The sequence below is a fragment of the Myotis daubentonii genome, chromosome 4 (genome assembly GCF_963259705.1).
Source record: "Myotis daubentonii chromosome 4, mMyoDau2.1, whole genome shotgun sequence".
In the NCBI taxonomy this organism is placed as follows: domain Eukaryota; kingdom Metazoa; phylum Chordata; class Mammalia; order Chiroptera; family Vespertilionidae; genus Myotis; species Myotis daubentonii.
In genome coordinates, this window is record NC_081843.1 from 10,489,999 (window position 1) to 10,551,272 (window position 61,274).

General features: G+C 52.4%; 5 protein-coding genes, 2 long non-coding RNA genes and 1 other non-coding gene across 10 annotated transcripts; 4 read left to right on the forward strand and 4 right to left on the reverse strand.

Moving 5' to 3' along the window:
- The first annotated feature begins 203 nt into the window (after nt 1-203).
- PPP4C (protein phosphatase 4 catalytic subunit) lies at nt 204-7,979 on the forward strand. Of its 2 annotated transcripts, XM_059692377.1 has the most exons (9): nt 204-344; nt 496-652; nt 4,562-4,613; nt 5,125-5,175; nt 5,362-5,463; nt 6,070-6,243; nt 6,347-6,473; nt 7,255-7,444; nt 7,531-7,979. In XM_059692377.1, the coding sequence occupies exons 2-9, from the start codon at nt 555-557 to the stop codon at nt 7,658-7,660; spliced, it is 924 nt and encodes a 307-aa protein (XP_059548360.1). In that variant the 5' UTR covers nt 204-344; nt 496-554; the 3' UTR covers nt 7,661-7,979. The 2 variants fall into 2 exon arrangements, with proteins under 2 accessions (XP_059548360.1, XP_059548361.1); XM_059692378.1 differs by lacking the exon at nt 5,362-5,463.
- A 376-nt stretch (nt 7,980-8,355) lies between these two features.
- Nucleotides 8,356-13,833, reverse strand: TBX6 (T-box transcription factor 6). The gene is given in 8 exon segments (XM_059692369.1): nt 8,356-8,959; nt 9,041-9,224; nt 9,307-9,380; nt 10,665-10,735; nt 10,818-10,964; nt 11,047-11,314; nt 12,517-12,802; nt 12,805-13,833. Coding segments are annotated over 8 exon segments (1,386 nt in total). The 5' UTR covers nt 12,953-13,833; the 3' UTR covers nt 8,356-8,751.
- A 144-nt stretch (nt 13,834-13,977) lies between these two features.
- YPEL3 (yippee like 3) lies at nt 13,978-17,252 on the reverse strand. The gene is made up of 5 exons (XM_059692387.1): nt 17,099-17,252; nt 16,244-16,426; nt 16,098-16,141; nt 15,800-15,908; nt 13,978-14,463 (listed from the first exon to the last, which is right to left on the reverse strand). The coding sequence occupies exons 2-5, from the start codon at nt 16,358-16,360 to the stop codon at nt 14,374-14,376; spliced, it is 360 nt and encodes a 119-aa protein (XP_059548370.1). The 5' UTR covers nt 16,361-16,426; nt 17,099-17,252; the 3' UTR covers nt 13,978-14,373.
- An 83-nt stretch (nt 17,253-17,335) lies between these two features.
- LOC132232791 (uncharacterized) lies at nt 17,336-21,587 on the forward strand. The gene is made up of 2 exons (XR_009452476.1): nt 17,336-17,496; nt 20,039-21,587. It is a non-coding gene; the product is annotated as an uncharacterized LOC132232791 (long non-coding RNA).
- On the reverse strand, nt 18,397-24,172 carry GDPD3 (glycerophosphodiester phosphodiesterase domain containing 3). Of its 2 annotated transcripts, XM_059692374.1 has the most exons (10): nt 23,521-24,172; nt 23,215-23,257; nt 22,864-22,999; nt 22,743-22,788; nt 22,477-22,595; nt 22,309-22,398; nt 21,848-21,981; nt 20,309-20,368; nt 20,153-20,204; nt 18,397-18,596 (listed from the first exon to the last, which is right to left on the reverse strand). In XM_059692374.1, exons 1-10 carry the CDS (start codon nt 23,657-23,659, stop codon nt 18,459-18,461), a joined length of 957 nt encoding a protein of 318 aa, XP_059548357.1. In that variant the 5' UTR covers nt 23,660-24,172; the 3' UTR covers nt 18,397-18,458. The 2 variants fall into 2 exon arrangements, with proteins under 2 accessions (XP_059548357.1, XP_059548358.1); XM_059692375.1 differs by lacking the exon at nt 23,215-23,257 and having other exon boundaries at nt 23,521-23,660.
- A 124-nt stretch (nt 24,173-24,296) lies between these two features.
- Nucleotides 24,297-30,555, reverse strand: MAPK3 (mitogen-activated protein kinase 3). The gene is made up of 9 exons (XM_059692373.1): nt 30,356-30,555; nt 29,242-29,424; nt 27,369-27,558; nt 27,072-27,188; nt 26,706-26,820; nt 26,205-26,336; nt 25,938-26,047; nt 25,690-25,844; nt 24,297-24,886 (listed from the first exon to the last, which is right to left on the reverse strand). Exons 1-8 carry the CDS (start codon nt 30,523-30,525, stop codon nt 25,722-25,724), a joined length of 1,140 nt encoding a protein of 379 aa, XP_059548356.1. The 5' UTR covers nt 30,526-30,555; the 3' UTR covers nt 24,297-24,886; nt 25,690-25,721.
- LOC132232792 (uncharacterized) lies at nt 29,424-34,397 on the forward strand. Its single transcript, XR_009452477.1, has 3 exons — nt 29,424-29,733; nt 31,452-31,707; nt 33,298-34,397. It is a non-coding gene; the product is annotated as an uncharacterized LOC132232792 (long non-coding RNA).
- Nucleotides 31,536-31,642, forward strand: LOC132233891 (U6 spliceosomal RNA). Its single transcript, XR_009452746.1, has one exon. It is a non-coding gene; the product is annotated as a U6 spliceosomal RNA (small nuclear RNA).
- Nucleotides 34,398-61,274: the final 26,877 nt, after the last annotated feature.

Genomic DNA, 61,274 nt, shown 5'->3' on the forward strand with positions numbered 1-61,274 from the left:
GGCCAACAACACGTGTATCCACGTCCCTGGCGGAGCCGGCCGGGCCTCGGCCTCCCCAACTGAGCCGGGGGCGACCCGGCCCCGAGATCGCACCCCACGGCCACAGTGACTTCCGCCCGAGGCTGACTTCCGGGTCCCGGCTCCCCTCCGCCCCGGCCCGGAGGTGGGGGCGGGGGCGCGGCGCGGGGCAGGGCGTGTATGACGTCACATCCGACGCGCGGCGGAACTCGCCTCCTTTGCTTCCGCGGAGGGGCCGGAAGTAGAAGCGGCGGCGGCGGCCGGGAGCGGAGGGAAGGAGGGGGAAGGCGGGGAGCCCCGGAGCCGGAGCCGAAGGCGCAGCGGCGGTAAGAGCCGGGGACCCCCTAGACCACCGGCCCCCGCGGGGGCAGCCGGGGCGGTGGGCCGTGAGGGAGGCGGGCCAGCCTCGGAATCCGGGCCCCCCCATCCCCGGGACCCCTGAGGGACCTTCTCACCCGCTCGCTTCGCCTCTCCCAGGAGAGCCCTGTGCGGCGCGGAGGGGCGGCGGCCCCGGCTCGGACCCGCCGGGGTGGGCCATGGCGGAGATCAGCGACCTGGACCGGCAGATCGAGCAGCTGCGGCGCTGCGAGCTCATCAAGGAGAGCGAAGTCAAGGCCCTGTGCGCCAAGGCCCGGTGAGCCCGGCGCGCCCGGCCCGCGGCCCCGGCCGGAACGGGGGCCGGGCTCGGCCTGGACACGCTCCCGGAGGAGAGCGGACGGAGGCCTGTGCCCGGGCAGCCCGCGGGGAAGGCAGGCCCGGACAGAGACTTGGAGTGTGGGGGAAGCGTTCAGTGAGGCGGCGAGTGACAGAAAGCACGGGGGACGCGCAGGGAAGCGCCCCTACTGTGTGTCGGGGGCACTGACCTTTGCGGGTAGGCCTTGCAGAGGAAGAGGACACGCAGGAACGTCAGCAAGAACCGAAGTGCCAGGCAGGGACGCTAAAGACCCTGGTTTATAACACAGAGTCCAGCCACATCCCCGGAGGTTGGGCATGGTGCCCCCTTTGACAGATGAGGGCCCTCCTGTTCAGAGCCAGCCCAGCGAGGGAGGGAGGGAGGGAGCCTGAGCCAGTGCTCGGGTCCTGTTCTTTTCAGGCCACGACGCGAGGTGGAGTGAGGGGGGTCCTCTCGTGTGCAGGGTGGGAGCCTGAGACATGGCGGCAAATAGGCCAGAGTAGAATTCAGCATGAATTCGTGGCTCGAGGGAGGCCCGGCTTCTCGAGTTCTGTGGGAGCAGGAACGCGTAGTGATTAAAATCCCGGCCTCCCGGAGGTCATGGCTGTAGGTTGGAATCTGAGCTTTGCCACTTACTGTCTGTGTTGGTGGTCCCTGAGGTCTCCGGAACGCTTTGGTTTTTTTCATCTGTAAGTTGGGAATCATAGAACTGAATAAGATGGCTGGAAGAGTCAGTAAGTTGGTGCTTTGGTGCAGCATGAGTGCTCAACAATCCTTAGGTGTCACTGCTATCACTGTGTAGGGAGATGGCAATGCTGGTACGGACTGAAGTCATGAGGGAACTTCTAACAGAAAGTGGCCTTGAAAGAGGGAAATAATTAGGGAGCGGATGGGAGCAGGGCAGGGAGGGCGGCCGTCCCAGCAGGATGAGAGGAAGATTGGAGGCCCTGAGGTGTGTGGGAAGCCCTGAGGAGACCAGTTACCTGCCTCCTCTGAGGTGCTGTGTGACTGGCTTCCGCCAAGCTGGAGACTTGTGAGAAAAGAGCCAGCCTGGCCGGGGTGGCTGAGTGACTGAGCATCGACCTATGAACCAGGAGGTCACGTTTTGATTCCTGGGTGGGGAACATGCCTGGGTTGAGGAGTTGATCCCCAGAAGGGGATGTGCAGGAGGCAGCCAATCAATGATTCTCTTCATTGATGTTTTTATCTCCCTCTCTCTCCTTCTCTGAAATTAATAAAAATCTATTTAAAACAGAGAGAGAAAAGAGCAGAATTACCCTACATTTACTGAATAGCAAAGGCACTATTAGCCTGGCTTTGTACTGGCAAAGAATTTATATCCATTTCCTCCCCACAGCAATCTTGTGAGGTTGGAATTGTTTGCTCCATTTTACAGAACGGAGGCTGTGACTCCTAGAGGCATAGTGACTTGACTAAAGATCACCCAGAGAAAGGGGGGCAGAGCTGGGTGCTGAACTTGTGGCTCTTTGCTTGGCTCCCTCCCACCCCAGACACTCTAGCCCCCAGACAGGGCCTGTGTGGGTTTGGTGAACAGGCAAGGCCCCTTTTTAAATGCTTGTTTGTGGCTCTTCCATGTTTTGTCTGCTTCCTCTGTCTTGATGGCATTTTTAGGAACTTAAACCAATTGCTGCCTGGCACCATTCTTTTTCCCATAAGTCTTATCTGCCCCCGTAGGACCTGGATCAATTTGGTGGTGATGATAGCTAAAGCTTGGGAAGCATGGTGGAGTTTCCAGAATAACAGAGAAGTTATATATTCAGTCACCGTTGTGTTTTGCAGCAGCCCTATGGAATAGGAAGGCAGGAGTGAGTATTTGAGAAGAGAAATGAGTCTTAGAGAAGATAATGTCTTACCCACAGTCTGACTGATGGTTGGAGGGGAGGTTGATTTTGCATCCAGGTCTTTTACTGCTCTCCATGCTCAGGGGCAGCCAGGCAGAGACAGTTAGACTATGAGAGGCTACAGAGGACGGAGGGGTGGGAGGTCGTGTCCAGCTGAGACTGAGCCGGAGCTAGGAGGTACTAGAGAGGCTCGAGTTGGCCGCTATTATCTCAGGCCCAGTGCGAAGGAGGCCAATTCTAGCACCCGGCCATGGCTTCCTGGGGGCCCACCAGTGACCCAGGCCAAGGCTGGTAGTGTCGAGAGCTTTGGCTTGCTCAGAGGGTATACAGACTGGACCCTGGGAATTACAGAGGCCTGAAGTGTGTGAGCTGACTTGCTCTTATTAAAAAGTCAGCATATTCGAAGAGCAGGGATTTTGCATCAGGTGGTCTTCAGTACGAATTCCATCGCTGAACAGTATGACCCCGGTCAAGTCACTTGACCTCTCCAAGTATTTGAAATCATCATGAAACTCAAATGAGAGTCTTCATATCCAGAGACAGGCCCTGGCACTTGGTGAGCACTTAGAAAGGCAGTGTTAGCTGTGGACGTAAAGCCGAGCAGGTGCGAGCCCTGAGAGGGCTGGTGATGTGCTGCTGGTGACAGAGATGGGGTCAGAGGCTGGGTCTCCATTCCACACCATGCTGGGGCCCTACTGGCAGGCACTGCGGTGAAGTTTTGACCCCGAGTCCGGGAGAGGCTGGCATAAATTCTCAGGAAGTTGGGCTCCTGGGTTCTAATTGAGACACCAGCTTTGTGACCTTGATCCTGCCCCTTTTTTTCTGTGAGCCTCGGTTTTTTACCTGTCAGATGGGGAGGAAAGGAAGCTCCCCCAGTCAGTTGAAAAGGTCGTTATAAGCAGTTGATGAGGAATGATGTTCAACACAAGATGCAGTACAGGTTGAGATCCTGGTTGCTGCAGGGCCCCCAGACTACAGCCAGGGCCTCTCCTCCCATTCCTAGAAAGCAAAGCACACTCCTTGGAGCTGCCTTTGTCCTGCAGCGTGCCCTGAGGGGCCTGTAGGAACCGAGTCCAGGAGACCGGCCGTCAGGGCTGAGCCAGGCCTGGGCCACATCAGAGTGGCTTGATGAAAGCGCACAGACCCTAGAGTCAGGTTGCTTTGGTTCAAGTCCCACCTGTATGACTTCAACCATTTTCTTCATCTGAGAAGTGGGAGTCATCACAGTGCCTGCCTTTGAGGGTGGTGATTTGATTGCATGTGTCATCCATGCAAAGCTCATACTAGAGTCCTGGCGTATGGTGTGAACTGGAATGTTCACCGCTGCTATTACCATCAAGGATGAAATCTGGAAATTGTACTAAAATCGGGTGTCTGAACCTGACAGTGATTTTATGTCATGCTCACTCACTTATGTCAGACGCATTGCAAGGAAAGATGACAGAATGAAGTCCTCACTTCCTCTAACTAAATAATGAAAAAAAAGCAACAACATATCACTTTGAAGATCACTTTGATGACTGGCCTGCCCAGGGCGAGCCCCTTGTGCCTTTAGACAGCCTGGGAGAAGGCCCCTGTGGGGTGGAGAGGAGCTGCAGGAGCTCCGCCGAGGGCACAGTCTCGGAGCACTCCAGCTGAGCGGGCAGTGCAGGGAGCAGAGGGCTCTGGGCAGAGATCTGTTTTCTGGGAGTGCGGGACGCGTGAGAGGAAGCGGTGGAGGGTGAGGGTTGGGAGGTCAAGGCTGGGAAAGTCACAGCCTACCGGGGAAAGGCTTTGAAAGCTAGAACAAGAGTTTGGGCTTTGGCTTGCTGGCAGTGGGGGAACCACGGGAGGGTATTGAGCAGTGAGGGCTGTGGTCAGCCTTTCCTGGGGAAATTGCGCACCTCACTCATGCCCTATAGAGGTTCAAGGACTGCCGCATATCCCGCCCCCCCACCCCCCCCCCCAAAAAAATAAAGATCGGGAATTGGCCTGGCCTGGCTGTGGTGACCTGTTCTTCTGTCTGCAGGGAGATCCTGGTAGAGGAGAGCAACGTGCAGAGGGTGGACTCGCCAGTCACAGTGAGTACCCTCTGTCCCTCCGAAGCCAGCGTGGTTTGGAGGCATGTAGACATTCGCTGTAGCCCTGTGGGCTCCCTCCTCCCTGGGAGCCCCATCTTCAAGGGCCCCTCGCTGTAAGAAATGGAAGTTGTGGGAAGGGGCTTTTGACTTGTTGGAGAGAGACTCTGGGCCAGGGCAGAAGGACCCTCGGTTTGGTAAGTGATTCTACTCCACATGTTTCTACGTGTTCTTTGTTGTCAGGACTTCCTTCTGGGCACCTTGAGGGGAGCAGGGAAAGCAGGGGCCAGGTCCTCCAGGAGCTGCAGGTCTGAAAAGGCCTGGCTCTAGCTCTTGCCCAGAGAATAGCTGGCATTCACTGTGGGACGGAGGGGGATTGCAGACCAGGCTAACGGGCGGGACAGGAGGTTTGGGGCTGAGAAGCAGAGGCTTAGCTGAGAGTGATCGTTGGGAGATATCCCCTGGGAGCAGAGGCTTTCGGATGGCGAGTTCCCACACACCTCTCCCTTCCCAGGTATGCGGTGACATCCATGGACAATTCTATGACCTCAAGGAGCTGTTCAGAGTGAGTGTGGGGCAGCACTGGGGAAGGTGACCTGGAGGGTGACTGGAAGGCCCCTTTGAGAGGGAAAGCTTGAATTTGGTGAGTGGAGTGGGGGCAAGAGGCCTCTAGTTAGGTGGGCCCTTTGTGAAAGAAGGGCTTCAACGTGACTGAGTAGGGGACAGTTTAGGACCTTCTCCCTCCCCCCAGGTGGGTGGCGACGTCCCTGAGACCAACTACCTCTTCATGGGGGACTTTGTGGATCGTGGTTTCTACAGCGTTGAAACGTTCCTCCTGCTGCTGGCACTTAAGGTGGGGACTGCTGTCTTCTGGAGCCCAAACCTGGGCCACCTCAGGCCTGACCTGTCTGCATCCTTTCCGCCCTCCTCTCCTGCTCCATCCACCCCCAACTCTGAGCTGTGCTGCTGGTGATGACAGATTCTGCTTGGCAAGGGTGGTCACAGAAGCTTTCCTTGACTTGGGGGCACCTGATTGGGCCCCTGGAGGATGAGGTCAGAGGGGTGGCATTGTAGGGGAGGGAATAGAGGCTCAGTCTGTTCAGAAAATGACAAGGAGTTGAGTTCAACTGGATACAACATCCACTGGTGGGAGAGAGGTTGTAAGGGGCCAGATGACAAAGCACCTTGAATGTCTTGCTAGTCTTGGTCCTGGTCTCTATCTGGGAGGTGAAAGAAGAACCTGTAGGTGTGTAGTTGATGGGGTGCCGGCGGTGGGGGGGTGTATTTTCTGAAGGAGGGCGGGGAGCCTGTGAGGTGGGTACAACACCATTCAGGGAAGAGATGGCATGAATCTGGGCCAGGGTGGTGATGAGGATGGAGTGGGGCTGACAGATGTGAGGAGATGTAGGAGGGAGAGAGAGAGCCTGGACCCCAGCCCTGGCTTGGTGGTTACTTTCAGGTTCGCTATCCTGATCGAATCACCCTGATCCGGGGCAACCATGAGAGCCGTCAGATCACACAGGTCTATGGCTTCTATGACGAGTGCCTGCGTAAATATGGCTCGGTGACCGTGTGGCGCTACTGCACTGAGATCTTTGACTACCTCAGCCTGTCAGCCATCATTGATGGCAAGGTAGGCTGCCCAGGGCTCCGTGGGGGTGGGGGTGGGGGTGGGAGAGGCGGGAGAGGCACCGGGCCTCAGCCTTCCTTCCCTCCTGTCTTGCTCTCCCCTGTAGATCTTCTGCGTGCACGGGGGCCTCTCCCCCTCCATCCAGACCCTTGACCAGATCCGGACGATTGACCGAAAGCAGGAGGTGCCTCATGATGGTCCCATGTGTGACCTGCTCTGGTCTGACCCTGAAGGTGAGGGCAGGTGGGGCCGGGCAGCCAGGCTTTAGCCTTAGTTTGCTGAGACACTGAGTGCTTTGGGTAAAGCAAGTACCTTGAAAGGGCGCTGAGACCAGGTACGTTTGGGGAAGAGTAGAGCGGGCTGGTCTTCACTGGCGTCTGTCCTTGACCTGCAGACTGGCTGGCACCCTCAGAGCAGGGGCATAGGGAGCTGGGTGCTTTGAGCTTGGGCGGAATTAGGATCTGTGTATCAGAGCCTTGTTTAGGACAAAATCATTGGCTCCCTGCCTGCGAAGGGGCTTTTGCAGAGGTCAAAGCTTACAGTGATCGGCCCCTGAGAACGCCTCATTTGGGGAGTTCCTGAGCTAATATGGAGCAGGGCTGAGGCTGAAAGCCTAGGTACCAGTCCAGGGCTCCTTCTGCTATAAGACAGTCTCCACTCTCCCCCTGCCGTGCCCGAATGCCCTGTTACTGCTCCCAGACGAGCTGTGGCAGCCCTTGCTCACACCTGTATGCGGTGTGGTTCTTAGAAGCACCTCCTTTCGCTCCCGTGTCCCTAGTTGGACAGTAACTTGCATGGCCACTCCTATTGAGGTGACTCCAACTATCAGGAAAGTCTCATCATTGGAGCTTACCTGCTTCAGCATTTGCAGAACCCCCAGAACACAACCAGGCCCTGTCCTCTTGCCCCACAGGCCTGATTCGGGGAGGGGGCAGGATATTCTCCTTCGAAGGGCAGTGGGCAGTCAGATGCCTTGAGGACACCTCTCCCCATCTCTGCCTTCATTTGCCTCAGACACAACAGGCTGGGGTGTGAGCCCCCGTGGGGCTGGCTACCTATTTGGCAGTGACGTGGTGGCTCAGTTCAATGCAGCCAACGACATTGACATGATCTGCCGTGCCCACCAACTGGTGATGGAAGGTTACAAGTGGCACTTCAATGAGACTGTGCTCACTGTGTGGTCGGCACCCAACTACTGCTACCGGTGAGCTGCCTGGGTCAGGAGGTCACGGTGGGGGTGGGATCTAGGCTGACACACGCTAACTGTCGCCCTCGCCCTCCGACTTGCAGCTGTGGGAATGTGGCAGCCATCTTGGAGCTGGATGAGCATCTCCAGAAAGATTTTATCATCTTTGAGGCTGCTCCCCAAGAGACGCGGGGCATCCCCTCCAAGAAGCCTGTGGCCGACTACTTCCTGTGACCCCTTTGTCCCCTGCCCCCCAGCCCCCTCCAGTCCCTCTGGCCCTTGGACCACTGTGACTCTACCCTCTTCTCCAGATGGAGGCTGGGCATGGGGGGCTGTCCCCAGCTCTGCTCTCCCTCAAAGAGGGCACTTCGAGGGTGAGGACTTTCTCTGGAGAGGCTCGGAGCCTGAGCTCCATGCTCCTCCTTTCTCCCCACCTGAACCATGAAGTTTCGAATAATTTTTGTTTTTCTTTTTTTCATTTTTTTTGGTTTGTTTTTAGATAAAAATTTTGAGAAAAAGAAAAAATTCTAATAGAAGAACTATGGTCTTTGGATTTGTGTCAGACTTGATTGGGGATGAGTAGTGCTGCTGCCTGGGACCTGGGATGGACCCCACCAGAAAGGTGAGGCGCAGGCCAGCTCACCTGCCCAGAGCCTCCTGATCCATCCACTGACTGACCGCTCCTGAGCGCGAGGTAGAGGGCCGGCCCTCAGAGACGGCCTGTTTAATTCTCAGAACAGTGAGTGTCAGGACATTGCTTCCCCCGTTTTCTTGAAGAGGAACCAGGCCCAGAGCAAGTGGATTTACACACACAAGATCAAGCAGCTGGAAATGGCAAGTCTAGATCAGGGGCCGGGGTCTCCCCACAAAACCTTTGCTCACCCAGTCCCTCCCAGGGCCAAACACCATTAGCCCAATGTTTCCGGAGCACTGATGTCTTTTGAGTTTTATTAACAAAAATACTCTGGTGTGGCTCGCACTGGGGCAAGGAGATAATGACTAGCTGAGCCCAAGGGTGAAGCCAGGAGTTGGTGGTGCTGGTCCAAGGCCCCATTTGGCCAGGCAGAACCTCCCTCTCTTCGCACGGAGGTGAGAGCCTGGAAGGGGAAGCTGGCCCCAGCTGGACTCCCAGCAGCTTAGCCAGAGCTTTGAAGCCAGAGGGGGGTGGGAATGAAGTCAAAGTGTGAAGTGGGGTGGAGGAGGCCCAAGGCAGCCATTTGGTGTGGGGGATGGGGTCAGTGGAAGTGAGGGGGCTACAGCCTGGGGGAAGGGAACTGGAAATCTGTAATGGAAGACTGAGGGAGGCAGAGGGGCCTGGCGGTGGCTCAGTACATTGGTTTGGACCCCATATCCAGATAGGCCCCAGGGTAAGGTAAGGGCAAGGGGCCCCCTTGGAGGAAATGTGAGGCAAAGGGTGCTGGGGGTGCAGCCGCTGGGTATCCTGAGCTTCCTGGCCCAGACTGCAGCTCTAGGAATGCAGCTGAGTAGGGGGCTGGGCGCCCCGAGTCTGGAGCCTGAGGGAAGCTGGGGTTCCTGAAGTGGAAAAAGGTGTCAGAACATTGGAGAGGGACCCCCAGACTGGAATAGCCCAGTCTGTGCCCTGGTCCCACTCACCTGGTTGGAAGGTGACTGGGAGCCCCATGGAAAGCTGCAGGGTGCAGAAGGTAGGCCTCGGCACTGGAGCCACCACACAGAGGAGCTGGGGCAGGCGCAGCTTCCCTGGGCGCGGGGGCCTGTTCTGGATCTGACTCACGAACATCCCCGCCCAGGGTGGAGTCACAGGGACCACCTGGTGCATCTCGGGAGACAGAAGAACCAGGTTGGGCGAAGGGAGATCAGCACCTCAGGCCTGGCCCCATCACCATGGGGACAGTACTCACCTCCACTCCCATAGGCCTCTGTGGCTATTGGCTCTGGGCCCCGCAGTTTCCTCTTAACACGGGCATCTCGCTCCCTGGGAAAGACAGTGATGATGGTGATGATGATATCACTTACCAGGTGCTAGACATTCACCCTACCAGGTTTCATACTGTACCCATTTTTCAGATGAAGGAACTAAAGGCCAGAGAATTAAATAACTAGAAAGTAGTAAAGCTGGGACTTATTCCCCACTTAGAACTTTCCAGTGGTTTCCTATTGCATTTAGAATAAATGGAAACTTCTTCCCAAGCTACGAGGCTCATCCCACCTTGCTCTGGCCATCCTCACTAGCTGCCTTTCAATCTTCTCTTCTGTCCCCTGTTCACCTGCTGAACTCATCCTTGTCTCCATTCAGGCATAACTTCCTCAAGGAGGTCGTCTGACCACCCATAGCACAACATGCCCTCCCTGGTAACATTTTTAATAGTTACACTGTTACACTTGTTAGGGTAATCTTTTTCTTTTTTTCTTTTTTTAAAATAATTTTATTAATTTTTTACAGAGAGGAAGGGAGAGAGATAGAGAGTTAGAAACATCGATGAGAGAGAAACATCGATCAGCCGCCTCCTGCACACTCCCCGCTGGGGATGTGCCCACAACCAAGGTACATGCCCTTGACCGGAATCGAACCTGGGACCTTTCAGTCCGCAGGCTGACGCTCTATCCACTGAGCCAAACCGGTTTCGGCTGTTAGGGTAATCTTGATTAATGTCTGTCTCTTCTGCCTTGAAGGCAAGGACCAGTTCAGGGGGCTGTCCTCAGATTAAAAGCCAAAGTCCTAACTAACCCTTTACTGTTTAACATGATCTGTCTCCACCTCTCTCACCATTCCCGGGTGTGTTCCCACCTCAGGGCCCTTGCACATGCTGGTTCCACGCTCCACATGCCGTTCCCACATATCCACATGGTTCCCTCCCATGTTTCTGTCTAGTCTTTTCTCAAAGGTCTCTTAGTGAGGCCTTTCCAGGCCTTTTATCTAATAAATACCTCACTGCAATTCTTCCTTGCTTGCTTTTGTCTTTAGAACTTACCCCTAACACATGTCATCACTGTTCTTGTTTAGTTGTCTACTTTGCCCACCAGTGTATTAGTTCCATGAGGACAGGGCTTTCATTTGTCCTCTTTACTGATGCTTCTCCAGTGCCTAGCACTGTGCCTGGCACATAGGTGCTAAATAAGTATTTGTTGAATCAATGAATGAATAAATGTTTTTATTTACCATTAAATGTCTATTAACTCCCCACTATGTGCTTGGCACATAGTGGGGGATTAACAAACATTTGGTGAATAAATGAGTGAATGAATGAACGGTGCCCACCTCTTACAGTTTCTGCCATTCTCCCGGAAACCTTTGGCAAAGGGGTTGGCTGCAATCTTCAGTTGTGTGATCTGGGGGCACATATCCAGAGTCAAAGCTCCTGCAGCTGAGGCAGGGTACCACCACCCACCCCCCTCAAGCAGGGTCACTCACCCGTGGGTTCTGGTAGGCTGTCACAGAGATGAACGTGGTCTCAGGGAAGCGAAAGGAGGCAACGCCCCCCCAATGTTGGCTGCAAAGCTGTGCGGCCCGCACTAGGTGTACGCGGGGCTGATACTTGTGCATGGAGTGCAAGATCAGCTGGGAGGGAAGAAACAGAAGTGACCCCTAGCCCTGGGTTCCAACCCCAACCCCCAGCCTGGGGTCCCAGCCTGGGCCTCACGTGGCCATGAGGGTCCAGTGTGCTGTTGGTGAGCTTGACCCGATGGAAAGATACAGGCTGCCGCATCCAGTGGGCACCAGTAGCAGGGGAGTCAGGGTGAATGTAGACACGGTCAGGCAGGCGGGGCTCGGCTTTGCCGCTGGGCTCCCAGCGCCGTCCCTGCCAACGGTAGCGAGCTCCGTCCACTGGCACCACATCCAGAAGGAACAGGTAGCGGGCCTCAGGGTCCAGGCCAGTGACTGACACTCGACAAGCAGGGAACATGCGTCTGGATGGGAAAGAAGACAGGAGTGCCTTGAGCTACCCAGCTGCCACAAGCAGGCACAGTGCTGACAAGGGGGCAGAGCCAGCAGCTCAGAGTTTTGTCAGGGAACATTCGAGCTGGAGTTAGAACTGAGGGGAGGGCCTGGAAGCTTGTTCCATCCCATTTTATAGATAGGAAACAAGAGGTTAGGTGATCGGATCGGATCAGAGTCACAAAAGTTGAAGCAGAGCTCGCAATCCTGACTCTGGGCCCTTCAAACTCCATTTGCAGAAGCAGGCGGGGGGTGGGTGGGGGGGTGGGGTGGTGTCACACTTTTCTCCTGGAAATCTTGCCAGGAGCCTCTTTGCTCTCCACCCTGAGGATCTCACCTGATCTCCAGCACCATAATCTACAGCACTGGACAAACTTGCTTCAGGGAAGAAAGAAAGAAAAAAAGCCCTGGCTGGTGTGGCTCAGTGTTTGGAGTGTTGGCCCTTGCACCAAAAGGTCTCAGGTTTGATTCCTGGTCAAGGGCATGTACTCCGGTTGCAGGTTCAATCCCCAGCCCCCATCAGGATGCATGTGGGAGGCAGCAACCATTGATGTTTCTCCCTCCCCTTTCCACTCTAAAAATCAATGGGAAAAATGTCCTCTGGTGAGGATTAGCCAAACACACACACACATCCCAACCCTGCTTTCAATGGAGAAGATGCCATGCCAGGGCCCGAGTTCCTCGCCTAGATAAAGCGCTCCACAAGGCCACACACTGACCATATCCCTGCCTCCAAGGTGACCCCGAATCTAGTCATGTGCTGACAAACCTTAATGCTAACCCTGATCCTAGCCAGACTTCCCTGACGCTGGTCACTGGCTGGCCCTTGACTCTAGTTATAGTCTGAAGCCCAACTCCAGCCATAGACTGACCCCTTGATCTAGGCCACATACTAAGCTATAATCCAGCCAGACTTTCTGGACAGGGCCCAGACTGACCTATGACTCTTTCCTTAGGTTGGTCCCTAAACCAGCCACAGGCCTTTGCCACACCATGACCGTGATCGGTCACTGAGTAACCCCTGGCCCAGACCACAATCACATTCTGAACGTAGGCAGAGCTCTAGCCCCCCTAGAAACCCTCAAACTAGCCCCATCACCAGGAACTCTGCCTTTCCCAGAGACCCCCCACCAGGAACACACTGGGTCCTCTGACCCTGGCCCAGCCCCCTCACCTCCCAGCTTTGGTGATGATCATCTCTGTTCCCACAGAATTGAACTCTTTCCACAGCTCCTGGTTCTCCAGGCTCAGGCTGACTCCAGGGAGTGAGTGAAGGGCCTCTGGGGCTGGAGGAGACGGCTCAGTGCCCAGGGCTGGGGGCAGAGGGGGAAGAGGTGGGGGAGCCGCCAGGGTGCGGGGAGCAGCCTCAATCCCGGAGAGGAAGCAGTCCAGTTTGGGAGTGTCCAAATCTGGAGATGGGGGGAGAATGAGGAGCCAGCCCAGGTCCACAGCAACCCTCAGTCCCTACAGAGGAGCTCCTCCCAAAGCTCACCGGGGTAGCGGTAACCCTCTGCCAGGGCAGGCGGGAAGCTGGAATCGGTCACTGGCTGGGGGGGCCCAAGGCGGTAGCCGGTCCCCAGGGAGGGGTACAACTCTCTTGGGTGATACATGGAGTAGTCCTGTCTGGCCTCAGGTCTGGCTGCCTAGAGTCCCCTGGTGCTGGGAGATGCCCCCTTTATAGCTCACAGCTCAGCCCCTTCCAGACCCAGGATCACAGCCCCTCCCTCTTTGGGGCCCTGGAGTTGGGCTGGGGTGGAGACCCCTGGGGCCTGGAAGGGGTATAAGAAGGGGCCGGATACCTGGGCACCCTCCCCCGCAGGCTTCATTAGCCTCGACCCCCTGCCCCTCATTACATAATTAACTCCTCGGCCTGATTGATCCCCGGCACTTGGACAGGGACGCAGTTTGGCGCTTCCGGCCAGCTGGTCCCCGTTCCCACGGGGGGAGCCCCAGCTAGGGCTGAGCTGAGGGGGCGGGGCCTGCACCCTGGGATGGAGCCTGGAGTCCTGGGGCAGACCTTGGCGGCTCAGACTCCTAGCAGGTGACCCCCACCACCCTCACTGGGAGGATGGGGCTTGGAGGGAACGAGCCGGCTGGAGGGATGGAGCCTGAGCATATTGTTACGCAGGGCACTGGAGTCCGCAGCCGAGGGCCGAACCCTGGAGCCCTTCCTGGTTTTCATTCTCCACCTTCATTCAAGTCTCAAAAGTTTACAGGTCTCCACAGCTCTACAGCCCCCAACCGGCTGCTGCCTGGGTTTTTCAGAAGGTCCCGTGCTGGGGAGCCCTGGGAACCCCTGGGAACTACATTTCCCAGCAGACCCAGCGCCAACTTAGCCGCAGAGAAGATCGAGAGATGCCGCGGGGGCCGCTGGGTGGTGGCAAAACGCTAAGGTTGAGAAGACGATCAACCGAGATCAAGGTCTAGGGAGCCAGGGTGGGCTCCGGAATCCCAGGCAGTGAGACCTGTCCCGGGTCCTAGAGAAGATGGCTGAGGCCAGGCCCCAGGAGCGCAGACTCCCACCTTTAGCCGGTGCCTACCTACCCCATTGGGGCTCAGATGGGAACAGGTCTATAGAGGCAGGATTCTGCACTTGAGTTCCCCCTTCCCGATTCCACATAAGCCTGGGGCTGTCTCCGCTTCATTGTTTTATTATATACAAACGCTACAGAACTAGGGGAGGGGACACGCGTGCGGTAAGAGGCGCCCAGTGGGAGGAGTTCACAGGGCAGACGCTGCACTGGGCTAAGAGAACAGCACACAGGGCCATATCGAGAGGGTAGGCGGGGCGGGAAGAGGTTAAAAAATGAGATCCAAGCCAGCCAGATCGCAGGGAGGTGGGGGTGGTGGTGTCCCACCTTCTGATCTCCCCCCAGGGTCACAGTGCATGCAATAAAATATATGTACAGGAGCCGAGTCCTTCCTCTGCAGGGCTCTGCGGGTCCAGAGCTCCCTTCCGGCAGGGAAGGGAAGCCAGTGGCGCCCCCTGGCGGCCAGGCCGGGCTGGAGCCACATGAGGCAAGAGTGGGGGTCAGTCCCAGCCGTTGTCTTTGATCATGTGGTTGAGTTCAATGATGTACTTCCCCTCTTTGTACTTCTGGCTGCTCTCGAAGGCCTGTTCCTAAAAGGAGGGGAGAGCCTGTCATCCCTGGAGCAAGGGCCTTACCAGCAGGGATAGAGGTTGGGGCATGGGTATGACTGGCCCTATTTCATATCTGAGGAAGCGGTCACCCAGAGAAGCCAAGCCATCTGCCCACAGACACAGAGCTGGTAGGTGGCAGGGTCGAGTTTCTCACTAGTGGGATAGACAGAACTCCCTGAATAGTGGGCACTTTTGAAAGTGCTCATGTTGGCTCCAACAATGAGGATATGTAAGTGTCTACAAGACCCAGGGGTTACAAACTGGTAGCCTGAGTGCCAGTGTTGGCCTACACGTGTGTTTGTTGGCCAGCAGGGAATTTAATAGAAATAACTGAATTACTAACACAGAGGCAGGCTGTGCTGCCTCCAACCTATGTTGCCCCTTTTTCAGATCCACAGTATCTGCTTGGCCCTGCAAGCACTTGCGTTTTTGACCTCTACACTGGCCACCTCTTTGTTTTACAAAGTTCCAGGGAGGCCAAGCCACCTGCACAGGCACACAAGGCAAATCTGTGGCAGGGCCAGGGCTGAACTCTGGTCAGGGCTGCCTGTCTGCCTCTGCCTGGGGCATCCACATCACCGAGGCCCCACAGCTCCAAGCAGCTGCAGTTTCCCAAGAGCATCTTCTGCTGCTGCATCTAATCTGATCTCCATAACAGTCTTGGGTGCCAAGTGGTGGCTTTATCCTCCACTGCCAGGTAAGGAAATGCAACTCGGAGCAGTGAAATCAGACCCTGGACAGCAGCAGTGGTAAGGAGGGCAGTGGAAAAGGAGGCACATGGACCCAAGCTCTGTGCTGCTGTGGGGTCTTGGGCAACCTCTCTGACCCTCTGAATGGTAATAGAAGCTGGGGTCAAGGGTTTGGAGTTAAAAACAAAACAAAGTAGGATTCTGGTCCCTATTATGTTACTTGCTGGATGTGTGACCTTGGGCAAGTTACCTAACATCTCTGGGCTTCCTTCTTTTGTAAAGTGAAGAGAAAGTAGACTCTACCTACAGGATTGTTGTAATTATTGTTGTGATGCACATAACAATAAGCATTTTTGGCAATAAATGGTAATTCTGATTATATCATCATCTCTAAAATGGGGTGCTTGTGCCTGTGAGGAGATGGATGGGTTAAGAGAAGAAAAAAAAAAAGCTTTTGTCTGATGTCAGAGATGAAAACATGGTCAGGGGATGAAAGACTGTTTTGACTTTTCATCCCCTGACCATGTGTGAGCTGGGCCCATAACACTCTGCAAGATTATCCGATGGCTGCTTGTGATGTGAGGTCATGTCAAAAGCTAGCTTGGGGTCAGAGGTCACTGACTCACATATTTCCAGCCCAAAGTGGTCTTGCAGTTCTCGCAGTGGATATCAGCGACAGCATGAAGGCCTGTCAGCAGCACCCGCTCCTCGGCTGGCCCGCAGCCCACGTTCACCCTGTGGGGACATAGGGGCAGTCCCAGGGAGGGTCCCGCCATCACAAAGCCCAACTCTAGCTTGTATCCAACTGTGTCTGTCCTTAGCTTCTTGCCTGAACCAGAGGGCTTTGGGAGTCTCAGCATGGTGCCATGGGTCACAGGTCACAACAGAGGTCAGGAAAAGAAAGACAGGAGGCCAAATACTCACACAGAATTGAAGAGGTAGGCACGCCCCTGACTGCCCTGGAAGGACTGAAGGATGGAAGGGAGAGAAGAGGGGGTCAGGGTTATTGGTGGGGAGCTGCCAAGCGGCCCTCAAGCCTCCCATTCCAGCCCCAGCTATGGTCCGGTTACCTTGGAGATGAGGTCGTCGTGGTTGGCCAGGTGGGCACGGCAGTGGGCACAGCTATACCTCCGGTGACAATCATCTAAGTAGGCCTGAAACGTCTTGGGTTTTGAAATCCGCACCATGGCGGGGGCCAGGGGCAGTGGCCCCACGCGGGGAGCGGCCCACGGAGAGCAGAGGGAGCCCAGTGCCTGTTGGGGAGGGAGTGAGTGTATGGTCAGGACCCCAGCCACACACAAGCAGGCACGCCCAGGGCCACGGGGACTCTCTCAGTGTCACACTTGGCTGCTGTCTCCTCTCCCCAGAGCCAGCAGCCTCTCCAGGGGCCAGAACTGGCTCAGTTTTGACTCACTGAAGAGGCCTCTAGTTGCATCATTGGGGAAACTGAGGCTAGGAGGAGCCCAAGATGAGTCACCCACCCGCTTTCAGCCTCACCCCAGCTGACCTGGCAACTGAAACTGGAGGAAGGGGCTCTAGAGTGGATGAGCTGTCAGCTCTGTTTAGGGGAGCGGGAAGGGGCTAGGAATTGGATGGTCTTTAGGACCTCAGCTGAACTGCGGGGGGCGGAGCTGGGGGGCGACTGCAAGTAACATACAGGGAGCTCACCTGGGGGAAAGGTCCCGCACCCGGAGGAGGCTGGGGCCTCCCCGAGGTTGGAGGGTCACCGAGGGGGGTGGAGCTCTTACCTGGGGACGCCGAACCTCGTCTATGCCGAGGGGCTCTTACCTGCATCGCGGAGCCTTACCTGAGACCCGGGGCTCACCTGGGGCGCGGGGTGGGGGGCGGGCGCCGGGGAAGGGGACAGTCCTCGCTGGCGGGGCGGGGCGCGGGGCGACGCGCAGCCCTGAGGATGCGGGCCTCACCTCGCCTGGGCGCGCGGGAGCCCGGTCCGCCGGGGTGGCTGGCCTGGGAGTGGGGGGCCCTGGTGGGCGCCGTCCCCCACCCCGGCCCGGTTCCCAGTCGCCGCGACTTGTTTACACCGAGACCAGCTGCTGCCGCCGCTGCGGCGGGAGGGGGAGGGGGCCAGCCCCTGGGCCCCGCGGCGCCGCGGCCAATCGGCGCGCAGCATGCAAATGAGGGGGCGCGTCACACCGCGGCCAGCGCAGGCCCGGCTACCCTGCCCCCGCTCCGGCTCGGCCGCCCGGAAATGCGGCTGCCGCCCGCAGTCCACTCGCCGCCCAGCGGCCCGGCCCGGCCCGGCCCGGCCCGGCCCAGCCGCCCCTCGGGCCTCCCGCGGTTCTTGAAGGGGCACGTGTCTGAGGTACCTGACCTGCGCGGGGTTCGGAGGGGCACGGTGTCTGGATGCACGCCCCCGGGGACAGAATAGTCATAACGGCCTGCGTTGCCCACCGCCCGGGCCCACCCTCCATCCCCGCGGCAGCTTCTGCTGCTGTTCGCGTTCTGCCGAGGTTGCCCGCCTGCAGGAGGCGGAGGTGGCTTCTCGCTGTGGTCCAGCCCGCGGTCTGGGCCATTGCACCAGGGACAGCCGCGGAGTGCAGGCGCTAAGGGCGTGGCCGGTTAGACCGGGGCAGCGCCTGGGAACAAGCGAGCCCGGCTGAGCATCACCTCCTCCAGGTGGCGGCCCCTCCGATGCCCGTCCTGCAGGCGGAGTTGGGGTCCGCTGTGGGCTCCCCTGCCCGTTCTCACCTGAGTGTTGACACACGTGGGCCATGCTAACCTTGTCGTGTTCCCTGCACGGGCCCGGGGCCCGCCCGGGCCTAGAGTCAGTCGTCCACAAGCTTGTAAAAGCCGGTTTCGTAAATGAGTGACAGACCTACCGGCTGGAGAGGGCTGGGGAACTGGGAGCTTCTGGAGCAGGAAGCCTGGGCGTGGGAGGCAGCAGGTGGTGCTGAGGCCCCGCCGTCCGCCATGCCCACCTGTGCAGCCAGGTGAGGAGGCTCAGGGGCAGCCAAGGCCCTCGCTGTGGGCCTGGCGCTCTTAGTGGCCTCAGGAGAATGGACCCATTATCTGTGGCTCTGAAGGGACATTCCTGAGGAGAGTGGAGGCCAGGCTGGCACAGGGTGTGGCATTACTCTGGGTCTGGAATGTGGTTGAACCAGTGGGTCAGGCTAGTTCCGGGCCTTAGGCTGCCATCTTTAGAGTTTTCTAGCATCTCTGATACCCGGACACCCTCTGCCCCCTAAAAAGAATGCAAAAAGGCTTGACTAAAAATAAAATATTTATTGGGAAAGAGAAACATTGTTGAGGGCAAGGGCCTCAGGCTTAGGAGACGGGGGCCGCTGCTCTGTGGTTGTCCAGGTAGCGCCTCAGGGCTGTGGGGTAATCAGTCATGACGCCAGTGGCCCCCAGACTGTAGGCCACTTCAAAATCCGACTCTTCATTAAGGCACCAAAATACCACCTGAGCGGGAGAGAGGCATCGTTTCCAAGCAGCTTGACCTGGGGCTCCCCATTGCACCCAGCTGGCCAGAGCTCTCTGTGGAGGCCTCCCCGCAGCGGCATGCTGGGGAGCTGATTGTGCAGTTTTCAGAAATTTTTCAACTTGGTTTTGGACACACCCATTATTAAATACTAAATTGCATAAACTTGCAATCCCGTAAACCGTATTAAAAACAAAGGCAATAAAATCTAAAAACTCATCACTTCCTTATACTTCCATTTTACTATCACTATGCCCTGGAGATGATTTACGTCTGTCGATTGTGTCCGATGGAAATACTCTGCAAGGATGTGCTACCTCGCATCTCTTCCCAGCTCCGTCCAGTGACTTCACATTGGTAGCCTGAAATCGGCCGAGGCAGTATATACGCCACGGAAAGCCAGTGGTGGACTGTTTGCCAGCGGGCCAGCGCCGCCGGCCTGCCCGCACCTTCCGCTGCTCTCCCTGCCCTGACTCCTGAGTCCTCTCCTGTGGGCACCGACATAGGTGGGACCGGGATCTGTGCCCTGCGCAGGCCAGTGGACCTCAGGGTTTCCTAATGAGACAGCTGAGCGTTCAGGTCCAGCCTCCTAGAGCTGAGGTGAAGCCCCCAGGAGTGGGAGGGCTCATCCTCACTTACCCTCGTCCAATCAGTGGCCGGTCTGTGAGTAAGCTCTCCCATCCATCCCCACTGTTACCCCTGGAGCCCAAATCCTGTCCGTGGCAGCATCAGCCTCCTCATGAGACTCTGCTTCCACCGTGGCCCCCACAGCCACTTCGCCACACGGATGACCCTCACTCAACAGATCTCAACTGGGTCAGGGCTCTTCCCTCAAAAGCTTCCCCTCCCTTTGGGCAGAAGCCCAGGCTCCTTACGGAGGCCCTCCGCTGCCTTCTCCAGCCCCCTGGTGCTGCCTCCTCCGGGCTGCCTGCCGTGGCGGGAGCCCTCTCTGCTTCTCAGACTGCCAGCCTCTAGCTCCTCTGGGCCTCCCCACAGGAGCCTCCCGCCTGAGTGCTCTCCCTTGTCCGCCCCTGGAGCCAGCGCCTCACTTCGGCCAGAGGCCTTCTCTGACCCCACAGGCCGGCGCACTTGCCTTTCCTGTCCACGAGCCGCCCCTGTGCTGGTGATGGCCTGCTTCCTTCCGCTCCTCTGCCCCGTAAACTCCCTGCTCAGTACCGTCGTGCCCCTAGTGCCCGGAATATGCTCAACCAAGGTTTGCTAATTAAATGACCTGGTCAAAGCTGAAGCTTGGGAACGGGAGGAGGTGGGCAGGCTCCTGTTTCTCTTCTAGTCTTTGCCCAGCCCCTCATCAGGGGTCAGGACAGTTCAGTACATCACCATAATGGCTAGCATTTATCAGGCCCTTGCTAAGTACCAGTGACATACCCAGAAGAGCTAACTCTGTCATTATCCCCATTTACAGTGAAGAAACCAGGCTCGGAAGGTGACCTGCCCAAGCCGCCAGCCGGGCAGCAGCAGAGCTGTGGCTGGAACGCTGTGCCAGCCCCCGCCGGGAACTGAGGCAGCGAAGCCTCACCTGCACTCCTCGCTGCTCCAGGTGTTGGATCAGACTTTTCCTCATGATGAGCCTGGTGGGGCGGGGGTGGCAAAGGTCAAGATGAGGGGGACTGAGGAGAAGGGCGGAGGCAGGTCTCATTGGGGACACTCCACCCAGCCGTCTCGCCCACCTCACCATTTAGTAACCACGGCTGTCAGCTTGTTCAGCCCAGAGCAGGAGAATGGGAAGTAGGTCCTGTGGAGAAGGGGTGTCGTGGTCAGTCCATGCGTCTCTCTCCGTCACGGGGGTGGAGCGTGGGGGTGGTTGTGATCCCTGACCAGTGAAACCTACCCCCCCGCTAAAAGAACCTTTGTAGCCCTGGCTAGTTTGGCTCAGTGGATAGAGTGTTGGTCTGTGGACTGAAGGGTCCCGGGTTCAATTCCCGTCAAGGGCTCGATCCCCAGTAGGGGGTGTTCAGGAGGCAGCTGATCAGTGATTGTCTCTCATCACTGATGTTTCTATCTCTCTCTCCCACTCTGAAATAAATTTTAAAATTTTTTTTAAAAAGAACCTTTGCAGTTGCCCGGACAAAGAATTCACCCTTTGTTCAGTGAGATCCTCCTCCTATATCCTTGACTCCATGCTTTGAGGGTGTGCCCATCCCTCACTGTTTTTCAGAAGCGGAAACTCAGTCTTGGAGAGTTTGATTAACTTGCCCGAGGTCACGTGCAAGTCTGTGGTGGGGCCAGGGCGGAAACCTAGCTAGATTCCCAAGCTGGACACAGTCTGGAGGTCCTCCCGGTTGGGTCTGACCAGCTTCTGAGAACAGTCAGCGTTTAATGGGTCGGCTCCTTGCCCCTGCTTGCCCCACCCCAGGGGAGACTTCAGAGCCCCTCCAGTGTCCCAGGGCAGGCTTGGGAGTCAGGCCCAGGGCAAGCCAGGCCCCGGACTTCTAGCCGTATCACCTCGAGCAAGTTACAGAAGCTCTGAGCCTCAGATTCTCCATGTTCTGTGGGTCATGATTCCTATAACTCCTGGGGGTGCTGCCAAGTAAAGCTCAACTGACGAAAGGATGTGGAAACACTAAATCCTGCATAAACATTCTATATACAAAGTTCTGTAGAATAATGATGTCTTTGTTGCAAAGGGTTGTGGGGGCTGGCTGGGCGCTTCTCATGACAGCAGAAAGCACTGGGCCACCACAGCCGATTCTCTGAGAGCAGGTCTGGGGGAGGGGGGCGGCCCGAGAGCTGGCGAAGTATCCACATTCCTCATACTTTACCCAGACGTTACTTTGTTAATCCTTGTTTCCCCGCAGGAAAACACTTGCTTTTCCTTTGGGGCATCAGAGTGATGCTACAATTAACATGCGTCTCCCTGTACGCTGAGGGCCTTGCCCCACCCACACTGGTCTTTATTACTAGTGTTCCTGCACCTGGAAGAGTCGGCAGTCAATAAATACTAGGTGGATGAATGGATGAGTAAATGAACCTTTTGTTCCAAAACTCTATCCACACCTACATACCAGTACATTTGCACTGAGTTTCAGAGGGTTCATGGTCCTCTTAGTATCCATGAATGCTGGGTGAGAGCCCCTGTCTTCACAGTGCTGTGGGGGTTATCCTGAAGGTGGCTGGGGACCCTACAAAATGGGGCTTGAGATGGGGGGTCGGGTTTCTAAGGACAGAAGCAGCTGGGGGAGGATGGAGAAGGGGGATGGGGACCTGTAGGTACCTGTTGATGATGGTGGGCAGGAAGCACAACAGGAACCTCTCAGGGATAGGGACGAAGGGCAGCAGCCCCAGGTAATACAGCAGTAACAGCCGGATGACTCGGCATCTGGAGAAGGAGAGCGGCATCTCGGGGTTCTGGGAGGCAATGGGGGGGTGAGAGGAGTCAGTCTGCTCCTGGGGGAGCAGAGAGGCTTGGGCTGCAGGGGAAACAGCTTTGGAACATTCAGGAAACCCTACTATCTGCAGGATCAAAGCCACATCTTGGCCCAGCTCTCAAGGCCTGAATGCACCCTCCCTGTTCCCAGGAGCATGACTTGACTTGGCTCACATACTTCCGCCACCACCTCACCTCTCCAAATCCCCCAGGACCCCCCAGACCCCGCCAGCCTAGGCCCCCAGGTTGGGCAGGGCTCCAGCGCCTGGGAGGAGGGGCTGCAGGAGCAGGGAGGGAAAGGGCCTCACAGCAGCCTTGCACTTCTTCATGATTGAGCTCTTCTCCGAGGCCCAGATGGTGATTTCATTGCGGTCAAAGTGCCTCACCAGGCTGGCTATCTGGAAGGAGGAGGAAGGAGATGAAAGGGAGTCGGGCCTCTCCCCAGGCCGGCCCTCCCCACCGTGCCCACAGACTACCTTGTGAATCAGCTTCTCGTTTTCCTCTTTGACCTCCACACTCACGGGCATGCGAGGGAACCTCTGGAAAAGATCCTCCAGGCGCACCATGTGCCTGTCTGACCCACGTGCAAAATGGCCTGGGGGGTTAAGGGGAGAGAGCAGCGGCGGGCGGGCGGTGGGAGTGGGAACCCAGGGGAAGAGGGGCAAGTTCCGGAGCAGAGAGGGCAGAGGTTGAGGCCATGGCCCCTCAGCTGGCCCGCCCGGGGCTCACCCCATGCTCTTACCCGGCGAGAAGTAGACCTCCAGCTCCTCCTTGTAGAGGGGCAGCTCCTGGGGAGGCGGGGGCACGTCACCAGGAGGCTCCGTGGGGGCTCTCTGGGTCTGGGGGGCTAGGGCAAGGCCCACCTCAAAGTCCAGGCTGCCCACATCCTTGTTCACGCCTGACTGGCGGGACAGGTTCTCGTCGTGGGAAACCACCACCACGCCGTCCCGGGTCAGCTGACAGTCCAGCTCCAGGAGGTCTGCGCGCTGGGCCATGGCGCTAAGGGAGCGAAAGTCAGTGGGCCGTGGGGCACGGGGTGGTGGGGAGGTTCAGGGGAGCGGGGGGCAATTTAAAGCGGGATATGCAGCTGCGCGATGCCTCCCGGGGCTCCAGTCACCCAGACTAGGAAGTGCATGGCACCCCTTGGCTTCGTGCCGCGCACAGCTGGCACAACCTCACAGGACCTCACAGCTCGGCTGGGCGGGCGCACTCACTTCTCCATGGCCTCCATGGTGTTCTCCAGCCTCTCTCCAGACCCTGTGTGGGGCAGCGCGGTGGGTCCCTGGGGCTGGGCCCTTCCTCCCCCCGGCCCCTGCCTCATCACCCCGTCAGCCCAGGTGGGCAGCCTCCTTTCCTCCTTCCACATCCTGCCCTGTCACCTGCTCTCCTCCTGCCTCGGTCTGCCATCTTTCTAACATCTGGCCCCTTAGACCTACCCCTCTCTGCTGTCCACCTTGGCACGTGTCTTGCTCTCCCTATTCCACCCTCAGTAGCCTACAACCCCCCACCCCCCAGCTCACCTCCCCGGTGGGCCCCCAGGCGGGGACGGAAGGCCGGAACCCTAGGTGTGTGCAGCAGGCGAGGCCGGCGCAGGAAGAAGATGGAGAGCACGGCATAGCTGCCCAGGGCGGGCAGGGCATAGTACAGCACAGAGCTCATGGCCACTGCCTCCTGGGCTCCGGCTGCCGCCAGCTCAGCTGTCGCCGGTGAACTGTGTCGCCTTGCCGATTGCCTGGCTGATGTAGGCTGATTCCACCACTGGTCACCACCACGCCCCTGGGACCTGCTCAGCCTGCTGCTGGCCCAGCGCCAGGCTGCAGGGCTCAGCTGGGGATGCAGTACAGGCGGGAGGCGAGGCCAAGCAGCTCTGGCCCTCACACTGTATTCCCTCCGCAGAGGGCAGCGCCCCTCTCTGCTTGACAACACTGGGGAGTCAGGTTCCCCCACACGTCTGCTATAACCTCCCCCTTGACCACTTGTGCATGTGGCCAGGGGCTACCATCCCTTCCATTCTAGAAAATCCAGGGGTGTGTAGGTGCCAGAATCACCCCCGAATCACCCCAGCCAGTTAGGAAGACCTCAGAGAGGGGAGAGGACAGTGACTGAGAGGAAAAGTGACCCCACTCTGCCCAGGAGGTGGAGCTTCTCACACTCCCATCTTCAACCCTGGCCAGCGGGGGGGCCAGAGGTGCCAGGGCAGGTAAAGCCACAGCTGGAGGCCGCTGGGCTGGAGGTCAGTCTTCAAAGCAGCCATGGCGAGGGGCACGGCATCGGCAAACACAGACAGAGCCACGGCCATCATATACACATCTCTATATTTATATATTAGATACAGGCACAGGTGGGCAGGGGCCCCGGGCTCTCCACGCCCCCACCTCCACTTCTGCTCACCCACACACAGAAGCAGCAGGAGTTAGATGTGGCAGCTTAGGGGGAGGGGGCTTAGGCAGGGCCCAGCTCCTCAAGGATACTAGCCCTTGAGCCTTAGGAATGTTCCTTGAGGGGAAATGGGTGGGGTTTGAATGAGGTGAGTGGGGCACAGCTGGCCCTGAGTCCCAACTCAGTGTGCCCTATCCCCGGCCGGCCGTCCCTCAGGAGGTCACAGGGCAGCCAGGGCCCTTCGGTTCCAGAACCACCAGAGACTGGGGCAGCTGGGGGAGAGGAAGGCAGAACAGCTGAGGGGAATCTGCTTTGGGGCCACCTGAGCCACAGGTCCTAGGAGGGGGGAGGAGGGGGCCTGGGCCTGCCTGAAGCCGGAGGCCCGCGCAAAGCGAGGGAAGATGGCCAGGCCTGCCCTGTCCCCGACCTGGGCTGCCGGGGTCCGGGCTGGGCACAGTGTCCATTTTCTAACAGTCCAGCAGGGGAGGGGCAGACAGGAGGCAGGGCCTAAACAAAAAGGCAGGCAGGAAAGGAACCATTAGCACCAGGAGAGCACCTGCCGGAGCTCTGACCTCAACCCCTTTCGTTTCATCCCTACAGTTGAGAGAGAAGTGCCTGTTTCCTCGTAATGGGGACAGCCTTAGTACCTGTCTCACGGTACTGCTGCAAGGGTGAAATGAGCTCATACACAGAAACATCTAGAACAATGCTTAGTGCTCTGTGTTTGCTCTCATTATCAGGGCTGTCCCCAGGAAATGGAGCTGCAGAAGTGAAGTGTCTTGCACAATATCACACAGCTCTTACTACGTGTCAGACCTGGGGTTTGAGCACAGGTGTGTCTGCCCGCCCTCTATCAGGCTCCAGCTGGCAGAAAGACCGGAGGTGAGGGAGGGAAGAGTGGTGTGGGTCAGAGTCCCCCAAAGGTGTGTGAACTGCTGACCCGGGCACCAGGTGTGAGAAAGCGTGGTATCTGGGTCAGGCTGAGAGCTGCTAGCTCCTCCCAAAGCAATGGCGGCCCCACCTGCCATACTGGGAGGGGCAAAACCTGGCTCCGGTCCTCAGATGGGTGAGAGGGGCCCGCAGTGACCTCTGGGGCTGGGGGCAGCAGGGTGTTGACAGATGGGAGCCATTTGGGGCTGGGGGAAGGAGGGACATGACGACGGGCAGGCCACAGGTCCATGGTCTGGGCAGTCTCTGGCCCTTCTGTTGCGACCACAGACATGGATCATGGGCATGAGCTTTGACTGCACAGGATGTTTGGTACCCTGGTCTCAGAGTGAATCAGCGCGTGGGCGGTGGGGCGCACTCACCCAGCCCCGGGGAGCGGAGGCGTCTGTTCAGGCTAGGTGGCCTCCAGCACGCCGGGCTGGAAGCGGGCTGTCTCCTGGAATATGAGCTCCTTCAGCCGCTCCTTGGGCAGATCATCCAGCTCCATGTCAAAGGTGAAAGGTTCCTCGGCCACTGGCTAGGGTGGCAAAGATGTGAGGCTCAGGCCAGACCCTGAGGGGGGCCTGCCCACCCACGGACCGGCCAGGCCTGCTCCTGGTGGCTGACCCACCTCGTCCGTTGGGTCGTAGTACTGCTCCAGGTAGGGGTGAGCCAGGGCTTCTTCTACTGTGATCCGTTTATTAGGGTTAAAGGTCAACATCCGGTCCAGCAGGTCGAGGGCTAAGGATGGGCAGGAATCAGGGGTCAAAGCGAAGGCTCGGGAAGTTCCCAGAAGTACTGTTTTGCTTCTCTGTGCCCAGGGGGCCTGTCTACTCAGGCAGCTGCTGGGCTCACGCACCCAGCTTTCATCCCCCGTCAGCCCCCGTGTCGCTCTCACCTTTGGAGTCTGACTTGGGGAAGAGCTTGGCCCAGGCCACCTTGGTCTTGGAAGGCAGAGACTGCAGGTAGTTCCGGGCCTTCATGTTGATGATACAGTTCAGGTCCTCTTGGGAGGGGGAACCCAGGATGCCTATGGGTAGGGCAGGTGACTTGGTGAGCCATCCTCTCTCCCTTCTGGGGACAGAAGGAGCCAAGAACAGGCGCTCCCACAGCCCAGCCCATGCCCTGACAGTTATCTCCAGCCAATCCTAGGATGAGGAAGCCAGGGGTCTGGACGCGGGCAGCCCCCAGTTCAGATCTCAGCTCGAGCACTTCCTTGCTTTTCCCACGTGCCAGCGGAGAGCAGCTATATCACTGAAATACTGTGAGGTGCCGCAGAGGCTCCAAATGTGGCGGGACTCCTGATCCGACTCCCACAGACTCACTGACCCTGACCCCAAAGAAATCTCACTTCCAACAGACTACTCTCCCTTCCCCTCAGCTGGCCAGGCCCCCTCACCCAGAATGTGGTTGAGCTGGTCCAGGTAGTGCTTGCCAGGGAAGATGGGCCGGTTGGAGAGCATTTCAGCCAGAATGCAGCCCACAGACCAGATATCGATGGACTTGGTGTAGCCCTGGGGAGGGGGAGAAAGTGGTGGGTCCCGGGGCCAGCCTCAACGGGTCCCTGTTGTCTGGGCCAAGCCACCACCCCAACCGACATTCAATGCTGCAGGAGGCAGAGAGCAGAGCCTGGGAAGAGCTAGTGCTTAGCTTCTTTCCAGACCCCAAGGACCAGAGTAATGTGACCCCGCCCAGGGGGTCCCTGCCTGGCTCCAGGGCTTCCCGGGACCTGGCCCCTTCCCTTTGGGGGTGGGTGGCCCCCTACCTTGGAGTTCAGCATGATCTCTGGGGCCCGGTACCAGCGCGTGGCCACGTATTCTGTCAGGAAGCCAGTGTGGTCATGCTCGGGGTCGGCGATCCGGGCCAGGCCAAAATCGCAGATCTGGAATCCAACCGGGGCTGCTGAGCTTGGTGCTCAAGGCCTCCCCGCCCAAGCAGTCATTTCGCCATGCCCCTGCCCATGCGTGCCCCTGGCTGGCAGTGCCCTCCCACTCCGGGGGCTATGAGTCAAATGGAAGCCCCAGACCCCGGCGGGAGGAGGGAACAGGCACCCAGTCCCGACCTTAAGGTCGCAGGTGGTGTTGATGAGCAGGTTGGAGGGCTTTAAATCCCGGTGGAGCACGTTAGCCGAGTGGATATACTTGAGGCCCCGCAGGATCTGGTAGAGGAAGTAGCAGACGTGGTCGTTGCTCAGCTGCTGGCTTTTGAGCAACTTGTACAGGTCTGTCTCCATCAGGTCCTGCACAATGTAGCTGAGGATGGTATCGGAGACCCCACAGGCGGGGGCAGCGGGAGGCACTTGGTTAAGAAGAACGGGCTCTGGTGACTAGGCTTTGCATGCCCTCCAGCTGGCGCCCCTCAGACTCAACAGATCTGCCAACCCCTAGTCAAGCTGGGCAAGGCCCAGGCTCTCAGCTGGTGACCTGAGCAAAAGCACTTCAGTTCTGCAGGGCAGGAGAGCTCCAGAGAAGAGCAGCAGCTCTGGGGTGAACCTGCTGGTGTCTGAAATCCCCACCCTCCTGCTCATTGGTTTTACCACCTCGACCTGTCTGCACCTCTATTTCCTCGTCTGAAAAGTAGGAAAAAGAATGGTTCTTTCGAGAGTGGTTGTGACGATGAGATGAGATGACCCATGTAAAGAAGCCAGCCCAGTGCCTGGCACGCTGTAAGTGTTCAGCAACATGAACTCGTGTTGCTATTACAAATGCCTGAGCCACATGGCTGTTGAGAGGGTTAAATGAGATAATGTATGCATACCATCTGGCATGCAATAAATGTTTGCTTAAAAATAAATGCCTACCTTATGGGAATGGTTTGTGCAAGACAAATGAGGAGACACTCCCAACAGCACGCTCCTGTTCAAAGAGTGCTTGGCCGTGCATCAGAAGAGAGAGGAGTAAATGTCCTTAGATAATTTAAGATTACACTTGCATGCATGCATACAGACATACACACATGTCTCTTGGCTTGTCTCTACAAGAATAAGGGCTATCTTCTAGAATCAGCCCCACAGGGCCTTCTGAGAACATGCGGGCCAACCCTGTTTTATAGATGAAGATGCTGAAGGTCACAGGGCGAGCTGGGAGTGAGCGTGGAGGTTTCCTGCCCGCAGTTTGTGGCGGGGGCCTGCAGACACTGCGGTACCAATCCCCATGCTTGGGTGGAGAACTGGGACTGGCTGGGGGTGGGTGGAGTGGGCGAGAGGTGACAGTATTAGAAGCTGCTAACAACAGAGGCAGGCAGGAAGTGGACAGCAAACTAGGAAAGTGATATGGGGGGAGGGCAACAAAGGCCAGGCTGTCCCTCCCTGGGCAAGGTGCAAGGCCACAGGTGACTGGGCGGGGCTCCCAGCAGGAAGTCCTGGAGAAAGGACAGGGTTTCTTTTGGGGGAGGGGCAGAGGCAGCAACTGAAGGCTTTCTGAGCCTCAATCTCCTCATCTACGAAAGGGAGCCGAGACCTGTCTCCTCGGGCAGGTGGGAGGTAGAATTCCGAACGTGAAAGCCCTGGGCAGGCACAGCGCCTGACGCATAGTAGGCCCGCAGAAAGGGGCAGCTTTCTGCTTGCCTCCCAGGCTGAGGACCCAGAGGGGAAAGACCGCCTGTTAAACAAGAACTGGCTGTGGGCAGAGGCTGGGTCCTGTCACGATATTGGACCTATCAGGAGACAGAGCCGCATAGAGGCCATCTTGCCCAGACCCCACAGAGGCACAGCAGAGAGAGCAGCCGTGCCCCAGGCCACACTGCTGGCTGCAGCAGGCAGGATTCACCCGGGGCGCCCAGCCCTCCGACCTCCCGTGGCCTCTTTTCCGCTAGGTTTCTCTCACTGGGCTAGTTCTGGAGGGTGACAGGGAAGAAGGAAACAGAAGGAAACGCAGTGTTCCCCCAGCCCAGCTCCGAGGCCGCCTGGACAGCCAGCTGGCCAAGGTGAAGGATACACGTCCCTCATGGCATCCAGGGTAGGTGCCCGAAGAATGTCTCGGATGCTGATGACATTCTCGTGGCGGAAGCGCAGCAAGATCTGGATTTCCCGCAGCGTGCGCTGGCAGTAGGTCTGGTGCTCGAAGGGGCTGATTTTCTTGATGGCCACGCGGGTCTTGCGGACGTGGTCGTAAGCTGAGCTGAGAGGGCCAGAGAGGTGGTGTTGGTGTGGTCCTACAGAGGGGGAGGCCAGGCCGGCTGGCCCCACCCAGGCCGTGGCCGGGAAGGGAGGGAGCCGGAGAGGGCTCTGGCCAAGTCGTAAACAATGCTGGTTCCTTCCTGCTGCGAAGGCCTGCGCTCTCCAGGGAGAAAGCTGGGGACCAGCCAGGCAGCCCTTCGGTGACTTCACAAAGAGAGGAAGAGCGGCCGCTCAGACTTCCCCTCTCTGCAGCCCGCTCGCTTCCAGCGGCCCTGCCCCGCCCCGTGATGGGCTCCCGCAGCCTGGACAGGTCGGGGGCTGGGAGACGAGTGCAGGGCACACAGTGAGGCAAATACGGGGGAAGGAGGGAGTCACGGGGGCTGGAGGGAGGGATGAGGCAGGCAGGGCTGTCAGGGCAGCAGAGCTGTTGCCCATGAACAAAGCCCAGGGCACACCGTGGGGAGGGGAGAACGCACAGCCCCCCCGAAGTTGCGGGAGGCGCTCCCGGCCCAGCCCAGCCCAGCACTGCCCAGCCCTGTGCGCTGCTCGGCTCTCCCGAACCCCTCGCCGGCCTCCCCGGGGGCACCCCAGGCATCCCCCCCAGAGAAGGGTCCTCACTCCCTCTCCACGAAGGGTAGCACCGTCCCAGACCCCATTCTCCCCACCGCACCCCCGTGCACAGGGCCCCGGGCCCCGCAGCTCCCCCACACCCAGATCGCCTCCCTTCACCGCGGAGAGGCCGGTTCAGGCTCCAGCCCCTCCTGGGCGCACGCAGAGGTCCTCTCCGCGGGCGCTCCCAGCCCGGCCGACCCCCGCCCCTCGGGGCGCTCGGACCTCAAGGCGCGGAGAGCACCCGGCACCGGGCCCTCCCGCCCCGCAGCCCCCGCCCCGCCGCTGCCCCCGCCAGGCGCCCCTGCCCGGACGCCCCTCACCTGACCATGCCGTACGCGCCCTCGCCGATGTACTGCAGCTGCGAGTAGCGCGGGCCCACGTCGAACGGCTGCCCCTTCACCACCTCCACGTCCCCCGCGACCCCCGGGCCGACCCCCTCGGCTCCCCGGGGCTCCCCGCCCCCGCCCCCCTGAGCCGCCGCCGCCGCCATCTCCACTCCTCCTCCCGCCGCCCGCCTCTCCCCGCGCCCCGCCCGCCTCTCCCCGCGCCCCGCCCGCCTCTCCCCGCGCCCCGCCCGCCTCTCCCCGCGCCCCGCCCGCCTCTCCCCGCGCCCCGCCCGGGCCCCGCCCCTTCCCGCCGCCTTGTCACCCGCGGAGCCGCGCGCAGGCCGGTCCCCGCGCGTCCCCGACCCGCGCGGCCCCGCGGCCGTCACGTGGCCCCGCGGGCGCGCGCGGCGTTCCCACGGCTGGTGCCCGGCCTCCGGCGCCGCGGTCGCGGCCGCGGCTGCGGGGCTCCCAGCGCTCCCGCCTCCCGCAGGACGGCCCGCCCCGCCCGCCTTTCGCGCACCCGGCGGGGCGGCCGGGAAGCTGCCCGCGGCGGGGACTGGGTTTGCTGGAAACACACCAGGAGGCTTTTCTCAAAAACAGCAAAATAGGCAACATTGCTGTCACTGGAGTTTGCAAAACTGAAATCCTGTCAAGATGGCTTTTTTATTGAATGTATTGGGGCGCCATTGGTTAAATTATATAGATTTCAGGTGTACCATTCTATAATATACATCAGCTGTAGGTAGTGCTGTGTGTTCACACCCCAAGTCTCCTTCCATCACCTTCTACCCCCCAATCCTCTCTTCTACCCCATACCCTCTTCTGCCTCCCGCAGCCTCCGTAAGACCGTCATCTTTGATTCTGTACTAGACTTTATAGTTTGCACACGTATTTGATCGCTTCAGTTTCTTCGGACAACTCCACAATCTGGGGGTCACCTTATGGTTTTAGCTGGACGAGTGGGGCCATGCCTGTCTTGTTCCCCGGTTTTGCAGATGGGGGACCTGGGAGTTGGGGAGCTGAGGCTCAACAGGCTATCTTCTGGCACAGAGGCAGGCAGGGCTCTTTTTAATTCCATTCTGTCTCCCAGAGTCACAGACTGTCAACAGTGAAGACCGGGCCCTCAGAGACGTCAGTCCAGCCCCTTCACTTCGCAGGGAAGACGGGAGCTGGTGTGCTCGCTTCGGCAGCACATGTACTAAAATTGGAACGATACAGAGAAAATTAGCATGGCCCCTGCACAAGGATGACATGCAAATTCGGGAAGTGTTCCATATTAAAAAAAGAAAGAAAAAAAAAAAAGATGGGAGCTGGAAGCTTCAGAAAAACACATTTGCTGGCCTTCAGTAAGTAATCGCTTTGTTTCTTTCTTCCGTAAAAGCTGGGAGGAGGTCCTTCTATGTATTATAGATCAAGAGACAAAGTGGGCCAGTAATTATGATTCTGAAATTGCTCATAATTGGATCTATGACCGGGCACTCTAATTCAGATTAATGAGACCAAGTTGCTGGCTCCCGATAGCCCACAAGTCAGTGAAGGTTCAACAGGTGCTAATTAGATCAGTGCTTCAAAAAGTTATTCATTTGATAAGCTGTTGAATGGCACTGTGTGCAGAGCTCCGAGCTGGGCGCTCTGGCTGATGGAAGGTTACGGTACAGTGTGAATTCTCGGTAAAGAGCCTGAGCTCTCTGGAGCCGGATTGCGCAGGTTAGAACCCCACCTTTGCCATTTACTCACCGTGTTACCCTGGGTGGATTATCCACTGGCCTCTCTACTCGTGGAGTTTACCTCTAATTATTGAAAAGATGCACCTACATAAATCGATTTAATACAAGATACATGGATGTGATATAGGTGTGTGAGCCGGGGCTGGGTGAGGTCCCTCTAGAGAAGTGAGGAGGGAGTAAGGGAGGAGGGGGCACTTGGGTCATTGAAGAAGAAGTAGGGTTTCAGAAGGTCGGGCAGAGGAAAGCCATCAAGAAGAAGGAGCCGCATGAGTCCCGGCCTGGAGGCAGGAGCACGACTGTCCGGTGTGGTGCAGTGTGAGGGATTAAGGGGAGTTCAGGCTGGGCAGGTGGGTTGAGGCCAGATTGAGGAAAGCCTTGGATTCGGGCCAGTTTAGATGTTACTCAGGAAGCAGGAAAAGCCTTCAGGGTACTTTTGCTGGGACCATTTTGCAACGTCAGGAGAATACAGTGACTCAGAGAAACGCCATGGATTTCGGCATGGAGCCATGTTTCCTGGATGGGAGTGAGTGTCCTGCCTCAGGCAAAGCCGGTCTATCCGGAGGGGTCCTGCCACCTCATGCTGTGTCTTACTCCCCCTCAAAGGTGCCTGCCACCTCATGCTGTGTCTTACTCCGCCTCAAAGGCCTGTGACTGAGACTCCCCTCTCGTGGCCGAGGCTGGTACTTCCTTGGAGACTGGAGTGGGATTTCTCTATTTATAGATTCATGTTCAACTTACAAATATAGCCTGAACATCTATTCTGTGCTAGGCGCTGTCATGTACTTTATCTCCTACCGTTCTCACGGCAGCCACATGAAGTGGATAGCATGAACATTTAACATGGGGAAAGGCAGAGCGTGCTGAGCTATGGAGTTGGAGGAACCTGAGAGAAGCATTTTCTCCGTCACGTGGCTCATCCCCTCACAGCTCACTGCACTGCTTGAGCTTTTCGAACAGGTGCCACTTGGCTTACCTCTGTCCTCTTAGATCGGCCTGGACTAAGTATTATATCAGTTCTTATCTGTTTGTGATGTCAAAGTCACAGGGGAGGCCAGTGGGCAACTTGCCCAGGGTAACACCCATTCCCATTTCGCCAGCACCAACTGAGAAAGCAGCAACTGTGCAGGAATAGGGGCTCAGAACACATTTAACCATTTATTAAGTTTTAATTACCGACCATTTTTTTCAACCCCAAACCCTCTGTTACAGAAGTACCTTGGGACACTCCTTCCTGTATTAGAGATTAGCTGTGACCAGACATGTCCCCTCTGGCGAAGGCTTTCTTCAGCTGCCGCCTTCTCTGAAATCTCTGTGGTTGGCTCTGCCTGCGGCCCCGGGGCCCCTTCCCTGGGCTGTCCGCACCAGCCTTTTTTCTCCTGTGGATGAAAAGGGACCACATACTGAACCTGACAAGCTCAGGGAAGGCCTGCGTGTGGGTCTTGCAAACTCGGAGACCTAAAGTAACCACAAAGGATGGTCTGAAATGAAAACTCTTTAACTAAAAGCTGTTTATGGCAGGTAGTCATGTCCTAGGCTAGACTCTACCCCTGCAAAGGTCATCTTCACCTTAACTAAGCCTGTCTATTGTCTTTTGCATCTACAATAACATTCCTCTGGAATGTCTAGACCCCTTTTTCTAGACTCCTCAGGGCACAACCAGTGCAACAAGGCAGAGAGCTCTCACTGTTATTGTTGCCGTGTTAGTTATTGACTGTTAACTATCCTGTACCCACCCATGTAAAAGAAATATGTGTCTATCATTTTACTTTTTATACAGTCCCAGAGGTTCCCCCTCCTCGATTTCTCCCACCTCCCTAACCTATCACCAATGGATTTCATGTTCCACATACGTCTCTTCCGATTGTAATCTCTCTATATAAAAGCCTAAGTGACCATTACAACCGAAAGACTAGAACGACCGGTCGACCGGTCACTATGACGTGCACTGACCACCAGGAGGCAGACACTCAACGCAGGAGCTGCCCCCTGGTGGTCAGTGCGCTCCCACAGCGGGAACGCCGCTCAGCCAGAAGCTGGCTCCCGGTTGGCAGCTGTGGGAGCCGTGCCCGCCCCGCCTGGGGCTCCTCCCTGGCCGCCTGCCCCTTCGGCACTGCTACATCCCTGGCCAGGGTGGGGGGATGCCCCCCGAGGGGTCCCAGATTGTGAGAGGGCTCAGGCCAGACTGAGGGACCCCACCTGTGCATGAATCTGTGCACCGGGCCTCTAGTGTATAAATCAAGGTGCAAAACTACCATTATCTCAGTCTGATGATATTCTGCTTCCCAGCAACTGTGGACAGTTTGGCTCAAATAAACTCATAAAAATTCTCCATAGGTTTGAATGTTTCTTACATCGACACCCCACAGTGTCTCCTTTAGTTACATCATATTCCTGCGTGACAACTTGTTCCTGTATGTAAACGCTCTAACTTCAGCCATTGCCTTTCTGCCGGCCCCAGTTCGTTTCCTTGTTTGCTGAACAGCGCCACCTGGAGGCTATTCGACGTGTAAGCTTCAGCATGTCCAATGGACACGCCCTTTACCCCCAAACCCATTTCTCTTCCAGACTCTCCATCCTTTTCTTTTTTAAAAAAAATATATTTTATTGATTTTTTACAGAGAGGATGGGAGAGGGATAGAGAGTTAGAAACATCAATGAGAGAGAAATATCGATCAGCTGCCTCCTGCACACCTCCCACTGGGGATGTGCCCGCAACCAAGGTACATGCCCTTGACCGGAATCGAACCCGGGACCCTTCAGTCCACAGGCCGACGCTCTATCCACTGAGCCAAACCGGCCAGGGCCAGACTCTCCTTCCTTTAGTGCGGCTACCACTCTCTCAGAGTTGAACCATTATTTTACTATTTTTTCATCTCTCTATATCTAAGCATCTCCTCACCATTTTATTACCATAGTATTTCCCAAAGCCGTCCTCTCTACTGTTGATCAAGCCCTAAATTTCATATTTTAATTTTATTTTAAAAAATATTTTCAGAATTTACCCAGAAGTTGCAAAAACAGTTCAAAGAATTTCAATGTACCCTTCATCAGCACTCTAAATGTTAACATTTAAAATAAATATAGTACAATTATTAAAATCAAAATGTTAACATGCATAGAGTTAATCTATAGATCTTTTTCAAATTTTGCAAATTGTTCCTCTAATCTGCTCATCTCTGTCTGCCTCCTCCCCCCCCCGCCCCCCCCCCCCCCCTCCAGCCGTATAACTAAAATCCCAGATGTGACTCCCGTTGGTCATTGGCTCTGTTTGGATCCTGTACAAATCCCTGAACCAATCACTGTGGAATTGGGGGTTCACTTATCTCTACTTGTGTGACACGAACTGGGCTGGGGGAAAAGATGCCTGTCCCAATGAAAACTGGGGTGCTCTCCACAGAAAGCGTTGAGCAGACAAAACAGCAGTACCCATTTCAAAGGTTCTGTTTAGAAATTCTAAATTTCCCATTAACTACCAAGTGGAGTCCAAATTCCTTTACCAACATCCAAGGCCCTACCTACTTGGATCCATATCTATATTTTCTGGCTCATTTTATTTATTTTTGTTAAAATATGCTATTGATTTTCAGATAGGGAGGATGGGGGGAGAGAGAGAGAGAGAGAGAGAGAGAGAGAGAGAGAGAGAGAGAGAGAGAGAGAGAGAGAGAGCTGCCTCCTGCATGCCTCCTACTAGGGATCGAGCCACAACCTGGGCATGTACCCTGGCCAGAACTGGACCATGCCCTCCTAGTTCATAGATCAATGCTCAAATGCTGAGCCACACCAGCCGGGCCAGCCTTTTTTTTTTTTTTTTTTTTAAATAAGCATTCCTCAACTTGCTGCAAGACTTTGGTTAATTTACAGAGTCTTAAAAAAGTTGATTTTTTTAAAAATTGCTTTTATTTAGGAGTGAATTTTCATAGGTCCTCCCTTCCCTATTTATGCTGATATCATCCAAATCAACATTTAATTAATATTAATGTTCAAACATCAGTTCACCCACCGAATTCCAGTGCTGTGCTCAGGTCTCTTTATATGATCTGCAAAGATGTCCTGAAAGGTTGTGCTTCTTGCTTGAAACCAAGCAGAAAGCAAGTAAAGTTCTAAAAGTTCCCCCATCTTACAATGTTGTAACTTTACTGTAACACTGTGAAAAGGGGAAATGAGGTTTATTCAGCTTGAGCAGTTCTCACTCTTCCTGCTACTCGGTGCTCACAAGTTATCTGAAGAATCTAGAATCTAAAATCTTGTCAGAGTGACTAATACCGAAGCCATTGGTGAATAGTTTTATAACTTCCATTTTAAATTTTCTTGCATGTCAGAATGCTCTCCCCAGTGCTTTTCCTGCTTTTCTAAAATTTCTCCAAGTTTGTCTACGATAGTTCCCAAACCATTTCTCCAGTTCCCTTCAGCATCTTGGCAGAGGGACTGCACCCAAAATTTGGGGTCTTAAACCAATTTCAATTGAGTTAGTGTTCTCTTATCTTCCTTCACTTCGTTGGGGCCTCAGTTTCCATCTAACTACACCCTTAGACCATTTTAATCTCCAGCATCATTCTCTCTGTAGCAGGCAAACCAAATGAGAGTTGAGAGGTTCTCCTTTCTCTGGGTCATCTGTTAATATTACACCATCTGCGCTCTGCAACGGGCCCGTTTCTTCCTTCTTTTCTCCCGCTATGGCTATACACGCCCTTTCTGATGTCCAGAGCATGTTTCGCAATCTCAGTTCCACCCGAGTCACAGCCATCCTGACACTGTTCTTATGGGTTCCCACAAGTCTTTTGTGTTTGTCCCTGACTAGGTAGCTCTTCTTCCGTTCTCTGTCAGAGAATTTGCCGTGCGGCCACTTCCGTTCCTTGAAATGCTCCTCCCATTGCTTGTCAGGATCTAAAAGGGATGAAGGAGTGACTGGTTTTTGTTTGGATATTCTTTTTTTATTTTTTTAAAATATATTTTATTGATTTTTCACAGAGAGAAAGGGAGAGGGATAGAGAGTTAGAAACATCGATGAGAGAGAAACATCGACCAGCTGCCTCCTGCACACCCCCCACCGGGGATGTGCCCGCAACCAAGGTACATGCCCTTGACCGGAATCGAACCCGGGACCCTTCAGTCCGCAGGCCGACGCTCTATCCACTGAGCCAAACTGGTCAGGGCTGGATATTCTTGAAACAATAATTAAAACCACACATATTAGTTTAGTATTGGAACATACAGAGCCATATATTTAATACATGCAAGGAGGTAATTGTTCATTCATTTAGCATCCAATAATTAATTTATGCATTAATTTAGCACCCAATGATTAATTTAGCATTGTCATGGTCATAGGAATTTGGAAAAGGCATATCAGGAAAAGCTATACTGTGTTCCAGCTGAGGGTGGAACTGTGGGGGGCGGGGACCCACTTCCCGGATGGTTTCTTCATTTATGTGACTGTCACCTGGGCTGGGCTGGCTGAAGAACAGGCTCACCCATACTGTCTCCAGGAGTCTTCACCAGCACAGTGATGGCAGGGTAGTTGCACGTCTTACCTGGGAGTTCCAGACTCCAGGAGTGAGTGTGCCAGTGAGCAAGGTGCAATTGCATGGCCTTTAAGGACCCCTCCTTGGAAGTCACATAAGCATCGCTCCCAACACTCTATTTATTGAACCATTACAGCCAGCCCAGATTAAGGGGAGTGGACAGAGACCCCAACTCTTTTTAAGAAAATATATATTTTTATTGATTTCATAGAGAAAGGGAGAGGGAGAGAGCGAGAGCAACATTAATGATGAGAGAGAATCATTGATCAGCTGCCTCCTGCACGCCCCACACTGGGAATCAAGCCTGCAACCGGGCATGTGCCCTGACTGGGAATCGAACAGTGACCTCCTGGTTCATAGGTTGACACTTCTGAGCCATGCTGGCTGGGCTAGATCCGTCTTTAGGGGGCGGAGTGTCAGAGAATGCATGGCTCAGAAGAACTGTTCAGCCAATCCACAGAAAGATAAGCTTAATCAAATGGTTATTGTTTTAAGTCATTAAAATCGTTTGTGGCCATATTTTAAAACTGCCTCAGTTTTATAAATAATTTTCTGTAAAGGTGAAGTATATGCCCCTGGCTGGAAGGTTGCCAAACCAGTGATCAGAAATATTTATTTTCAACAAATTTCTTCTTTAGATCCGTTAAAATATGTTGGCATAAAAACAAAACATATGCTTCTTATAAAAATACGCACATACAGCCCTAGCCGGTTTGCCTCTGTGGATAGAGTGTCAGCCTGTGGATTGAAGGGTCCCGGGTTCAAATCCGGTCAAGGGCACATGCCTGGGTGTCGGGCTCGATCCCCAGTGCGGGGTGTGCAGGAGGCAGCCGATCAATGATTCTCTCTCATCATTGGTGTTTCTCTCTCTCTCTCCCTCTCCCTTCCTCTCTGAAATCAATAAAAATATATTTTAAAAAATATGCACATACAGAAAGTAGGAGAGTTCTCCACCTCAGTTATCTATTTATTTTCCCAAGTTGCATATGCACATGTTTAGAAATTCTATGAGGCTTATTGTGAAAAGCTGGGGTTCCCATACTTTCCTGTTCCCCAGGGGCACTACGTTCAACACCTTGAGCTAATTATCTGGTATCCCCCATATATCTAAGGGGCATGCGCATATTGCCGCTTCTTGAGTTTTGGGATTTAGGCATTATCTATCATTGTGCAAGTCAGGGCTTTAACGCTCACCTTCCAGACACTCCTCCCTATCCACTCCCCGCCCCATGTTACTCTATCATACACAGATGTGGCTACATAGATATTCTGGGTTTACAGCACTGCAGCTATGTACACACTATTCATCCTGACCATGTGGTTACAATGACTGCCTCTCCCGCACCTCTTGTTTCCCCTCTCTCCCACACCGAGTTAATACTGTGTCCAGTTCTTGCTGTTTTATTTGTTTGCTTTATATGTATAACATGAATGCAAGCCTAGACTCTGCCTTGAGGTTTAAATATCTCATGACATTCAAACCCATTAGATTCTCCGATGGCTTCATTTCTTAGAGACACACCTCTCTACAGCTTCTGACCTGCCTGCCCCTGGAGTGGCTGCTCCCCGGGCTGCAGAGCGGTCTCCTGGGCTCCCTTCACCGCCCACTGGGACTTCCCTCACATCTTCCTTCCTCCCTCCCTCCTCCCTCCCCTCCTTCCATCCCTCCATCCCTCCATCCCTCCCATCATCCCTTCATCACTTCCTTCCTTCTTTTTGCTGCAAAAACCTTTGTTGTTTCCATTTGGTCCAATGCTGGGGAGAGGGCGCCCGGGTTAAAAGGATGCCCAGTGGTTTCCGGGAGCGGCTCGGGCGGAAGGCAGACACCAGGGGAGTGCAGAGGGGCCCTCAAAGGCCTCGGCTCCAAAGGCTCCTAGTCGCGCTGGGGCCCGTCAGCCAGCGGAGGTGAGTCAGGTGCTGTCACATCCTCCTCCAGGAAGTCACAGAGCGGAGGGCGTAGGAAATGATGGGGACCCCAGCTTTTCATAAAAAGCCTCACACAGATCCCCCGAGGGCCTGGTTCCGTTTGGCTCTTCTCCATGGCCGTGGCGGCTTCCACGGCGCCCTGAGTTTTGCCCACTGATCTGGGGAAGGCTCCAGCAGGGCCTGGAAGAGAGTGCGGCCACTGTGCTGGTTCTGCATCTTTAGGAGACACTGGGTGCCCTTGTGCTTCTCCTCGGCCGACTCGCGAAGAAGCAGCCCCCGCCCTCCAGAGCCACATGGTTTCGGTTGGAATAGAAGCCCAGAGAGAGGCAGGTGTAGGCGGTCACAGGTGCAGGGGGACTGGGCTGTGGCCGGCAGCCTCCCCCTCGGTGGAACAATTCTGGTGAGTTTGGGAGCGCATGGCTGTTCAGCAATGAACTAAGGTCAAAAACGGTGTTGGCTGATCTTGGAGGCTGAGGATGTTTGAGGTGGGCCTGGAGGTGGTGACTGGAAAAGAGGTTGGAGGGGGGTCCGAAGCTGGAAGGAGGGCTGTCCCCGTGTCTGTTCCATGCAAACACTGTTGAAACAAGAGCCAGATCCGGGGACTGCCACGGGCAGTTCACCTCTTTCTTGAGTCGATCCCTAGTTTCCTGGATTCTGTGTCTTTCTTGCTTTAGCCCTGGCTTTGTTGGTATATTCTCTAGAACCTTGATAGGTAAGGGTGCATCTTTGAGCGTTTGCTAGTGGGAAAATGTCTATTTCACTTTCACACGTTGTCGTTGGATCGAGAATCAAGGTGGAAAGCCACTTGTCCGCGGTGTTCTGAATGCACAGCTGTCCCTCCGGCTCCGTTGTCAGCACCGGGGACCCAGTTCCGTGCTGGTTTACGACGGTCAGAAAACCTCTCGTCTCTGGGAGCAGGCAGGCTCTTCCCTGGCCCTGTGCCCTTAAAGTCTTGGTCTGGACCCGTTTCATCCACTGTGTTGGGCCCCATCAATCTGCGAAGACACCCCCCAAGTGTTTTCTCTCTTTTACTGTAGAATGTGCATGAAAAGAACTGTCACCTCGGTCAAGAAATGAAAGATGGCCAGCTTCCCAGAGCCCAACCCCCAACCCAGGCTGGTCCCGGCTCCGAGGTCACGGCCATTTTGACTGCCGTGGTCACCATCTTCTTGACTTTCTTTGTAGTTTTCTCCCAGGTGTAAACCTCTAAGCCACCCCGTTGGGTCCTGCCAGCTTAGTAGGACTTTATAAAAATGGACGGCATCACAGTGACCACCGTCACCATTTCTAAGTGCACAGTTGAGTGGTAAGCATATTCACATGTGGTGTAACCCGCCTCCAGAACTCCTTCCATCTTCCCCAACTGAAACTCTGCGCCCAGTAAACAACAGCTCCCAACCCCGTCCCCCAGCCCCTGGCAACCACCATTCTCCCGTCTGTCTCTATGAATTCGACTTTTCTAGATTCCTCATATAAGTGGACTCATACAGTATTTGTCTTTTTGTGACTAACTTCTCTGAGCACAATGTCCTCAAGAGTCATCCATCTTTTGGGATTATATCAGGATTTCTTCCCCCCCCCCCCTTTTTTTTTTTGTTAATCCTCATGCAAGGATATTCTTTTCTGTTGGTTTTTAGAGATAATGGAAGGGAGGGAGGGAAGGAAGAAGGGAGAGAGAGGGAGAGAGAGAGAAGCATTGATGTGAAAGAGGCATATTGATTGGTTGCCTCCCACAGGTGCCCAGCAACCCTTTGGTCCATGGGCCAATGCTCTAACCACTGAGCCATGCTGGCCAGGGTAAATTTCTTTCCTTTTTAAGGCAGAATAATATGCTATTATTTCATTATTTACCTGGCCGCTGTCTTTTCGATAGTAGATGTTTTCCTCAAATACCTGGAGCAGCGTGGGCGTCCGCTCACACCTCAGCTGGGCCCTTACACGGCTGACCGCGCTCTGCACTGTGGGAGGCCTGTGCTGTGCAGTCACGCAGGGAGACCCCGCTGGCCACATCCTCCTCCAGGACCTGTTCTCCAGGAAGTCACAGAGCTGAGGGAATAGGAAGTTATGGGGAACCCCAGCTTTTCATAATAAGCCTCACACAGACCCCCAAAGGGCCTGATTCAGGTTGGTTCTTAGGTTGGCCAGATTCTCTAGAGACGGCTCTGCCAGTCTCCTGCCCGAAGGTGCCAACTTCTGTGTCTGTGGCTTCTGCGAGGAAAATCCGTTGACTTCTCGTTTTTCCCACTGCCAGCTCAAGGCCCCCCTTTCTCAGTTCCAGCAAAATCACTTACCACGTGTCCGTTCCCACCTGTCTTTTTTGTTGTTGTTGTTAATCCTCAACTAACGATATTTTTTCCACTGATTTTTAGAGGGAGGGAGGGGGAGACAGAGAGAGAGGGAGGGAGAGAGAGAGAGAGAGAGAGAGAGAGAGACAGACAGACATCGATGTGAGAGAGACACATCAATTGGTTGCCTCCTGCACGGGGATCAAATCTGCAACCCAGGTACATGCCCTTGACCAAGAATCGCACCAATTCGCAGGGCAATGCTCTAACCACTGAGAAACACCGGCTAGGGCTAGGGCTAGTGCCTGCCTTTAAAATGTTTTTCCCTAATGATCTTCTCTCCCTTCTCATTGTTCTTGTAGGTTTGTGGCATTTGAAAAACCTTCTTACTGCCATTTTATTATCGTTTTGGTGGGAACTGAGTTAAATACATGTGTGTAACCTACCATCTTGAATATGAAGAGTTCCAATTTTTATTTTTATTTTTATTTATTTTTATTTTTATTTTTTTTAAAAAAAATATATTTTATTGATTGTTTACAGAGAGGAAGGGAGAGAGATAGAGAGTCAGAAACATCGATGAGAGAGAAACATCGACCAGCCGCCTCCTGCACATCCTCCACTGGGGATGTGCCCGCAACCCAGGTACATGCCCTTGACCGGAATCGAACCTGGGACCTTTCAGTCCGCAGGCCGACGCTCTATCCACTGAGCCAAACCGGTTTCGGCGAGTTCCAATTTTTAAAATTAAACCTTTTCTTGATGTATAAGATACAGGCATCTAATTTGCCTGTGACTAAATTTCCTGATTCCTAATAAATTGCTCTGAAGTTCAGAAGCGAAAGGAGTGGCTTCATGAAAAAATTGGGACTTTGGGAGCATGGGCTGCTTGCGTAGGTAAAAGGGAGTGAGGAGAAACACCGAAGTGGAGCCGGTGAACGAAGGGGTCAAGGGTAAGAGTGTGTGGAGAGGAATATGGAGGCAGGGTACAGAGGAACCCCGAGGGCTGGGGCAAGAAGACTGGATTTCCTGTTAGAAGAGAGTATTTTAGCATGTGTCTCAGCTTCAAAGTGTGGCAGGAAAACATTCACACATTTGAATGTTGATGAAGACATTTCCAAATATAGATAAGATGTGATAATTTGTACTGTCTCCCGATAATATTCCCGATGGGTGCCAGTACATCATATGATTGCACCACTTATAGTTTGGGTGAAAAAGTACAAGTTCAGGATGTCAGGATTGTGCTCGAGGCCTGCGCATCCCAAGTGGATATTATGGGAAAGACGTGTCTTGTCAAGGGCTCAGCAGGCGCTGGAGACATGAATGTGAAACTCACTTAGCAACACCGGCAGCCCCCTCAGTTTACATGGTAGATCGGAGACAGCGTTATCCAGGTACTGGTTGATGGAAAGGAGGAGATCGGCGAGAGAAAGTATAAATCCTGAAAGATTCGTACAGAAAAAGTTAGCTCTGGCACCCGCCTGGCTCCACGGTTAGAGTGTTGGCCCGGGCACCGTGTGATCGCGGGTTCGATTCCGGTCAAGGGCATGTGCGGAAGGCAACCAATTGATGTGGCTCTTCATATCAGTGTTTCTCTCTCTCCCCTCTCGACCCCTCCCCCACCCTCCCACTCTCTCTAAAATCAGTGGGGGAAAATCCTGCAGTGAGGATTAACCAAAAAAAAAAAAAAAAAAAAGTTAATCATTTCGCCACTAACACTCCATTTCATCGCCCCGAGGTAACCAATGTCAGCCACTTGATGTGCACTCCTGCCCGCCTGGTAAAGGACATCCTAGACGTGGCACTCTCAGAGAGCCAGAGAAAGTCCTGGGCAACGTAAACACTCAAAGGAGATGAGCCTGAAAACAATAATAGGAAGGGACAGCCACCCTGGCCGGTGTGGCTCAGTTGGTTGGAGCATCTTCCCGTACACGGAAAAGTTGCACCTTCAATTCCCAGTCACAGCACATACCTCGGTTGCGGGTTCAATACCCAAGAAGGCAGCCATGCGATGTTTCTCCCATCCCCCCTCTCTAAAAATCAATAAGCATGCTCTTGGGTGAGGACTGAAAAAAAAAAAACAGGGGCAGCCAATGGTCTGCACTCAGGCCTGAGAAATCTTTTCAGGGTGATGTAAATGGTCTAAAATTAGATTGTGGTAACCGTTTCACAACTCCTTAAATTTACTAAAAGTCATCAAATTGTGCACATAAATGAGCGAATGTGAATTATACTGCAATAAAGCCATTTAAAAATGTTTTTTTACTAGAGGCCCGATGCATGAAATTCTTGCAAGGCTCTTGGTCCTTGCATCTGCGGCAGCTTGCCTGAGCCCTCACAGCCCTGGCTTCGTCCGGAAGGTTGTCCAGAAGGACGTCCGGAAGATTGTTTGGCTGTCCGGTCTAATTAGCATATTGCGCTTTTATTTTTATAGATTGATTTCAGAGAGGAAGAGAGAGGGAAAGAGAGATAGAAACATCAGCGAAGAGAGAGAATTGATAGGCTGCCTCCTGCACGCCCCCTACTGGGGATCGAGCCCACAAACCAGGCATGTGCCTGAACAGGGAATTGAACCACGTCCTCCTGACACTCAACCACTGAGCCGCACTGGCCAGGTCAATAAACCTTAAGAAAGAAAAAAAGCAGCCAGGGCGCAAAGGACAGCCAGGTGCTGGGCCGAGCATGGCTGGGAGAGGCAGACGCTGCTCTGCGAAGCCACCTGGCCCCTTGGGGATGGCCACTCCTAATCCCTGGCACCTGTCACCATGTCACCTTACCCAGACGAGAGGACTCTGCAGGTGCAGGTAAGTTTACAGACCCTAAACTAGGGAGATCATCCCTCTTCTTCATGGAGCCCAACTCAGTCACATAAGCCTTTAAGAGCAGAGAACTTCTCAGGCTGGACGCAAGGGAGGCGGGCAGAGGGGGAAGCCAGAGGTCTGAGTCCCTGCTGGCTCTGGATGCGGGGGCCGTGGTCTGGCACCGTGCGAGGCCTCCGGAGCCCAGGGTGGCCCCAGTGGACAGCAGTGAGGACACGGGACTCAGTCCTACCCACAACCACAAGGAGCTGGTTCCTGCCAACAACCTGAGCAGTGGATTCTTCGGCCTCCTGTGAGAATCCAGGGGCGGGCACCCTGATGCCCGTGAATCAGAGCAGGGAAACCACGTGAGCCAGCCTGGACTCTGAGCTGGAACTGTGTCTCCAAGTCTGTAGCACTTGTTGGGGCAGCAATAGAAAACGAGTATAATACCTAGCCATGACTCTGATGCCAGCCCCCGCTGCAAACCTTTCAACGACTTTTTATTGTCTAAAACCAGATAGAGTTTAAACTCCTTAATGTAGCACGTATGGCCCGCCTGGCCCGACCCTGACTCACTCGTTAGCCGGAGGGCTACGTGCCCGTCCGCACACCGGCCACCTCTCGCCCCTTCCTCTCCCTAGTGTGCCTTTCTCGTTCTTTTGAACTAAGGTCAGGCATCACCTGTTCCAGGGAGACTCTCCTGTCTCTGCTCCATCGCACCCTCTGGCTAATTCCATCGTCAAATACAGCAGCACAATTACAAGAATATCGTGTACAATTACAATTACGAAGTATTGCAATGAACCGTTTATGCGCGCCCACTCCCTTCTAAGGCCGCAACTTCCTTGAGGGCAGGAGCAAGTCTTATTCATCTTTGCTTCCCCAGCGGATGCTCAATGAATAGTATTTACACATCCCATTTGGAAGAAAAAGTTTTGGTAACGAAGGAAGAACCTCATTCACCTACAGATTAGATTCTGAAGGGTCGTTCACATGTCTGCTCATTTGTAAGAAAGTAAGCGGGTGGGGAGGGGTGGGGGGGTGGGGGGGTGGGGGGGTGGGGTGGGTGGGGCGTGGGGGGGGGGAGGGTTAGGCTTGCCACAGGACTGTGCATTAGTTCTCAAGCCCGAAATCAAGCGCCTCTTAACCTCCTTGCAAATACTGTTTTTATTATAACTGTGCTGCTGACACCCCCTTCCTCCATAGCTGAGTGTCAGAACTGCTAGCGAACAGCCAGGCCCACAGGTGCCTCCTGGTTACCCACTTGGGTGTGGTCCGTGTCAGAAGGGCCTTGAGTGTGATCCGACCAGAGGCAGGGGACTGAGTTTCACACGGCACCTCACTGAGCTCACTCAGCCTGCCAGTTTTCCTAACTGATACCAAGCAATAGGCACAGGAAGCATTTGCCGATCTGTTTTCCTCTTCTCTTGATGATTAATGTCAATGACACTTTTTTGCAGGTTGCATAATTATCTCTCTGTTCTTCTGAAAGGTTTCTATTGGGGGGAAATGCGTCTCATAGACACATGACCACTCACCATTTCCTTATGACTTACAATTATTTATTGTTAATATCACACTTTCTAAGTAGTATACTTTTTTTTTTTTTTAAATCCTCACCCAAGGATATTTTTCCATTGGTTTTTAGAGAGAGTGGAAGAGAGAGGGAAAGACAGAGAGAAATATCGATGTGAGAGAAATGCATCAGTTGGTTGCCTTCTGCATGCACTCTTACCAGGCCTGGGCCAGGGGAGGAGCCTGCAACTGATGTACGTGCCCTTGACTGGAATCGAACCCGGGACCCTTCGGTCCACAGGCCGACACTCTATCCACTGGGCCAAACCAGCCAGGGCTCTAACTAGCACGCTTAACACTGATAAGGGGATGGCGGGTTAACAATGTCGTAAAACACCTTAATCCAAACCCAGGAAACACACAAAAGATGAAGGGGGAATGCTAATGCTGAGTAACGCTGAAGCGATAGCACACAACCACTTCATTCCATCACGCGGAGTTGGCGTTGGCAAAAGCTTTTTTTTCCGGTACAGCTTGGTTTTTCCTATAAAGGTTTATAAATTGAACAAGTAGAGAAAATTGTGTTTTGCCTTGAAATTGAAATTGTGTTGTAATATTGAATCGCACACATTTAGAGGCAAAAGTTTAAAATGTCCACCATTAACTTCCACAGATGGTTGAGAATGAGGTCCGGGGAACTGACACGTATTTAGCTTTCTATTTTTTGTTAATCCTCACCCGAGGATATTTTTTCCATTGATTTTTTTTTTTTTTGAGAGAATGGAAGGGAGGGGTGAGATAGAAAGAGAGAAACATCGATGTGCGAGAGACACATATATTGGTTGCTTCATGCACATGACCCGACGGGCTGGGGACTGAGCCTGCAACACAAAATATTACATTTAGTATCTGTGAAATATTAGCAAAGTTCTAAGAATGTTTAGGTCTAGAAACTGTCATAAATACTGTTTTTGTTGTCTTAACTTAAGCTTGTTTTTTAACTTCTGCAGAAGAATAATAGAAAAATATATTGGCTATCTCAAAAGCTAAAAGCTGTACTACCACCTTCTCACAGTTTGAAATTTTGAATGGGAAACATCATAAATTTCATTGTAAATCAGGTTCATCTGAGATGATTAACAAGTAAAATTAATGAAGTATCATTAAACTCCTATACTAATCATGATTAACAATTTCTCGCCGAAACCGGTTTGGCTCAGTGGATAGAGCGTCGGCCTGCGGACTGAAAGGTCCCAGGTTCGATTCCGGTCAAGGGCATGTACCTGGGTTGCGGGCATATCCCCAGTGGGAAGTGTGCAGGAGGCGGCTGATCGATGTTTCTCTCTCATCGATGTTTCTAACTCTCTATCTTTCTCCTTTTCTCTCTGTAAAAACTCAATAAAATATATTTAAAACAAAAAACAAAAAACAAACAAAAAAACCCCAATTTCTCATAATTATTAAAATACTAGTATTAAAATACTAGAGGCCCGGTGCACGAATGCACCAGTGGGGTCCCTTGGCCTAGCCTGCAGGGATTGGGACGAATCTGGCTCTCCGACATCCCCGAGGGGTCCTGGAGTGTGAGAGGGAGGTTCTCGGCTGATGCACCCCAGAATCAGGCTCCCTCCTCTCTGGTTCCAGGTGCATCACCCGGTAACTGCAGCTGCCAAGTCACCGCAGCTGGGCAGCTCCTGCATTGGGCGTCTGCTCCCTGGTGGTTATTGCGCATCATGGCTACAGGTTGAATGGTCAGGCGGTCGGATGGTTATACATATGGAAATATAGATATTTCGCAATTCTTGTAAAAACATGTTTATATTTTAGAAGGGTAACAGAATAAGTTGACAGCAAGAGAACCCTTATCTCTTTTCATTGAATGGCAGGAAAATAGAGCACTTGGTTCCTTAAAATTAAGATCAGAGCAAGGCCATATATAATCTTTAAAAAACAACAGCTCAGCCAGTGTGGCTCAGTGGTTGAGCATTGGCCTATGAACCAGGGGGTCATGGTTCGATTCCAGGTCAGGGCACATGCCCGGATTGCAGGCTGGGTTTCCAGTGTGGGGTGAGTAGGAGGCAGCCAATGAATGATTCTCTTTCATCATTGATGTTTCTATCTCTCTCTCCCTCTCCCTTCCTCTCTAAAATCAATAAAAATATATGTTTAAAAAAAAATAAAGTGTTCAGTTTAGTCATTTGGTCCTTGGTATATTCACAAAGTTGTGCATCAATCACCACAATCTAATTCCAGAACATTCTTATCACCCCAAGAAATCCTCCCACTCATTAGCAGCCATTCCCCTGCCCTCTCCATACCCCAAGTCCCTGGAAATCACTAATATAATTTTCATTTCTAGGGATTTGCCTATCCTGAATAGGCCACATGTAAAGTTTTCGTTTAATCTGATTAATTTCTTTTCTTTTTTTTTTTAAAAAATATATTTTTTATTGATTTTTTACAGAGAGGAAGGGAGAGAGATAGAGAGAGTTAGAAACATCGATGAGAGAGAAACATCGATCAGCTGCCTCCTGCACATCTATTGGGGATGTGCCCACAACCCAGGTACATGCCCTTGACCGGAGTCGAACCCGGGACCCTTCAGTCCGCAGGCCGACGCTCTATCCACTGAGCCAAACCGGTTTTGGCTGATTAATTTCTTAATTCAATTTTGCAGCCATTGTTTCTTGTCAGAAGAGTGAAAAAAAAAATCAAAACATAGTATCTGATCCTCCAAAAGTTATTTTAAGTTCAAGTAATTTACTTCAGCTCCCATTTATCTTTTTTTTTCAGCTTTCATTTAATTAAAGCCAATTTCTTTTTAAAAAATCTTTATTGTTGAGATTATTACAGATGTCCCTCTTTTTTAACCTCCAATGCCCCCCTCCGCCCGGTTCCCAACCTGCCCCAGGCCTTTGGCACCCTATTGTCTGTGTCCATATGTAATACATATATGCATATAAGATCTTTATTTTTTATTTAAAAAAATATTTTTATTGATTTCAGAGAGGAAGGGAGAGGAAGAGAGAGAAACATCAGTGATGAGAGGGAATCATTGATCGGCTGCCTCCTGCACGCCCCCTACTGGGGACCAAGCCAGCAACCTGGGCATGTGCCCTTGACCAGAATCGAAGCTGGGACCCTTGAGTCTGTAGGCTGACGCTCTAGCCACGGAACCAAACTGGCTATAGCAGTGGTCGGCAAACTGCGGCTCGCGAGCCACATGCGGCTCTTTGGCCCCTTGAGTGTGGCCACGAAGTTTCAATCGCACTGTACGTGCGCGCCCACACGTGGTATTTTGTGGAAGAGCCACACTCAAGGGGCCCCAGTTTGCTGACCTCTGGGCTAGGGTAAGATCTTTGTTTAATCTCTTTCTGTCTCCCCATCCCCTTTCCCTTTGAGAATTGTCAGTCTGTTCCATTTCCATGCCTCTGATTCTCTTTTACATACCAGTTTATTCTGTTCATTAGATTTCTTATTCATTTATTTTGATTTTTAGATTCAATTGTTGATAGGTATGTATTTGTTGCCATTTTGCTGTTCATATTTTTAATCTTTTTCTTCTTCTTCCTCTTCTTGAAGAATACCCTTCAACATTTTATATAATACTGGTTTGGCGGTGATGAACTCCTTTAGCTTTTTCTTGTCTGTGATGCTCTATATCTGACCTTCAATTCTAAATAATAGCTTTGCAGGTAGAGTAATCTTGGTTGTAGGTCCTTACTATTCATCACTTTGAATATTTCTTGCCACTCCCTTCTGGCCTGCATAGTTTCTTTTGAGAAATCAGCTGACAGTCGTATGAGTATTCCCTTGTGGGTAACTAACTGCTTTTTTCTTGCTGCTTTTAAGATTCGCTCCTCGTTTTTAGCCCTCAGCATTTTAATTATGATGTGTCTTGGTGTGGTCCTCTTTGGGTTCCTCTTGTTTGGGGTTCTCTGTACTTCCTGGACTTGTAAGTCTATTTCTTTCACTAGTTAGGGGAAGTTTTCTGTCATTATTTCTTCAAATCTGTTTTCAAGATCTTGCTCTCTCTCTTCTTTTGGCACCCCTATATTGTGAATGTTGGCATGCTTGAAGTTGCTTACACTGTCATAATATTTTTGGATTCTTTTTTCTTTTTGCTCTTCTGGTTGGGTGTTTTTTGCTTCCTCATATTTCAAATCATTGATTTGATTCTCAGAATTTTCTACTCTACTGTTGAATCCCTGTATATTATTCTTTATTTTAGTCAGTGTATGCTTAATTTCTGACTGATCCTTTCCAAAATTTTTTTGGAGGTTTCTAGAAGATTCTTGAGTAACCTTATAACTGTGGTTTTGAACTCTATATCCAGTAGTTTGCTTTCCTCCATTTCTTTAATTTGTGACATGTTTCTTTGTCTCTGCATTTTGGCTGCTTCCCTGTGAGTGTTTCTATGTATTAGGTAGAGCTGCTATGTCTCCTTGAGCTGGTAGAGTGGCCTTGTGTAGTAGGTGTTCTATAGGACACAGTGGCTCAGCCTCCCCAGTCACTTGAGCTGGGAGATCTAGGTGTGTCCCTTTGAGGGCTGTGAGCACAGTCTTGTTGTAGTTGAGACTTGATTGCTGTTGGTGTCACTGGGAAGAATTGACCTCCAGGCCAATTGGCTGTGAGGACCAGCTGTGACTACAATGGAAGAGCTGCTGCACAGGAGACACCCCCCCTCCCCCAGCATGGAGCAGGACTTGCTTCAGTGGGGCTTTGGTGCTCACTGAGTCTGCCCCTTGACTGTGTCACTTGTGGATGTGTAGAGCTGTAATCTGGTATGGCCTGACACTGACCACTGGGTACACTGGCTCTTGTGTCTCCAGGGAGGTGCAGAGTTAGCCACTGCCTGGGACCACCCAGCAGGAGCTACAGAGAGATCTTCAGATTCCTCCTCTTTGTATCAGGGTTGGAAGTGCCCAGATGAGGCCCAGCTATGAAGCAAGGCAGGCTGATGCTGGTGATGGGTCTTGGGCCTTTTATTGATAGGTTTGGGGCTCCCTGACCCAGCTGTAGCTTGTTTGAGAGATTTTAGCTTGAGCAAGGACAGGCCATTCATATGCAAAAGCAGCTGCACACAGCTTGGATGGGGTTATAAATTGGATGATGTGGGATCTTAGTGAATCACCAGGGTAGAGCAAACAGAAATGGCTGCCATTCAGCCCTGTGACCGGGGAGGTCCCAATGAGCACCTCTGTCTGGGAGAAAGCTGCCCCCGAGTTCCTGCTTTGATGCCAGACAATCCAGTTCCTCCTTGTATGTGTCTGTGTCCCCCAGGGCCTCACCCTGGTGGTGGAGCTCAGGGAAAGTGGGACCTTGTAAGTTCACTTCGTGGTGCCAGCCTTTTAAGAGGAACAGCTGTGTCTCCAGCAAACTCTGTGTCACTGAGTCCCAATCTGCACTGGTTTTTATAGCCTGTAGTTCTTACTGCTTGTAGGGACTTCTTTTCCAAACTCTGAGACCCTGGGTTGGGGGTCTGGAATGGGACTGGGACCCCAAAGCCAATTTCTTATTATACACCTTGGGGACATTACAACCAATGTTATAGAAATAAAAAGGATTATGAAAGAATATTATAAACGATTATATGCCAGTAAGTTAGATAACTTAAATGGAATGGAAAAAAACACCTTAGAAAAACTAAAACTACCAAATTTCAAGAAGAAATAGAAAATTAGAATAACAAGTAAAGAAATCGAATTTGTAATAAAAACTTTCCACAAAGAAAAACTCAAGCCCTGATGGCTTCACAGTGACTATTACCAAATATATTTTTATTTATTTATTTACTAGAGGCCTGGTACACAAAAATTTGTGCACTTGAGGGGGTCCCTCAGCCTGGCCTATGCCCTCTGGCAGTCTGGGACCCCTCAGAGGATGTCCACCTGCTGGCTTAGGCCTGCTCCCTGGGAGATTGGGCCCAAGCTGGCAGTCAGACATCCCTCTGGCAGCTGGCAGCCCTCGGGGGATGTCCACTTACCAGTAGGGAGCAGACCTAAGCTGCAGTTGGACATCCTTAGTGCTGCTGAGGAGGTAAGAGAGGCTCCCACCACCACCGCTGTGCTGGTAGCCATCAGCCTGGCTTGTGGATGAGCAGAGCTCCCCCTGTGGGAGCGCACTGACCACCAGGGGACAGCTCCTGCATTGAGCATCTGCCCCTTGGTGATCAGTGTGTGTCATAGTGACCAGTCATTCCCAGTCGTTCTGCTATTAGGGTCAATTTGCATATTACCCTTTTATTTTATAGGATAGAGGCCTGGTGCACAGGTGGGGGCCGGCTGGTTTACCCTGAAGGATGTCCCAGATCAGGGTGGGGGTCCCGCTGGGGTGCCTGGCCAGCCTGGGTGAGGGGCTGATGGGTGTTTGCAGGCTGGTCAAGCCCCCCCCCACCAGTGGGGACCCTCACCCTATGGAGGTTTGGCCAGTCTGGGTGGGGGCTGATGGCTGTTTTCAGGCTGGCCACACCCCCTTTAGGGTGGGGGGTCACTGGGGTGCCTGGACAGTCTGGGTGAGGGCCTGAGGGCTTGGCTTCTGGCCAAGCCCCCCGGCAACAGAAGCTCCCAGCTTCTCTTTTTTTTTCTTTTTTTTAAATTCTGAGATTTATTTACCTTCTATAATTGAAACTTTGTAGCCTTGAGTGGAGCTCAGAGCTGGCCACAGCAGGTGGGAAACTTGGCTTCCTCCATCACTGGGGCAACCAAACCTCCTGCTTCCTCCAGCTCCGTGGCTGCTGGCCACCATCTTGGTTGGGTTAATTTGCATATAGTTGTTCTGATTGGCTGGTGGCATAGTGAAGGTATGGTCAATTTGCATGTTTGTCTTTTATTAGTGTAGATTTATTTTTTTCTAAAGAGTTTTTAGATTTTTAAAATTATTTTTATTATTTTTTTAAAATATATTTTATTGATTTTTTAGAGAGAGGAAGGGAGAGGGATAGAGAGTCAGAAACATTGATGAGAGAGAAACATCGATCAGCTGCCTCCTGCACACTCCCTACTGAGTATGTGCCCACAACCAAGATACATGCCCTTGACCGGAATTGAACCTGAGACCCCTGAGTCCGCAGGCCAATGCTCTATCCACTGAGCCAAACCGGTTAGGGCAATTATATATATTTATTTATTTATTTATTTATTTATTTCAGAGAAGAAGGCAGAAGGAGAGAGAGATAGAAACATCAAAGATGAGAGAGAGCCATTGATCGGCAGCCGCCTGCACACCCCCTCACCAGGGGCCAAGCCTGAAACCCAGGCATGTGCCCTGATAGAGAATCGAACCATGATCTCCTGGTTCATAGGTTGATACTCAATCACTGAGCCACACTGGCTGGGCTGTGACCAAATACTTAAAGAAGAATGAGTGCCAGTTCTGCATAAACTCTTCTAAGAAATAGAAGTGGAGGGAACACTTGCCAACTCTTTCTATGAGGCTAGCATTACTGTGATACCCAAACTAGACAAAGGCATTACAAGGAAAACAACTATAGATAAATATCTATTGTGAATTTAGAGGCAAAAAATCCCAAGAAATATTAGCAAACAGAATTCAGCAACTATAAAAAGGACAATAGACCATGACCAAGTGAGAGAACTCAGGAATGCAAGGTTGGTTTAACATTTGAAAATAAACTAATGTAATAAATCATATTATTTAGAATAAAGAAAACACACACAATAATCTTTTTTTAAAAAAATATATTTTATTGATTTTTTACAGAGAGGAAGGGAGAGAGATAGAGAGTCAGAAACATCGATGAGAGAGAAACATCGACCAGCCACCTCCTGCACATCCCCCCACCGGGGATGTGCCCCCAACCCAGGTACATGCCCTTGACCGGAATCGAACCTGGGACCTTTCAGTCCGCAGGCCGACGCTCTATCCACTGAGCCAAACCGGTTTTGGCCACACACAATAATCTTAATATATGCAGAAAAACCCTTTGACAAAATCTAAAGTCTTTTCATTATAAAAACATGCAACAAAGTAGACATAGAAGGGAGCCTCCTCTACCTCCTAAATGGTAATTGTGAGAAACCCACAGCTAACATCACACTAAATGGTGAAAGTTTTTGCAGGATCAGGAATAAGGGAAGGAGGTCTACTCTTGCCACTTTTATTTGACATTGTACTAGAGATTCTGGCTAGGAAAATTGGGCAATAAAATGAAATAAAAGGCATCCAGACTGGAAGTAAGAAGCAAAACTATCTCTATTCATAGATGACATGATCTTTGATATAGAAAACTAGAGGCCCTGTGCACGAAATTCATGCATTTGGGGGCAGGGGGTCCCTCAGCCTGGCCTGTGCCCTCTCACAGTCCAGGACCCCTCGCTCCTTACCTTCTGCCAGCTCCCTGTTTCTTACCACTTGGCTTGCTGCTTCTTAGCGCTGCTGCGGAGGCAGGAGAGGCTCCCACCACCACCGCTGCGCTCACCAGCTGTGAGCCCGGCTTCTGGCTGAGCGGCACTCCCCCTGTGGCAGTGCACTGACCACCAGGGGGCAGCTCCTGTGTTGAGTGTCTGCCCCCTGGTGGTCAGTGCACATCATAGCAACTGGTTGTCTGCCATTTGGTCGATTTGCATATTAGGGTTTTATTATATAGGATCCTAAGGTATCCACTAAAAAAATGGAACAATATCACTAATATCAGGGAAATGCAAGTCAAAACCACAACGAGGAATCACCTCACACCTGTTAGAATGGTCATGATTTTTTTAAAAAGCAAAAAATAAAAAGTGTTGGTGAGGATGCAGAGAATTAGAACCCTGTGCACTGTTGGAAGGTAAAATGGTGCAGCCACTATGAAAACGGTCTGGAAGTTCCTAAAAAAATTAAAAGTATAATTTTGCAACCTGACTTCTGGGTATTTATGCAAAAGAACTGAAATCAGGATCTTTCAGAGATATTTGCACATCCGTGTCCATTGCAGCATTATTCACAATAGCCAACCTGAATGGTCATCGAGGGATAAATGAGTCAAGAAAAGGTGAGCTGCTCTGCCGGTGCAGCAGCAACTCTCAGTGCTTCACCAATAAACTCTCTCTCACTTTAAACTCTTTTTGTTGTTGTTAATCCTCACCCGAACCCTACAACTTAAAGAATTAGAAAGAGGAAGACAAGAAAAGCCCAGAGTAAGCAGAAGGAAGGAAATAATAAAGATATAAATGACATAGCCGAAACTGGTTTGGCTCAGTGGATAGAGCGTCGGCATGCGGACTGAAGGGTCCCTGGTTCGATTCCGGTCAAGGGCATGTACCTTGGTTGGGGGCACATCCCCAGTAGGAGGTGTGCAGGAGGCAGCTGATCAATGTTTCTCTCTCATCGATGTTTCTAACTCTCTATTCCTCTCCCTTCCTCTCTGTAAAAAGTCAATAAAATATATATTAAAAAAATGACATAGAGACTAAACAAACAAAGAAACAAACAATACAAAAGAGAACCAGAGGATATATTTTTTTCATTCATTTTTAGAAAGAGTGGGAGAGAGTAAGAGGAAGAGAGAGAGAGAGAGAGAGAGAAAGACATCAAAGTGTGAGAGACACATCAATTGGTTGCTTCCTGCATGAGCCCCCACTGGAATGGGGAATGAACCTGCACTCAGTATGTGCCTTTGAATAGAACCTGCGACTCTGGTGCCTGGGCCAATGCTCTAACCATTGATCCACACCAGCCAGGGCTCTTTTTAAAAAAATATTTTTTATTGGTTTTTAGAGAGAGAGAAAAGGAGAGGGAGAGAGAGAGAGAGAAATATCTATGTGGGCAAAACATCAATTGTTTGCCTCCTGCACACCCCCCACCAGGGATTGAGCTGAAACTCAAGCAGCATGTATCCTGACCAGGAATCAAACTTGCAACCTTTTGGTGCATGAAACCACACCCAACTAACTGAGCTATATCGGCTAAGGCTCACGTTAAACTCTTAAACAAGAAAAAAAAAGAAAATGTGGTATATTATTCAGCCATAAAAAGAAAAAATTCTGTTACATGCTACAGCATGGGTGAGCTTTGAGGACATATGTTAAGTGAAATAAGCCAGTGACAAAAGAATAAATACTGGCCGAAACCGGTTTGGCTCAGTGGATAGAGCGTCGGCCTGGGGACTGGAGGGTCCCAGGTTCGATTCCGGTCAAGGGCATGTACCTGGGTTGCGGGCATATCCCCAGTGGGAGATGTGCAGGAGGCAGCTGATCGATGTTTCTCTCTCATCGATGTTTCTAACTCTCTATCTCTCTCCCTTCCTCTCTGTAAAAAATCAATAAAATATATTTTAAAAAAAGAATAAATACTGCATGATTCCACTATATGAGATATCTAAAGTAGTCAAATTCATAGAAAAAAAAATTAGAATGGTGATTGTTGAGGGCTGGGAGAGAAGAAAATGGGGAAGTTGCTGCTATTCAATGGTTATAGAGTTTCAGTTATGCAAGATGAAAAAGTTCTAGAGATCTGCTGTACAACACTGCTGATAGCTAATAATACTGTACTGTACACTTAAAATTGTTGAGAGTAGATCTTGTGTTTTTTCTATAATAAAAAATTGGAACTAATTAATAAGTTTAGCAAAGTTGCAGGATATAAGGTCAATATGCAAAATTCCATTAAAATATCACTTGCAATGAACAGTCTAAAAGAAAATTAAGAAAACAATTCAGCCCTAACCGGTTTGGCTCAGTGGATAGAGCGTCAGCCTGCAGACTCAAGGGTCCCAGGTTCGATTCCGGTCAAGGGCATATCCTTGGTTGGGGGCACATCCCCAGTGGGGTGTGTGCAGGAGGCAGCTGATCAATGTTTCTCTCTCATCGATGTTTCTGATTCTCTATCCCTCTCCCTTCCTCTCTGTAAAAAAAATCAATAAAATATATTTAAAAAAATAAAAATCACCATTCTCCAAAAAAAAGAAAACAGAAAACAATTCAGCCCTAGCTGGTTTGTCTCAGTGACAGAGCGTCAGCCTGCAGACTGAAAGGTCCCAGGTTCGATTCCAGTCAAGGGCACATGCCTGGGTTATGGCTCGATCTCTAGTAGGGGGCATGCAGGAGGCAGCCAATCAATGATTCTCTCTCATCATTGATGTTTCTATCTCTCTCTCCATCTCCCTTCCTCTCTCTAAAAATCAATAAAAAAGAAAACAATTCAATTTATAATAGCATTGAAAAGAATGAAACACTTAAGAGTAAATTTAACAAAAAATGTACCAAACATACACTCTGTAAACTTCAAATTATTGTTAAAAAGGTTCTAAATAGGAGGAGCAACAGGGAACCATGGCAGTTATGGTTGCTGTTTTCTTACTAGGGAGGGAAAAGTTACGCACTTCCTAATGTTGCTGTTTGCTTCCCAACTCCCGGAACTCATGTGGAGTTGTTCACAAGATGGGCAGGTAACTGGCAATGAGGACCTACCCATCCCAATGGAAAATCCTTATCAGGAGCCTCTTTAAAAAATGTATCTTGTGTAGAAAACATGTAGGTTTTAAGAATGTACAGCTTTTGTCCCGTTTCTCTCTCCATTTTCTGGATGCTTTCATGGTGGGCACGTTACAGGTCTTTGTGGGAAGAAATAAAAAGAAGTTACAAAATGAGTAAGAGAGTTCAAATGATAGGATTTATGCCAGTTACATGCAAGGTTCCTGCATATCTCAAAGATATGGGAGTAAATTATATAACGTTATCAGTGAACGTATCCTATATAATAAAAGGCTAATATGCAAATCGACCAAACGATGGAACGATCAGTCTCTATGATGCACACTGACCACCAGGGGGCAGACATTCAACACAGACTTATTTATTTCAGAGAGAAAGGGAGAGGGAGAGAGAGATAGAAACAGCAGTGATGAGAGAGAATCATTGATCGGCTGTCTCATGCAGGGGATGGAGCCCTCAACCCCGGGCATGTGCTCTGACCAGGAATCAAACTGTGACCTCCTGGCTCATAGGCCGACACTCAACCACTGAACCACGTTGGCCAGGCCAGCCATTTCTTTTAATTTAGTTTGTGCTGAATGCAAATCAATGCCATAACATGAGAGGTTACTATGAAACAAAACCTAAATACACAAACAATATCCGATCCAAAATAGATGTACAGCATTCAGGTATAAAACAAAAGGAAGCGGCCATTCACACACACAGTAGCTTGATATCTGTTGACTATGATGCTCATGTATAGTTTTCTAAAGATGGAACTGAAAGTGGGCCAAGGGTCTGAATTGAACAGACATTCCTTCAAAGAAAAAATGCAAATGACCAATTAGCACATGAAAAGATCCTCAACGTCATTAGTCACTAGGGAAACGCAGGTAAAAAGCTCAGTGAGAGCCTGGCTGGTGTGGCTCAGTGGTTGTGCCAGTTTGATTCCCGGTCAGGGCACATGCCTGGGTTGCCAACTCGATCCTCAGGGGGAGGGGGTGCAGGAGGCAGCTAATTGATGTTTCTATGTCTTTTTCCCTCTCCCTTCCTCTCTCTCTAAAATAAATAAAAACTTAAAAAAAAAAAAAAGCACGGTGAGATTCATTTCACACCCACCAGGGTGGCTATAAAAAAGAGGTAACAACAAATTTTGGAAGGAAGCAATCACCAGTGCATCTTTTTTTTTTTTTTTAATGAACAAGGAACTCTTTACCAGGAGCCTCCTCCCCACCCCCAATGACTACTTCTGATCTCATTGGCCAGTTTGAGGCAAGGGACCATTTCTGACTCAGTCACTGGCACAAGCAATGGGATTTTCATGATTGGGTTAGACCAGCGATTCTCAACCTGTGGGTCGCGACCCCTTTGGGGGTCAAACGACCCTTTCACAGGGGTCGCCTAAGACCATCGGAAAACACATATATAATTACATATTGTTTCTGTGATGAATCACTATGCTTTAATTATGTTCAGTTTGTAACAATGAAAATACATCCTGCATATCAGATATTTACATTACGATTCATAACAGTAGCAACATTACAGTGATGAAGTAGCAACGAAAATAATTTTATGGTTGGGGGTCACCACCGCATGAGGAGCTGTATTGAAGGGTCGCGGCATTCGGAAGGTGGAGAACCACTGGGTTAGACAAATGATTTGGAGTGCAGTGGAGGTTAGGTAGGCATCACCACCACTGCGGACTTCTGAAGGAATTTCTAGTTCCTAGTAGAGTAGAGAAGAGATGATGATCAGGCAGAAACAACAGAGGTCGACTGCACCATCAGCAAGGGCGGGAGTGTGGTGAGAAAGCGCTCACTTGGATCCCGCGGACGCTGCTGCCGTCTTACTGGGTGATTCCAGAGGTTACGTCACTCACTCTCTGGTCCTCAGTTTCTTCGAATGAAATGGTTCCTTCGAGCTTTGAAATATGTGATTATATATATTGCCGTGTAGTAAAGGGAAATGGCTCACATGCTTTTCTGTGACTCAGATAAGAACTTAGAAACAAACAAAAAAAAAACAGAAAAAAAAAAACACAAAAAAATAAAAAAAAAAAGAAGAAAAAAAGAACTTAGAAACAATGTTTGTACTTACCATTCAGATCTTATTTATGTACTTTATGTACTTTAAGACTCCTGTACCATCAGAAACATAGGTGATTCAGTGCCAATGGCTGCCTAAGTCAGGCAGGTTAGTCTGTGTTTCTGTTTACCCTGATTTTACTTTGGGGAACCGTAGTGGCCATGATATTTGCCTCTCAGCATCCATCCTAAGGCCTCTTCTCAGGCCAAGTAGTTTGTTTTGTTCTTGTCAATCCTCATCCGAGGATACTTTTCCATTGATTTTTAGAGAGAGCGGAAGGGAGAGGGAAAGACAGAGAGAAATATCGATGTGAGCGAAGCCCGGGCCGGAGAGGAGCCTGTGACCGAAGTACATGCCCTTGACTAGAATCGAACCCGGAACCCTTTGGTCCGCAGGCCTTCACTCTAGCCACTGAGCCAAACCGGCTAGGGCAGTCCAAGTAGTTTGGATACGGTTGACTCCACCCTCCCAACTTGAGGAATGGCCACTTGACCGAAGCTGGGCCACTCAGTCTATTCCATCCCTCTGGCCACAGGGATGGTTCGAGGATGGACAAGTGACCCCCGCTGGCCCCGTGAGAGTCAGCTCGCGGTTTTGGCTGGGAAAGAGGAGCTCTTTTTCCTGGGGTTGCCCGTCTGGAGAGGCTGTGAACCTGGAGTTCTGGTGGTCACCTTTGACACAGTGGAGAGAACCTGCCCAAGAATGAAACACGGAAAGACGAAATAGAATCGTGGTGATCTTGACAGCATCATGTGAGCATCTGGATCCAGTCTGTGGACTTATCAGGTATATAAGCCAATAAATTCGTTTTGCCTCCACTGGTTTAACTGTTTCTGTAACTTGCAACCCAGAAATGCCTGACTAATAAAGACAATTTTCTTGCTTATAGCTTGGATTAAATGCTCTGATGCTGTATAAATATGCGAGTAAAATCTGGATAGAGATAAAAAGATATGGGTTCAGAAACAGCCACATACAAAGTAAAAAAAGTTAGTTATTTTACTCAAGAGCTAATGCATCTCCTTTCCTTTCCCCGATTGGTTTACCATAAGGAAGGAAACAGGACACCGTGTGTGTATTTGAAAACACCTACAGACTTGGTGTCTAGTTATTTTGTGTCGAAGCTTCAGTTGAGTGTGAAAAAGAGACAGGATGTTGTCTCCATCTTGGTAACATGGTGCCGTGGGAGTTCGGACCCAGGGTTTTGTTCAGACTGTCTGACTGTGTCGCCGGGTCTTGGTTTCATCACCCATAAAAAGAGGGAGCTGGGTTAAGAGCCCTTCTAGTACTGATGTCCCCGAGGGAGGCTGCAGGAGGGAGCAGTATCATTTGGAGAGACCTAGCTGGGGCTGACAAGGCTTTGGGATAAAGTTCTCCCTGCGGTCATGTGTGGTGAGCTTGGTGTGTCAACCCCAAAATGGAAGTTGACCCGTGGGGAGTCTAGTGTTCTGAAAATGCAGCACGGTGGGAAAACACCAAGCTGAGGCCTTCTTGCTGAATGTCCTCTGCTTTACACGCATATCAGTTCTGCTCTTCAGATCAGTCAGACGGGCCTCTGCGACTACCCAGCAGGCTGTTCATCTCACCGTGGCTCTGAGAGCTGGGCAAGCCTGGGGCGGACCTGGCTTCATG

Bases quoted from the DNA above. Each gene is read 5' to 3' on its own strand.
- PPP4C (XM_059692377.1), top strand. From the start codon at position 555: ATGGCGGAGATCAGCGACCTGGACCGGCAGATCGAGCAGCTGCGGCGC. The intron at 5,464-6,069 runs GTGGGGACTGCT...GGTTACTTTCAG, and splicing joins TCCTGCTGCTGGCACTTAAG to GTTCGCTATCCTGATCGAAT. The intron at 6,474-7,254 runs GTGAGGGCAGGT...CATTTGCCTCAG, and splicing joins GCTCTGGTCTGACCCTGAAG to ACACAACAGGCTGGGGTGTG.
- YPEL3 (XM_059692387.1), bottom strand. From the start codon at position 16,360: ATGGTGCGGATTTCAAAACCCAAGACGTTTCAGGCCTACTTAGATGAT. The intron at 16,142-16,243 runs GTAACCGGACCA...TCCATCCTTCAG, and splicing joins ACGACGACCTCATCTCCAAG to TCCTTCCAGGGCAGTCAGGG. The intron at 15,909-16,097 runs GTGAGTATTTGG...ATGTCCCCACAG, and splicing joins GCCTACCTCTTCAATTCTGT to GGTGAACGTGGGCTGCGGGC.
- GDPD3 (XM_059692374.1), bottom strand. From the start codon at position 23,659: ATGAGCTCTGTGCTGTACTATGCCCTGCCCGCCCTGGGCAGCTATGCC. The intron at 23,000-23,214 runs GTGAGTGCGCCC...TCGCTCCCTTAG, and splicing joins ACCATGGAGGCCATGGAGAA to CGCCATGGCCCAGCGCGCAG. The intron at 20,369-21,847 runs GTACCTACAGGT...CCTTCTCCACAG, and splicing joins CTGCCCACCATCATCAACAG to GACCTACTTCCCATTCTCCT.
- MAPK3 (XM_059692373.1), bottom strand. From the start codon at position 30,525: ATGGCGGCGGCGGCGGCTCAGGGGGGCGGGGGCGGGGAGCCCCGGGGA. The intron at 27,559-29,241 runs GTATCCTTCACC...TACCATCCTCAG, and splicing joins CTGGATGCCATGAGGGACGT to CTACATTGTGCAGGACCTGA. The intron at 26,337-26,705 runs GTGAGGGGGCCT...CCCTACCCATAG, and splicing joins CCAGCTCAACCACATTCTGG to GCATCCTGGGTTCCCCCTCC.